General features: G+C 40.8%; 1 protein-coding gene across 1 annotated transcript; it reads right to left on the bottom strand.

Moving 5' to 3' along the window:
- Positions 1-20,506: 20,506 nt before the first annotated feature.
- Positions 20,507-71,208, bottom strand: ANKRD55 (ankyrin repeat domain 55). Its single transcript, XM_037374320.1, has 11 exons — positions 70,907-71,208; positions 63,930-64,052; positions 61,290-61,420; positions 59,114-59,223; positions 56,466-56,526; positions 52,799-52,927; positions 40,811-40,995; positions 38,946-39,113; positions 36,657-37,315; positions 31,068-31,169; positions 20,507-21,359 (listed from the first exon to the last, which is right to left on the bottom strand). The coding sequence occupies exons 1-11, from the start codon at positions 70,944-70,946 to the stop codon at positions 21,091-21,093; spliced, it is 1,977 nt and encodes a 658-aa protein (XP_037230217.1). The 5' UTR covers positions 70,947-71,208; the 3' UTR covers positions 20,507-21,090.
- Positions 71,209-72,089: the final 881 nt, after the last annotated feature.

Genomic DNA, 72,089 nt, shown 5'->3' with positions numbered 1-72,089 from the left:
TTTATGAAACTGCTTGCTAGTATTTGCTCCAAAGCTATTGTTCATAAAGTATAACTTGAACTTTATTATATGACTGTCTGTGGTAGTCAATATTGACTAAAAGAATAATTTGTTCACCAATAACAGTTTGTTGAACAAGAGGTGTTAACATTTTCACTATGCTGAAATTGTATACAGTCCTTAGCAACATGAATTAATGTATTTGAGAAATGCTTGTACATTCTTAAGTCACTCATTAATTGCCTGACAAGCTTGAATCAAAATGAACAATTAAAAATTACATTTAATACATGGGATTTGATGAAAATTTCTCAGATCACATAGACATTCTCCTGGAAGGTTCCTTTTGGCAGCTTCATACTGTATATTACATGCATGTTAACATTTAATAGCATAAGTATGTCCAGGTTCTTTTAAATTAAATGTTTGAGAAACTTCAGTGTGAAGTTGGGTAGTCTCATCTTTGGACGTGTTGAGTGCACTGTTCTCCCACATGAGCTGATGGTGGATACTGCAAGGTTTGAGAGGAGGGTTGGACCACGGTGCCTTCAGAGCTTTCTTTCTAAATTATTTTACAATTCTATGGTAATCATTAGCTTATCACTGAAGATTGGGCTATTAAGTCCCTGTACTGTCCCAATGTATACTATATATAGGGGTTACTGGAATGTATTCAATGTGTCTTTTTAGGTTTTTTTTATGTTACATTTATGTGTACCTTATTACAAGTTTAATTGTGTATCACTGAGAATATGCATACTTTATGGAGACTCAGATGACCATTAATACCTGGAAGTACAGCAATACATTCACAATAAGCACCTGTCTACTTTGGAGCGATTACATGTTTAGTGTAAAGATGTGTTCCATATCTCATTTTGTGAAAAGCTGGCTTGTAGTACCTTTCTATACCACTCCCACCCCTGGGAAAGCTCCTCAAATGTTGTGTAAGTTACAGTCTGAAGTTGCTTTGCGGGCTATTTGTAGCTCAAGGTTTCTTAGAATGTTCGTTTGGTGTCCTCAGGAATGACCTGAGTTGCCGTGTCTCCACTCTTCTGCAGTGTTTTAGGTGTCAGGCTTTCCATTTCCTGCTTTGTCTTCCTTTAGAGCTTTTTTTAATTTAAATTTTTCTTTGCTTGCTTCACTACATTTCCTTCTCCTGACTTTTGCATCTGGCTTTATTTAGTGTCGTCCAAGGCAAATTTGCTAAGATGAGTTGGTGTCTATGGTAACCCTTGCCACAGACAGGAGTCCTAGGAGCAGATACAGACAGAGAAGAAAGGAAGATGTGATTAACAAGCTGAGTTAGGACTTGGTGGTGGCCAGAAACTAGTACCTCACATACAGATGAGCTTTTGACTGTACAGCGATGGGATCTTGCCTCTTGGGAAGCAGCAGTTCCTGGCTCCTGCTGAGTTCCTTCCAGCAAATTCAACCACTGACTTAGAAAAGAGAAATACAATCTGACATATAATCCTTGACAAGTTGCTGACCCTTGTAACTGAGGGATGAGAGGAAACTATTCTCGGTGTTCACATAGGGTTTTTTTTCCTTCTATAAGCAGTAATTCTTTGTCCACAGCCTGGGGGGTGAGGAGGGAGGGAAGTCTGGGTTGAAGACAGAAAGTTCAGTCTCATTTCTGTGTGTAAGAAGTCCCCTTTACACATGATTGAATTCAGCCGTCTCTGGGGTGAATGTAACAATTGTTTAATAATGTGAAGCCTTAGATTATATCCAGCTGATTCTGCAGGGGGATTTTGCAGGCAGGAAGAAGTTAATTATGTAAAGCTGGATCCAGATCAAGATTAGTCTTATTGGCTCACACACTGTAAGCCTGATAGCTCTAAAGTGGTAACTGACATAATTTTTTTAATATCATTTGTGAGTATGTGCTGTGCTGTAAGAAGGTACTTTTCCAGCCAGATCAAGAAACAGCTTTTTACCTGCTCATTAATCAATTGTTTCTTGAGAAAAGGAATGTAACTTAACGTAATACTCCAACAGTTACTGCAGATTAAAAAAAAAAAAGTAGAAGATTTTTAGGCCATGATTTAGGCTTTTTTAATGCCTTTTTGTAGCATGGATGCTGGCTCTTAGATGAAAAAGTTCTATTGGTAATAACCTTAGGACTGGTTTTTGCCCTCAAAACTAGTCAGAGTCAACATGACCAGTGTGTTTTCAGTGTTCTCACTGGTAGTAATGTGAAGTTGTATTGATGGTATGAATATATCGAAAAATTGTAGCTAGATTTTAATCACATTAAGGGCTAGCTGATTTGGTTCCTGAACTGTGAAGTGAAACTGACTGATAAAATTCTAGACCAGAAAAGATAACAATGTTTTATTATTGACCCTGTAGGGTAAAATTGTTCTCTGAGGAATTAAATCTTCAGCCACTGTTTGAAAGTTAAGCATGAGTATGCATGTATATTAATCCTGATTCTGATTTCATTTAAAACAATAGGAATTTGCTGTTCAGTTCAGTAACAGTTGGACTGGACTCCCATTGTCATATTCCGCAGGATTCTGCTGACCTCTGCTAACCCCTCTTATTTATATGGGACCTAAGTAAGTACTGTAAATTTGTAGTGATTTACAGGAACATACTCGAGAATATGAAGTGTCAAAAGATTTATCTTATTTAATCTTTAATTTACAACTTGATTTAGTACACTAGTTAAAAGATTTTAGAGGTTATAGCCCATACTTAAAATGAGGTTGGTATCCCCTTCTAAAGTAACTTCAGGGAGAATGAAACTCATACGCATGAAGGAGTGAAAATAAACCTGTCACTGTGCTCTTAAGACAGGTCGCTGCTCGGAAATTAATAAGAAGAAAATACTTACTTGCGGTTATAACAAGCAAGACATTTTAAATTTACCCACAGACATATGGGGTCATTGTGAAAACATCTTGAACTATTCAGAAACTTTATAAAATACTGCTATACAAAAGTGAAGTTATTCCAAGATCCAGTAGTGTCCTCTTTTTTTTCCGCCCCCCCCATGTTGTTAACTGAGGAGAAAAAGCATTCTAGGATATATAAAGCCTATATATAGTAAGAGAAATCCTTACTTCAGCAGCAACCTTCTTATCCCATATGAGACTATACTGTTAATTCAGTGTATCTGTTAAATGAGGTTGATCTATATGTGCTAGTTTTGTAGACTTAATTTTTTGCAAATGAGTCTAAAATGCAGACAAAAAAAGGACATCCCTCTGGCAGACAGAATTCATAGCAAGGGAACTTCATCTGTTGTATGCATGAAAAATATAATGCCCAAATAGTGTTTTGTGAAAATTGACCATGTACAAATGTAGACTGAAAAACAAAGTTTCCTTCGGAAATGTTAATGTATAAAAGAAGAAATAGAGGGAATTCTGATCTCACTTGAACTTAAATTTTTTCCATTGTCTTTTACAAGGTCAGTTTTCATCTTCAATTTTCAAAAAATAGGCTAACCAGGTAAGTAAGTGAGATCTAACAAGTCATTTAAAGAAATGGCATGGTAACAGAGGTCATATACATTTTAAGTCTTTAACTGTACATTTTTTACAGTGTATATCTTTTCTGTTACTGTTGGTTTTTGAAACATCTTGCTTCTTGAAACATAGGTGACAGTACTAGTGTCAATTCCTTTATGAAACAAAGCTCCAATATAATGGTGAAGTGAAATGTAAAAACAAGAAAACAAGGACAGGATGCTTACTGCTTGACTGACTGACATACATGCAGCTTGAAAGGAAAGGAAACAACAAATCCACTTCCTATTTGAGTCAAACCCTAGTGCTAAAAAAAGAACTGGAGATACTAACAGCAAAGTTAGTTGTTTGAAAAGGGCCACAAATTTTCAAGTTAAAAAGGAGGAAAAGGCAACTAATAAGATTATTGAAGAGATACAGAATCACAGAATGGTTGGCATTAAAAGGGACCTCTGGAGATCATCTAGTTCAACCCTCTGGAGCAGATTGCACAGAACTGCATCCAAGCAGGTTTTTGATTTCTCCAGAGAAGAAAGCTCTACAGCCTGTCTGGGTAGCCTGTTCAAGTGCTCGGTCACCCTCAAAGTAAAGAAATTTTTTCTCCTATTCAGATGGAGCTTCCTGTGTTGCAGTTTGCGCCTGTTGCCCCTTGTCCTGTCAATTGGCACTGCTGAAAAGAGTCTGGCGCCATCCTCTTGACACTCACACTTAAGATATTTGTATACATTGATAAGATCCGCTTTCAAGGGGAATACAGAACACATTACGGCTCTGTCAACCATGTTTTGGGTAGTGTATAAATTTTAGCTTCTGCAAGAAAAAGAAAAATATTTTTTATCATTCACCTTATACAAAGAATGTTATAAATTGTTAAAATATATTGCTTTAAGCAATAAATTGTTTAAACCCCCACCAAATCTCAGCATTTCAGTCTTCTGTATTTCTTGCACTAAAACCTCTGGGGTTTCTGTCAGTTTTCTATTACATTTGAACAACTCACTTTTCTGTGAAAACAAACGTATTTATCTTATTACCATTAATGTGTTGTATTTCATAGATCACTTTGAATTCTTACCAATGATGGTACTTTCCCACTTTTGTAAATATCTAAAGACCTAAGGTGACTACAGTAGGTACAGTAAATGTTGCATTGTCTGATGTTGGCATGAAAAATGCTTCCTAGCCCAGTAACTAGTAGCACAAGAATGAGATTTGATAGTTTTATCATCTTAGTCTAATGTTGGTTGTGGTATACTAGTAGCAGAGTCAAACCCTGCACCATTCTTCTCAGATACAAGCTTTTTAAGGCTTTTCCTAGCAGCCTATATCTCCTAGGCAATAATCAACATTTAAGTGAGGTCTGACATGTGTTTAAATGAAGGGTTTGAATTTGTTAGCCAGATTGTATACTGTCTCCAGACCTTTCAGAATCTGTAAAATTTTCAGGTTTTTGGGACATCTGTTATTTTGCTAAGCCTGATTGTCAAGCAGAGCCCTTTGTGTTCTCCACTAACCATCTGGCAGCTATCTGTAGATTTAGTTTCCCAAACCATAATTTTTTTCCAGTGCTAAGCCTAGGAGGATGACTAGGGTCTTCCATTGGTGTCTGCTTTTTTGTTATTTTAAAAAATTACTTCCAGTATTTCTGCCCAGTAGTTGGCATCCTTATTTACTTTAGAGTATTTCCAGCAGATGGGGAGGAATGATCCTTTTTCCTCACATTCAGCACATTTCCAAAGAATGCTGATTTCTTTTTTTGGGCTATAACGGAACAAGATACCACTGCAATAATATGTTTCATAAGGGGTTTCTTTGGTGGTTGCACTTCTTGATGATCCTAGAGATCTCTTAGTTGCCACTGTTCATCATCTTACCTCATGCTGCTTTGACTATGCCATAAAAGCAAACGTGTAGTCTGGAGAGCCAGTGTACTCTGAAGTACTCACAAGTCTTCTCTGCTGTCTCTTATAGCTTTGCGTTCATGAAAACCATGCTAACCATGTCTGACAATTACAATCTAGTAAACAAGCAACTGCTCCAGTTTACAGGAAGAGCAAAAGAGTGCTCAATTTTAAGATAATAAGAACTGTTAAAAAAGTGAAACAAAGCGATGTTATCTGCAGTTTTTCTTCTGGTTTGAAAGAATGCCAAATTTGCATGCTATGGGAGCTTGTAGAAGCTTTACATTATAAAGACTAAGTCTGTGTTTTTGGTAGCACTGTGTCAGTGATCTGTCTTCCAGATCCTCTGCTACAACATAAAGGATTTATATTCTAAATACATTAACAAATACTATTGCAAGGCTGGAAAGCACAAACTTCCCATGCACTTAGCAGTGTTGTGAAACCAGTGAAGCTGTGTTGAGGTTATGTTGACAGTGAAGTGATTTACTGTTAAGGGTGATGAGGATGGTGCTGTACTTCACCTTTGTAATGTAATGTCAGAAGAAAAACTGCTACTTTCTGCTATACATTTTGTGGTCCACTCTCAAATTGTACCTAGGAAAGATTATTTTAAGGGTGTTCTCAGCAGCCAGATTACATTTGCAGTGAAACTATTCTGTTCCAAGCCCAGGAAGTACAGATAAGAAATAAAATAGAAATATTAGTCTAAACTTTGTGGGTAAACAATTATTGGTAGCAGGAAGTCTGACTTCCTAGATTTTCATCAACTGATTCATCCAGATCAGGTCTTATATCAGTTCTGCATAGACTGAAGTCAGTGTATTTCTGAACCTTATCAACCTGTGGTAAGAGAGGCTGCGGGTAGTGTAGCTACATGATAAGCCTGTCTGTATGTGCATAGGGAATTATTATGCAGGACACAGAACAGGCTCAAATAACGTTAGTGGGGAAAGTCCAGAGAAGGAGCATGGGAATGTCGCAGTTTCTAATCTTTCCAAACTGCATTGCAGGCAGAAGCTGTTTCAGAGTGTTTTCTGGAAGACAGGGTGTGGAAGATTGTGCAGTCCCCAAGTTCATGATTTGGCAGGTGAATTCAACCTTCACAAACATGCTAATAGCTTGCAGCTCCTGGCATCTTGCCTGTTTTTCTGGTTTGGAAAGGGAGGGGTGTATTTCCACATATAAAAGTACCTCTGTCTACAATTCATCTCAAGTAGATGTTGAGCAGCTGCCACACTTTCTAGCTGTCCTTAAGCCTTAAACTCTGTGACAGAGAAAGTTTTTTTCTAAAAGCACCAGGGAACATATTAAAAAAAAATAAATTAATATAAACACTTGAACTACATTGGAAATATTGTTCAGATACAAATTGGAGTTTGTTCTAAAGAGGATGAGAAGTATTCGCAGAAAAATATATGTGTCTTTGTATTTTCACTTTCTACATTAAATCATTCAACGCTTGTGGGTGCTTATTATTGTATTTCCTCTTTACTTCCTGTAATGTTGCTTCTGTAATACAAATACTTATGTAAGCATTGCTGCAAATGGGTCTGCCATATTTATTTTTTCTTTTCACCTCAGGAATATAAATGAGTCTAAGCAAAGTTTTGAAATTCTAAAAATCTTAAATTTTTAGAAAAATGCTTAAATGCTTTATAACACTAACAAAATATCAAGAATTTATGCTAAATGTATCTTGAGGCTCTTGTGACATGAGAAAAAAAGTATTCTGAAAGCCCTGCTGCCCTTATCTGCTGGTAGTTGCAGTCTAGCAGCACCCCAGAACTTTACAAATTTTTTTATTTTACAAATATTTTAAAATTGAGTGGAACATTTGAAGCTGAATCACTTGCTTCCTTCTGATGAGCCCAATGTGTGTCTACAATGATTTCACCCTAGCATATGCAAGAATCTGAGCAGCTGTATTTTCAACTGGTTTTGTTTTATCTGTCCTACACCAAATGCAATCTTCCATTTTAGAGGTTAGGTTTAAATCTCTTGCTTCTAAAAATACTAATGGGAATGAGGTAAGGGGTAAGAGGTGCTCTGCAGGAGGATTAAAGTGCTCTGTGTAAGAGATTATTTGAAAGAATGAACTGTTGAAAGAATGTGGATTTCTTAGTTTATATACATGGCTGACATGTTTGGAGGAGCACAGGCTGTTATCATTTATTTAAAAATAGCTAATACTTAGAGAAAGTCTAAGGAATTACGCATATGCGATGGCTATGTTTTATCTACCGCTAAAATGCAGCCCCCTCCTATGGTGAAACACAGTGACCCTTAAAAATGGTTTATCAGCACTACAGGAGTTGTATGTATCTGTGTTAATAGATGCATCCTGTCATTTCACAGTGAGAAAGGTGAAGTTTTATGCACAGTAGATGACTAGGAAGGACAGGCAGCACATACGCAATATCTGTAAAACACTGATAAAATCTCACATTCAGATAAAATGAGAATATGGCGATATAAGGTTATGAAAACCAAAGAGCAAGGATGTCAGTCTTATTTGGAAGACCCTGTTGGATTGCCATGACAATATGAAGGGTTTCAATCTAAGAATTACAAGGCCCCAAGGGAGTAGTGCTACAGGGAGGAACCCACCCGAGGTGTAAGAAAGTGAAAGCAGACCTTTCACACTTGAATGGTTTCATCAAAGTGTCATTGAAAGCACCATTTAGTTCATTCCTGAATGTTGTTTCACAGAGCTCACATAAATAAAAACACAACAGGGAATGAAGTTCATTACTTTTATGATTTTCTTACCACAGTTCTGTGGAGAAGCACATGAATTTTACAACATGCTATGAGCAAATGTTATTTCTGATTAATGGATTTCAGAAATGGATAGCTTAGCCTTCCTTTCTCCAAGTAACTTATCTTTTACAGCTGGAGGATCTGAAGCAAGGAGATAAATGGAAAAACCACTCCTTGCTATTCTGTAGGCTTTATTTCCTGCCAAGCTATTTTGATAACCAGTGTGACTGATACTCATGTTGTGAGACTATGACAATTTTCAGTCATTAAGTGCAAATGGGCATCGTATTTTCAATTTCTGAAAGCTGCTAACAATATGTAAGGCTGAATCAAGAAACCAACCAAGACATCTTTGCTGTATCACCTTGACCAAATTGTTTCTTTTTGTTGCTGCTGCTACTCTTGCTACTCTATATGTAGCGTGCTTATTTCAGTTCTAAATTTTGGGATTAAAGGTCTGTTTGTTGTAATGTATTTGCATGGTAAGAAGCACAATGAGATTTAAGTCTTCACTGGAATGTCCAGGTGCTACTTTGATGTAAGTAAATCAATTACAAAGAGTTAAATAAGTACTTACATCTTATGTATAACAGATGAACTTTAGTGCAATTAGAGTCTAATGGAACAAGAATGAAGAGTAAAAGGTTTGCCTGCAGCTTGGGAGAGGACAGATGCACTCTGAGGCAATGCTGGCTTCTGTCACAAGCTGTATTTCCAGTTATGCTGACTGCAATGTGAAAGAATATTTTGCATAACGGAATTTGCATTTTTTTTTCTGTTTAAGCCAACCACACCAATCACACCCTAAATGGTTTCTCTTTTATAAATCCCAGTGCAGCTTAGTGTCACGTGCTCTGCTGCTCAGTGATACTCCATTCTCTCATAAACGTATTTATTGGTTACTTTCTTAAACTCTTGCTAGAGGCTATTAAAGAGTATTTGCCAGTAAGATTTAAAATGAATAACTTCCCATAAAGTCAAAACTGTTAGCACAGTTCTGGCACTATATGGCACAGCTGTATGACGCTAAACAGTTTGCATGTATGTAGAACACATTCCAGAGGTGGTGCCTGAGCCACCTATGTTGGTGCTGGCCAGTATGAATGGGTGTTATGAAAAGCAGTGTGTGTTCACAGCAGAAGGTGGCCAGGAATGCACAAGAAAAGGGAGAGTCACTGTTAGGGTGACAACAGGAAGAGAACAAATAAGCTCCTCAGGCTCTGCCTGGAAAGCAGTTTCCCATTTTTGGATGCAGAAACTGAAACGGTATTCTGCTGTTTGTTCCTTTTTATGTAGGAAGCATAACCCTGCAGATACTCTTGAAAATAATCAGATAAGTTAGAGACCGTGCTTCTGCCTCTCATGAATATCTTATGTTGATTAATTTGCTAGTCATTTAGGATCTGGTGGCAATTGTTGCTTTCACAACTACTGTGAATACCTCCCTGAAGCTGTAGATTTAGCTCAGATCACATTGTGAGCTTCACCTTGGAAACATGGCATCTTGTGGTTGTTCCTCAGTTCCTTTCCCCATGGCAACAGCTTTCCAGAGTGCCTCTGTATAGGCACACAGGACTCAGCTCAACAAATTGTCATCTTTCCTTTCCATTTTGATGTTAAGCTGCTCTGTTGTGCCAAATCAGGCACTACCGTTGCCTCTTTGCAGAGGGTTGGGGTGGCAAGTGTAAGCCTCAGGAAACAAGTTCTGATTTTAAAGTAATGTATTTTACTAATCCATTGAGAATGCTGCTGAAATAAGTGAAGGTAACATATATTTTTGTAAAGAAAGCAACATTTTTTTTCAGAGTACACAGCAGAAATGAACTGGTGAACTGAGATAGCTGATTTTGTTTTCCTTGAATAACAATATTCAGCTGACACTCATTTACCATTAAAAACAAAACAAAAAAGCACCTAACCACCCCCCATCACCAAGTATTCTTATTCAATGCTTTCTTACTCAGTGTACAGACAAGACTACACATGCTGGCAGACCTGCCCTGGAAGATTGGGTAATCAGTTTTAAAATGATGAACTGATAGTTTTAGTCCAAAAAAATAATGCCTGAACAAATATGTGTCATTACACTGAGGTGGTACACCATACCCTGATCTGCTGGAACGAATAACAGCCATTTAATGTTGTTACATGGCTGTTTGAGAGTTCATATAATGTGGTGTGTTATAATTTCCAATAATGCATCACATTACTGGGTGCTGGCATTGAGCAGTTAACACTGTTCATCCTACCATGTGGATAACATTTTAACAGGTGAGTGTCAGTGCTGACTGCTTTCAGGGATCTTCTGTAAAACAGAAGAAAGGAATAATTCCCAGCAGAATTCAGACTTTTGGCAGATGACTGCCAAATAAAAAATGTCATAGAATCATAGAATCATTTAGGTTGGAAAAGATCCTGAAGATCATTGAGTCCAACCATAAACCCAACACTGCCAAGGTCACTACTAAGCCATGTCCCGAAGTGCCACATCTACACATCTTTTAAATACCTCCAGGGATGATTCAGCCACTTCCCTGGGCAGCCTGGTTGAATGTTTGACCACCCTTTTGGTGAAGAAATTTTTCTTAATACCCAATCTAAACCTCCCCTGGTGCAACTTGAGGCTGTTTCCTCTTGTCCTATTGCTTGTTACTTGGGAGAAGAGACTGACGTCGTCTTTGCTACAACCTCCTTTCAGGTAGTTGTAGAAGGTTATGAAATCTCTTCTGAGCCTGCTTTTCTCCAGGCTAAATAACCCCAGTTGCCCCAGCCACTCGTCTTCAGACTTGTACTCCAGACCCTTCACCAGCTTCATTGCCCTTCTCTGGACACGCTGCAGCACCTCAACATCCCTTTTGTAGTGAGGGGCTCAAAACTGAACGCAGGATTCAAGGTATGGCCTCACCTTGTTCTGCTGGCCAGAATGTCTTTGGCTTTCCCGGCCACTTGAACATGCTGGCTCATGTTCAGCTGGCCACCAACCAGCACCCACTACTTTTTTCTTCCAGGCAGCTTTCCAGGCACTCTTTCTGAAGCACTGAGCCTGGTTGAACCTCATACAGTTGGTCTCAGCCCATCAGTCTTGCCTGCCCAGATCCCTCTGCAGAGCCTTCCTGCCCTCCAGCAGATCAACACTCCCTCTGTCTTGGTGTTGTCTGCAAACTTACTGAGGACGCACTCAATCCCTTCATCCACATCATCGATAAAGGTATGAAACAGAACTGGCCCCATACTGAGCCCTGGGGAACACCACTTGTGACCAGTCACCAATCGGTTTTAACTCCACTCACCACCACTCTTTGGGCTCAGCCGTCCAGCCACTTTCTTTTCACCCAGCACAGAGCACACCCATCCAGGCCATGAGCAGCGTTTCTCCAGGAGAATGCTGCAGGGAACAATGTCAAAGGCTTTACGAAGGTCCAGGTACACAACATCCACAGCTTTTCTCTCATCCCCTAGGGGGGTCACCTTGTCATAGAAGGAGATGAGGCTGGTCCAGCAGGGCCTACCCTTCTTAAACGCGTGCTGGCTGGGCCTGATCCCCTGGCTGTCCCACACATGCCACGTGATGGCACTCAGGATGATCTGCTCCATGACCTTCCCCAGCACCGAGGTCAGGCTGACAGGCCTGTAGTTCCCCAGATCCTCCTTCCTGCCCTTCTTGTAGGTGGGCGTCACACTGGCTGACCTCTAGTCTCCTGGTTGGCCAGAACTGCTGATAAATGATGGAAAGTGGCTTGGCGAGCTCTTCTGCCAGCTCCCTCAGGACCCTTGGATGGATCCCATCCAGCTCCATAGACTCATGTGTGTCTAAGTGGTATAGCACATAGGTGACTATTTTCTCTTGGATTATGCGGTTTTCATTCTGCTCCCTGTCTCTGTCTTCCAGCTCAGGGGACTGCGTAACCAGAAAACAACTGGTCTTACAATTAAAGACTGAGGCAAAGAAAGCATTAAGTACCTCAGCTTCATCCTTTGTCACTCTGTTTTTCCCAACATCCAATAAAGGTTGGAGATTCTCCTTGGCCCTCCTTTTTCTATGGAAGCATGTTTTGTTATCTTTTACAGCAGTACCCAGATTAAATTGTAGTTCGGATTTTGCCCTTCACTAGAATGTTTGTCTCTGTAAAGAAATCTCTCTTGAGCTGAGGTACAATTTCTGTTATGAAAATATATTTAAAAATAGCTTGAGAGTTGGTTTCTCAGACTAACTGTAGGATTGAGATTGGTGGTAGATGTGCTTGAAAGGAAGTAGTTTACACCTGTGGTGGCATTTCTTTGAAGTTGTCTTTATTTAGAGAACATTTTGATACAGATCTGTGACATCTCTCAGCTTCAGGCTACTGAGGAATTAAATTTTTTCTTGAATGTTTGGAATAGAAAAATCAACTTGTCTGTCAACGTACTACTGTTACCTAGCTAAGTAATACAATGTGGTTATGCATAGCAAGCAACAGAAAAAACCTCATACTCTGTTGTGTGGAATGCAGAATTTGTCATGCTCTTGCAGAGTGTAAACTTGCAGAAATACACATGAATGTGAGAATTAGCCTGATGTTCTAACAGTATTGAAAAGATGGGCCAGAAGATAAGGAAAACTACACATGGAATGGTATATTCAAAGAAAACCATAAACAAGTGAAGGTTAGTGCAAAGAGGAAACTCTACAGGCTTTATTGATGGTTTAAATTAGGATAATTTAGGTCATCACTAGAAACAATTTGTAGTTGTTAGTTTGAACTGGCTCAACTGTTCAACTTATCCCAACATTTGGGTTAGTAAACTACAATTATGTACTTCGCAACATTAAATAAGGGAGTTATACTCATGTGGATTTGATTTCCATGGCTGGATGTATCTGGGTGGCACAGAAATACAAGAAACTTTTCAGGGTAGACTGCTGGCTGAAACAGCGTGTCAGTAGGGACTGAACTCATGCTATAGCTTTACAGTGGCCTCCGTGGTTTGGGTTGATGATTTGGATTCAGCTTACAGAAGGCAGTTGTAAGCACTGTTAGGCCTGACCTTTTAAATCTTCAAGACAAGTCAAAGAAGAGAACAAAGAAACTTGTGATTTAGATTTTACTGCAAGATTTTTCCATTTGTTACAAACGGAGAACATGACAACCCTCCACCTCCTCAGCACTTCCCTGTGGTTAACCTATACATACAGCTCTGCATTCCCAAGTGCTGGTCACCCACCAGCTTGTTTGGGTGAAAATGATGTGCCAAGGTGCTTTCTAAGTGATGCTGCCCAAGAAAGGTTGTGCTGACCTCATGTGCTGTAATTAGTGTCCCTCCATGGCAGTACTAGTGGGCAGCAGCATTTTGATTTGGGTCAGCTAAAGGATGTGAAACAAAACCATTCTGTGTGAGAATGGCTGCATCTCTCCTATGTGGATAACAATCATTGTTCAGTGACTGTAGGTATTATAGGATGACTGTAGGAAAAACATGCTGTAGGTATTATAGGATGAGTTCAGTTAGAATTCACAAAACCTGTCAGGAGAGCAGCTGGAACATGGTCTTTATATAGTAGCTTGTTTCATCTTTTCTGTTATTTGGGATGACTGAGTGGTACTGTGACTCCAAAATCTCTGCCTGTTCTCCTCCATCCTTGAAGAAGATTGAGGAGATCAGAGGACAAGGAATCAAGAAGACAAGGGAAGAGCTAATCGCAGCTGGCAGATAATTTATCCAATGTAGCTTTATGCCTTTCCTAGCCCAGACAGTAGTCACACAAGGTAATTGCCATGAAGAACTTTGCCACTTATCATTCCTGAAGATAAAGGGTCTTTCTCACTCTTGCACTACTGCTCTGGGGCTGTGGTTCCTGGCCAAGATCTCCAGCATCCTGTGTGAACTGTCCACAGCTGTGGGTAATGTTGGTTTTCAGACTATCAGTGATAGCACTGTGACTACTACACACTCTCCAGCAGTAGCTTTGCAGCTGAGCTGGCCAAGGTGGCTTTTGGCCAAGAATAAGCGTAGGCCAGTGGCCAGGATCTGCTGTCAGACTTTGAGTTTCTGTACAATGCCCTGAGGAGAGCCATTTATAATCTTTACTTTTCAGCCCTTCATTTGCTTTCTGCATTTCTCCACCAGATTTTCACACATACTGACCAGTCCACAAGCAAGTTCCTGTAAGGAGGGAAAACAGAAGCCAGATTTTGGAGGGTTAACACCTGAGCACTGAAGATAGCCCTCCAGCCCCCAGTTCTAAGAAGCCACTATTGAAAATATAGTGTCTAATCTTTCTGCCTTAGTTTCTTCATATGTGACATTGGGATAATATTATTTACTAGCCTACTGGGAAGGTTTCAGTGATGGAGCGATTACCTTTTGTTGAGTGCTAAATTTCATTAGAACATATAAAAATATCCTCCAGTTTGGTAGAAGATCTCCGTGGATTTTCGTAACCAGGTGCTGTCCTCACATAAAAGCTGAGAGGAGAATAAAACCTCTGTGAAAACAGACTATCTTCCTGTTTACCACCTTACCAGAGAGCCCAAGAAGTGTGCAAAAACAGGTGCTGGGTTTTTTCCATTTAGATAAAGAGCTTACCCTGGTTCTTGCCCAAAATTTACAATCTGTTTTTGGCACTTGTCTGACATTTTGACAACTTGCTGATCTTAGGTTTATAAAAATAACATTGAAAACTGATGTTGATAGATCTGACAGTATTGATGTAAAATGAAATTTTCTTTGTGAAAAGAATTTGGAAAAGTATTTTCTGCTGTTTTGAATCAAAAGAATTAGAACCTCATAATTACCACAGTTAAGAAGGTGGTGTCTGAATTCCTAATGACTGCTCTAAGGAAAGGAGTAATATAACTGAAAGTCCTCACACACTGATTTTTGCATTTCTGAAACTAAGTAGTACGAGCTCTGCATCAAGACTTTAAAGTGCCTGTAAATGCAGCATTTGATTAACTGTATGGTAGGCATGTATGTAAGAGTGAAAACAATAAAATCCTGATGTAAATTCATTTGGCATGAAAAACCCAACAGAACAGGAGGAAGCAAAAGGACAGCAAGGGCACAAATTGCTCCTCATGGCCTATGCTGCTGGCAAGTCACTACATCTCTGAGTGGAGATTTCTATGCATATTAGTTGTCTTGAACCCTTTTAGTGGGCATGTTTTTAAGTTTCATGAAGAAATCTAAGCTATGGCAAATCAGAAGCAGCTTTCCCAAGATACATCTTGGAACCCACAATGAGAATAAGATGGCAAATTTATTTACAGGAAAACCAATCTTTTAAAAATATTTAGCTGAGAGAGAAAAACCTCAGGGACAATGAAAAACTTCAACTGGCTTCAGTCTGTAGTTTACAGGACATACTGAAAAAAAATGCCCAAATCAACAATTTGAGGAAAATCTCTGTAAGTTCACAACACAGTGAACTGTGGAAAAAGCACTAGACACTATAACAGGAGAGGCCAAAGCACAAAAATAGTTTGGGTTTCAAGTATTAGAATTTTCAAAAGCATCTGACCCCCCCTTTCTGATAAATTCCCTGCAGAGGATTGTCTCTGCATCAGCAGCTGAAGGGTGAATGAACCTTTAAGAACCTTCAGACCTCCAGATCAGAAAAAAATACCTCTCTGGTGCTTGGAGTTGAACAGAATGGTAGGCAGAGCCTCCCTCTGGGTTAACTTATCATTTAGCAGTTTGTTTTAGCTATTCTTAGTAATAAATCTCTGCCTTATTTCCAAGAGTCTACTAGAAACAGTCACTTCAGAAACAGGACAGGATTGGCAAATTTTAGAAACTGAAAATGCAGTCTTTACAATTGTGTATTTAGTATATCCTTTCTGGTTAGACCTTATATTTCTTCCTTGGATGATACTTACCATTAACTTCTGTGTATGAAAGGTACAGTCCCATTTCTTTTCAATCATTTTAGTGCAGCTAACTTATTCATGCACTGTGGGAAGGTCTTCATAGTTTTCAGTATATGTGCAAAGCTACTTTCAACTAAGTTGACAAGCTGAAATTATAGCGGAAGTTTGTGGCACTGTATGTAAGCAGGGGATCTGGCTCTCCTGTTTCTTGACCTCTTACCAAACTAATCTTCCTGATGTAATCTTGATAGGGAAGTCGGTGACTGTGGGGTTGATTGTAGTGGTGGTGATGGCTGCAGAGATACATTGGGAGGGCTGGACTGAGCTTTTTCTTAGTACATGGATGTATTCAGACAGTTTCAGTCTGCTCCTGTGAGTTACAAGGAACTCCACCACATCCTTCTTCCTAAGGATGGGATCCCACATGCTGAGCACAGAAACATGCACAAAGGTGCAGGAAGGCACATGTGCATAGACTCAAGTACTCCTCCTGGGGCAGGTATGAATACCCCCTTGACCCTGCAGGTTCTCCCTGGTGTTTGCAGAGCAGCCGAAGGTCACAGCGTGATGCCAAGTATCCTAGAGCACCACAAACAGTGAGATGGGAAATAGAAAGTTACTGCAGGAGGCTGTACCATGTTGCAGTCTGCAGACCTTAGTAGGCTCAGTAGCAGCTGCAGAAGGCAGGCCCTTGACAGTGTTGACTGGCAGGGAGGGAACACTTGCTTGGCTTTGTGTCAACTGCTTCACATCAATTATTACTCACTGCCCTTGGTGAGAGGTGGCTTTGGTGTGGACACCTGACAACCTCTGGTCTAAACTGCTTCTGTTGTAATGCTGAGATTTTCTACCAATAGGAACAGCAGAAGAAAATCTTTGCGTTTTGTGAAACTAAGAGGCATAGGAAACCCCCACGAAAATAATGAGAGAAAATTTCCACTTTTAAAACACAAAGGCAAATAGTGTATACTTTCAGTACCTCTGTTTTCTTCTAAATCGTTATTACAATGCAGATGCAGAGTAACAGGTCTGATAACTCATGATGACAGTACGATCAGATGAGCTCTGTTAGAATTGTTTGAAAAGTTGCTATGCTTTTATGTTCTGAAGTTTTAACTACAACACTTCTGGTGTTTTTTGCAATAGAAAAACATATGGATTATGCAGAGTCTTCTTTGGTGACGTAGAAGAATGCAGTGTATTTGGGGTGAAGGGTCAGAGAACTCCACCTTTGTTGGTGATAGGGATTTTAAAATTCTTTATTAGGACTGAATTTAAGAGGATATGTCTTCCTTTTTAGGTATTTATACAAAAGAATTAGCCAGCTCATCAATAAAATAGCTTTTGGAATATCCCTGTAATACTGGATGATACTTTGTTTTACAAATGAATATTTTTCTTTTAAATAATGGACTAATGTTAACCTCCTGCAGAGTTTACTGGAAGAGTGGATCACTCCAGTAACAATGTGTAAGTAAATGGTCCACTGGAATAAAAGCTACACTATTTTAAAAAGCATTTTCAAATTCTGTTCATAAGAATTATATATGGAATGTAGAGTGTGTTTCAGAGAGGAATTGTATTGTGTTTTGGTCAGAAAATGTATCCTGCATGTATATATATTGTCTTAGCTTTCTGTGCCAAGCCAAACTCCCCAGACACCTGAGTACTGCAACACTCTATGAGTTAACACTCAGCTGGTGCCACAGAAGAATGTGCCAGAGATATTTAACCACTAGACAGAGGAAAAAAAATAATCTCTGTCATGACCTACTGACCAGACATTTCTTGGCAATTGCTAATCAACTGTGCTAGCCTTTTATTGTCTCTCCTGCCATTATGTTCCAGGAAAGGTCTGAGCAAGAGGTCAGGGTACCTTAGGTAGGTATTGGTTCATTTGTTATCTTTCATGCGGAATGCTGCAGTCAGTAGTCTGTTCTCTGAAGGTGAAAGACTTCAACTTAACTTGGCTTATTTATTTGCTGTAGAATTTGGTTATCAAACCTGAAAGATAAGAACAGTTCCTGGTGGGAACATTTCTGAGAATAATTTTAGTGCCGTATGAGCATTAATTTTTTAAAGATCTATTTTTGATAAATTGTGAACTACTTCTTTATTGACAGTGTACAGAAGAAACACATTAGAAAAGTGACCTGGATCTTAGTTCAGACTACCATGCATTTAAGACTGTCTGTTCAGCTAAGTACTGTGTTCTGTTCTATCCTTACCTTTGAACAGGCAAGTAGATTTGCATTTCTTTCCTGAAAAAGTCTTATTTCCTGGGTTGAAGACCCAGGAAAATAAACATTCCTTCCTAGGAAAAGATGAGGAAAAAAGGGGGAAATGATAGGAAAATATCAGCTAGCTGATGTCGCCTGTTATGCAAACTGATTGTATAGAGAGGAGGCGGTGGTAATGTGTGTTTGTAGCTTCAAGTTATGGCACCTGAAATTCTGTGTTTTTGAAGGAATTTCTTCTGAAAGGCAGTGTTATCTTTGATCAAAAATTGTTCATTAATCAGCTTTGTCTGCCCTTGCTGCATTAACAAAGCAATGCTGAATAGGAAAACCAGAAAGCTGATTACTTCTGTTCTGGGAATGGAAGTGTATAGCTTAAGGCATGGGGGAATGTCTCTCCCTTTCTCTCTTGCTGTAATACTGGAAACAAATGTGTTCAAGCTTCTATGGCAAACCAGCACAGACTGCTCCTGTATCATGTCTTCAGCTTGGAATCACAGATGGCAAATGAATGAGCACCACCATAGGTCTTATATGATTGCCATTTAGGCAGCCCAGGACTCTCCTGGTCCCTGGACAGTCAGGGTAACAGAAGAGGTGAGAGAGATTCACCCCCTCTCTTAAAGCCAATAATAACAATGAGGATCCCCTTCTACTCAGGAAAAATGAGTTGCAACATGTGACCTGCCTCTTTTGAGGCATTGCAGTTAATAGCAAAAAGCTCATTTTTCTTACCCACTCAAAATTACTAGAGTGGTGAAAAAGTTACAAACATCTGAATTCATTGGGATTTCCTTGCTGTGCTGTTTGGTCTTCCTTCCACACACTGTACCCGTTCCCAAGCAGTGTGTTAAACTAAAGATAATTTCTGCCAGACCGGTTACTTTGGGCTCTCACTCTGCAAAGACAAATCTCATTCTCCAAATGTCTACTTAGGGTTAACATAGAGGTTATTTGCTGCCAGCCAGAGCTGTATGAATTAATTTTTCCTTCTCCTTTGTGCAGTCTGCACTAAAACCATCTGGTCTGTACTGTTTGATAGTGGCTTAGGGTCTGCAATGAAGCTTGAATGTTTCTAGGAACTGACTTATGAACCACTTGCCTCTTGTGTGAGGCCACAGGGAGACGTACAAAAAGGCTGGGGTCAGAACAGAGAATCTGGGGGTTGCAAGTGGTGGAGTTCTAGGGCAGAGAAGCTTAGGGGCTCTGGAAAGCAGAGCAGCTCAGTGACCCTGTAGAGCAAATGCCAATCTGCGGCACTGTAGGAGGGACTCTGGACTCTTCAGCGAGGCTGAACTAAACAAGACTGGTCAGGTGCAAAGTCAGCATGCCAGAATTGATTTTTCCTTTAACAGCACATGCTTCTGTCATGCAGTATTTTTTCCATGTAGCCTTAGAAACTAGGTTGCCTGTCAGAGCCAAAGCACATGAACTTTTTACTCTCATGGATTTCAGCAAGAAGCTAGAGATTGACATCACTTGTTGAATTTGGACATTTGGATTTGATGTTTAAAAATAAAACATCCTTTTATTTGTGTGCAAAACTTTCCTCTTCCCTGTGTTGCATCAGAGCAGCTGTTGTGCTCTGCTTTTTTCTTTCTGGGACTGTCTGTGACAGCTACCAGCCATCCTTCTATTTACAGTCATTACCGCAAAGAAATTGGAAACTGCAGCAACTGGGACATGATTATCTTCTCTTTCATGTCAGGTTTGTCTTTTACTGTGACACAGCAAAAGAAATATTTGTACAGCTATCTAGAGATAACCAGAAATGCCATGTCCTAGTCGGAATGAGCTGCTGATGTAGAACTAATTAGGACAGGTTTACTATCAATAGTGACCAAAGGGGACTATCCCCCCCCACCCCTGCCCACAGTAATGCCCACAGCTCCTCTGTAATCAGAAGTGGGGAAGCCTCCAGAGTAATAGCAGCAAGATTTAGATAGGAATCTTTAAGCAAGCAGAGGCTGGCGTGTTTGTTGGCCTCTAGGAAACAGTCTTGTGAAATGTTTAGTTGGAGGCTTATAGCACTTGCCAAGGCTCTTGACTGAACAGCAGTCTGGCTAGATTTCCTTCTTCAGTTCAATGTTCAAAATGGTAAAATAATGTCTAATAACTCAGAACTGGGCAGTCCTTTTTTTAATGAAAATAACAATGCGCAATTACATTTTTGTCACTGAGGACTATGAAGAACTAAATGGAAGAGACTTAAATCTGTCAGTGCAATGAACAGTTTTGAATAGTGAGTGCTATAGCACTGCCTGTCCCACAGGGATTAGTGTTTCATTGTGCTTTTTTAGCTTGTTGAATTCACAAATGCCACAAACTTACAGTGTAGAAAGTATGTGAAAAACAAAGAGCCAAACCCCCTCATTTGCTAAAACTGCCTTTTATTTCGAACTTATCATTTTAATCTTAAAAAGATATTTTGGACGGCACACAGCCTCAGAATCAGCACCTTTGCATTTACAAACTACAGAGAATCCCTGTCAATTTATGTTTCCCTAACTGCAACTTTTAAATCACGCAGAAAATCTTACTCTTTGTTCCTGTTTTCTATGAAAGGCATAACAGCACATTGCTGCAACAAGATTGCATGTTATGAAGATTCCATTCACAAAATAGATTTAAAGCAAGTTAGATACTAATTTAGTAATTTCATCATAACTGCAAACTATAATGCAAATGCCTATATAAATACACAGTTCAGCTTTGGTGATATGCTACCTTTTCCTCTTTTTTGTTCATTTACACTCCAGTTCACAAGAGCATCATTAGTGCAAATTAATGAGGTTTTACTGTACAGTTATCTTGTAACAAGCTCTTAGATACATTTCAACTGATTGATGCAATTATTGAATTAATTTCCAGTGTCTGGTTTGGTGAGAGAGTTCTCAAGCTCTTCTGCAGGATTAGATTTCTTCTGGCTTGGGATAGCAGGTAGGACACGGCTTGGTTTCAGAGGCTCTCCTGATAGACCAGGCAAGAGAGAATAGAGCAAATGACTCTGAGAATGTCCCCTTTTCTGGGACCTGGAGGTTGGGGCTGGTGGGAGAATAACTGCACCAGTCCTTAGGGAATTTAAAGGCAGGGACTTAAACTTCTTAGCACCCTGAGATGGTAGCTGAACTAGAAGAAAAAAAAAAGACAAAAAGAGTGCACAGAAAGTGAAAAGCATGACATTTTTACAAATGAGTTTGCTACTTTCTTTGAACTGTTATTAGTTTGTCTTGTGTTGTGTGTACTCAAACCTGCATTTGGAAAATATGATCAAAATTGAGTAAAAAGATCGCTAAAGCCTGGGAAGACTAATCTTCAGCTGAAGAAAACAACTCCAGTATTAAGCAATTTACATTGTGTTTGGTGATCAATAAGACCTGAGAAGTTCAAAAGTTTACTTTTGATAAGCAGAGAATCTATAATTTGTCTGAAGGAGACTTGTTCTGTTTGGAGAGATTTCCACAAGACATTTTTTCATCAAAAACCACAGGCTAAGTGAAATGGAAATGTTCCAAGGGATTGTATTATTTTTAACAAAACCTTTGGGGGAGGATGCTCTAGTACCCAGGGTAAATTCTCATCAAATTCTTAGGAAGATGAAATGGAAGAATGTGGAACACTGTGAGTTGCTCTAGGCACAGGCCATCATGAAGACAATTCAACTTGTGCTCTGCAAGTCACAGGCCACAAAAGTAGCCCGTTACCCTGGAGCGCACAGAGACCTGCACTGAAACACAAGAGCCACAGCTGTTGTATGTCTTGTGCATCAGCAGTCTTGTAAGAAACTGTGAATTTAGATCATCCTTAATCTCCTGTGCACACTCTGCAGTGTAACATGGTTTGTGCTTTAAAGTTAATGTAGTTTTATATCTTCTTTAGATTGAAATCCTCATGCTCCTTCATTCAGGCAACTCACTAAATCCTGATTTTTAAAAAAGAGAATTTGAAAACTTCATTGTAGACCTATTTTCCTCTACCTTGGAATTTAATGTGAATTGCATTAACTTTTTTTCATTTAGTTCTTCATTTCATTCACAAGCAATTTGTATGGAAACAGTTTGGGTTTTTTATCTTAATTATATGAAGAGTTCCTTACTGGAGCTAATACCGTCTGTGTTTTGGCTACAGAATCTTCCTTGCAATTTCTCACATTAATTTTTCCTTGCTTGCATCCTCATCCCATCTGTGATTTCCTTCCATGTGCATCTGTTGTGATGAATATATGAGAGGCTATTAATGTTTTCCTTTGAGAATTTATAGTTTGAGTTTCTTCTCTACTGTTCATGACAGCCTACAGAAGGTTATTTGGATTCTTTGTCTATTTGACTGTCTTCATCCTTTGAAACTAATCACAAATGCTTCCTTGTGATCAAGTATTAAAAACCCTTCTCACTCGTCTTCAGAATGGTATCATGCTTGTGTCCTGGTTCTTTACATATAGGAAGAACCCTGCTATAAAGCACTCTGCTCAAAAGGTGACCATCTCAGTCTGTCATTATCTTTCCATTTCCTAGTCAACTCCAATGAAAATATGAGTGTTTATGTTTGCATTTTTCCTGGCAGCTCCCTTGATTATTACCCTTTCATAATCTCTGACAGAAATTTTCCTGGTGCAGATTCAGTGAAATTCTACATAAATAAGAAATGGAGAATATTCTTTCTTAACCCAATGAAAATCTTTTGTAATTCCAGAGAAATATCCAAAGTTAATCTAGATTGGGACCATTTTAATAGAGGATAAATTGATAAGTGAACTGATTTCTTTTAGAAATAACAGACTACATAATCAATTTACATGAACACTTGTGATAAGCTGGACCTTACAAGTTAATGTTGACCATAAAAAAAATTGCCAAACCAAACTAAAAATTCAGCACACTTGAGGACCTCATAAATAGAATAATGGATGAAGTTTCTTGAGGGCTGAAGTGAGGAATTATGTAGTTTTCGTATAGAAGGATTACTAACTTTGTCACAATTTTTCATAAAAAATAAGGTAGATCCATTACTATAATGTGGACACACACCTGATGAAAAAAATGCACTCAAGATGTCATTTTCTGGAGGGCAGGTTTACAGTGCAAAATCTTAGAATCATAGAATGGTTTAGGTTGGAAGGGACCCTAAAGATCACCTTTCTATCCTTGCCATGGGCAGGGATGGCTTCCACTAGACCGGGTTGCTCAAAGTCCCATCCAACCTGGCCTTCAACACTTCCAGGGATGGGGCATCCACAGCTTCTCTGGACAACCTGTTCCAGTGTCTCGCCACCCTCACAGTAAAGAATTTCTTCCCAATATCTCATCTAAATCTATCCCATTTCAGTTTAAAGCCTTTACCCCCTGTTCTGTCACTATATGTCCTTGTAAAAAGTCCTTTTCTGGTTTTATTGTAGTCCCCCTTTAGGTACTTGTCCTAGTTGCTGGCTGGGGTTAAACCACAACAGTCCTGGAGGGCCGCTATAAGGTCTCCCTGGAGCCTTCTCTTCTCCAGGCTGAACAACCCCAGCCCTCTCAGCCTGTCTTTATAGCAGAAGTTCTCCATCCCTCTGATAATCAGTAAGAAATTCAGATAATAAAACTCAGTAAAGGCAAATGCAAACCACTACCCTTAGGGAATACAAACAGAGAAATCCCAAACCACCAAAAGTCCAAATGTAGGGTGGGTAGTAACTGGCTAGGCGAGTAACAGTCCTGCAGGTAACTGGGTTCACAGACTGTGCCTGAGTCAGACATACACTGAAGAAATTCAGGCAGAAACCCTGCAGCTTCTGTGCCTTGGCAAAGCAGAAGCACATCAGTCATGTCACGGAAGCCCTTCTGTGTCTGTAGATTCACTATTACATAATTAGTAAGTCAGAAATTTGCCCTGTTGAAAAAAATGTTACCTCTAACGTCTGCAGTGGGCACTGAAAAAACTTTGCAACTATGGGGTTTTTTTACTGTATACATTGCACAAAAGAGGCTAAAGTTTTTGCCATATTCCCCCGTACCATATGCCATATACTCACTTTATCTTTCATTATTTATTTATCAGGAGCATTAAATCTCTTAAGACTCACCAGGTATCTATTTGGGGCAAAGCAGAATCTTTATGGAGAGGATTTAAAAAATCGGTAATTTTTCTTTTCATGTAAATTTCAGTATAATTCAAATTGTGATGGCCTGAGCAGCCAGGGTTTACTACATCTGCCTCCCTTTTGGCAATGCAGTGTAATTCGTGGGTCACATTCAAGATCACTCATGTTCAGATGTTCAGGAAATTGCTTAGTTCTGCTTTCCATAAAAAAAATTATACCATTAATACTTTATTTTGTGTTGAACTTGTGTGAATCAGGCAGGGCTAAATACAATAAATGAGCCCATCTGTTTTCTGGCACATGACAAAATGCTCTGAGTTTATTGACATTTTGGTGTGTAAACAAATGCATATTGAGAGTCTCACTTGTTTCCCTTTCTGGAGCATAGGCATGTGTTCATGCATTCAAAGATCACACCGCTGTAAGGTAACTTGAGAACACTTTACATATTAGACAAGGCCTTAGCGATGGGTTTAAGTAGGGCAACAGCAGCCATAGTTTAACTTCACCGCCATGACTGGGTAGCTATCACAAACCCATGCTCATGGACCTGAAAGTTCTGGTGGACAGCAAGGTGCCCATGAGCCAGCAGTGTGCCCTTGTGGCCAAGGCGGCCAGTGAGATCCTGGGGGGCATTAGGAGGAACGTGGCCAGCAGGTCGAGGGAGGTGGTTGTCCCCCTTGGCTCTGACCCGGTGAGGCTGCATCTGGAGTGCTGTGTCCAGTTGTGGGCTTCCAGTTCAACAGAGGCAGAGGGTCCAGTAGCGGGCTACAAAGATGATGAGGGGATTGGATCATCTCCCTTCTGAGGAAAGGCTGAGAGAGCTGGGCCTTTTTAGCCTGGAGAAGACTGAGGGTATCTTATCAATGCATACAAATACCTTAAGGGTGGGTGTCAGGAGGACAGGGCCAGGCTCTTTTCAGCCATGCCAAGTGACAGGACAAGTTTGTGGCAACAGCCACAAACTGCAACACAGGAATTTCCATCTGAATAGGAGAAAAAAATCCTTTACTTTGAGAGTGACAGAGCACTGGAACAGGCTGCCCAGACAGGCTGTGGAATCTCCTTCTCTGGAGACGTTGAAACCTGCCTGGACACAGTTCTGTGCAACCTGCTCCAGGTGAACCTGCTTTAGCAGGGAGTTGGACTAGATGATCTCCAGAGGTCCCTTCCAACACCAATCATTCTGTCATTCAAAGAAGTAAAAAACAGCACCCAAACATCAGTGCTTTCCACCTAGTCCTACATACTGTACTCAGTTTCAGATATTTCATAAGGATTTTGGGACTGGTACATGTATGGTTGAAATAATACACATAATGAAATAATACATATAATGACTGGTATTAGTGTATGTATTGAAACACACAAGCCTGGACCCAGCACTGGGGTCTGTGAGAGACAGAACTCTAAAGGCTGGCTGCCATACATTCAGAAGCTATGTACAGCAAAAGCACCAGTAATTGTTCACATTCAGAGGGCAGAGTCAGCTACAGAAGACCTAGTGATACAATAAGAGCTACTAATTCAGGGAGCCTTTTCCACTCAGTAGTAACTTTCAAGTGGCTGCTATTACAAACTGCAGAGGCAAGAATAAGGCTGTCAGTGAGGCATTGCCCAAGGAGTACGTACTCCAGCAGAAGGGATGGCTCTTAGATTCTCTTCCTTTTGCAAGCATTGGATATAGTGGCCCTCTGCAGAGAGGAGAGTGCTTTGTGGAATCCTTTGCTGTTAACTTGGGAAAGAAGGAATTTCAAAACATGATGAATAACAGCAAAAACAACCACTGATCCACAGAAAATACTGTGAAATGACCTGCAGCCGTAGATAATTCCCACCCCCTCCAGCAAGTAATAACCTCACTATGGCTTCAGACCTTTTAAGCCACATGAAGAAGTGAGAGCAGTGGAGAGTTCTCTAGTAGTATTTGCTTGGGAAATTATTCTAGCACTGTGTGTGCAGTGTGTGATAGCTGTAAGCCTGTTTTCCAGGGCTCACTGGGAGAGTTGTGTGATGAGATAGAAAGGGTGTGCTAGGGGTAGAGCAACAGCATGCAGAATAACAGAGATGCCAGGCTGTGCTGAGGCTACAAAAGAAGCCATGTGAGGGACCTCTCTGGCACTGGAAATATCTGGAGGGTGGGAGTTTATAAACCATGGTTTAAAGTCACTCAAGTACTCTTTTCCTAGGCTACTGTTCCATTCCTATTATCCTCTTTCTAATCTGTATTTTTAAATATTTTTGCTTAGAGATTAAAGCATCTCTTCCTTTTTTTCATTGCCCTTCCTTTTTTGGGAAATTCTTCTTCTTTCTGTTAACCTCTGAGTAGTTTCAGTTCTCTTTCTAATTTATGCTTATTTTATTGTTCTAGCACCCTGGTTGCCTTCCCCCCCGGCTGCCCCGCACTGGCTTTGTGGCATGTTTTTAACACACATTTTGTGTAACAAAATTATTACACACAAATCTTTATATTCAAACTGTCGAGGAAGACATTTGCCTGGATAAAGGCTGTGTCCAGAACAGCAGTATTTTTAGGGCTGGATAGAGGATGAGTGAAATCTTTGCTCTGAATCAGTTACTTGGAAAGCTCTAGGGTCAAATTTGTATTAACAGAAGAAATGTGATCTGTTTAGCAAATAACTTCAGTTTTCTGTTCTTGGCTTGAAGCAAGAACAGAAAAATTCAAGCAGTAAAGGCACCTGGATAAATGTGCTGTGTTAGTTAATTAAACCATGACTATTAACTGTGATAATTGTATCTTATTTGTAAAACACAGGTTTTGGAATTAGACTAGAACGAAAACCCTGGCTGTTTGTCTCAATTACTGCAAAAACATCAGTGATGATGAAATCATTTTTTACGATTTTGCTTACAACTATGTTTATAAGACACTGAGAACATTAGTAGAAAGCTTAAAAACAGAAGACTTGGAGCTGGGGTTTTGAAAGCACTTTTCTTTCCTCTGAGAGCAGAGGAGACCACCTCAGTATTGCACATATCTCTGCTTTTCTTCTTCCTCTCTTCTTCCACTTAGCAGCAGTGCTGGATTCTGTATTCCCCCTACCTAACCTGATGTTCCCTATAAAGCTACCTCAGCTGTTTCGTTTTTAGTGATATTGTTATAGCTGCAGAATTGCTTCTGAAACTGAGATCATAAGAGGCAATTAATCTTAAATTTAGCTCTGAAATGTGAATGCTTTAGGACCTGGCTGACCTGCAGGATGACATATAGTAAGCTGCAAATCCTCATCCAAAATACACTGGGGGATTTGCACTTAGTGGAGCACAAGAATGTGAGGGCAGGACACTGCTGGGAGTAGGGCTAGTGTTTGGATGTGAAGAACATTTCCCAGCCACTGGCTGAATCCTGCCTGGACACTCACTAAGTCTTGAAATTCTGCTGGGGCTGTGGGAGCAGGGTGAGACTTTCCCTGCTCTTTGGGACCTTGCTTGTTACTGCTTTGGGAATGAGGAGCTGGCTGAAAGTGCAGAGGAAAAAAAGGCTGCTGCTTTCTCCAGCCTGTTCTTTTAGCTCCTATGTTATAGAAACTACCCAAACCAGTTGCTGTTAGAATGAGTGACACCCATCCTCATGTGAAATCTAGTCTATGTGCTGTGCTTAAGAGAGAGAGATAGGACATCTCTTCACCTATCTAACATTTAGAAAATTACAAAGTTTTTGGAAACCTGATGATTTTGTTCTAATCCTCTTCCCCCTAATTTTTGCTAGCAAAAGGACACAAAAATCAGTGTCATGGTATTTTTCGTGCTGTCTGCAGAAAAGTCATTCCTTATCCTGGCTTTCATCTCACATATCCAACCTTTCTCTGCCAGGCAGTCATTAGGGTGTAGTCATCCATCTCTTTACAACTTGTAAGTCACCATGTTATATCATGTCTTGCCCCCTGTGAAAAGCTGCTGGATCCTACAAGCATATGCAATCAAGAGTGAAACAGAGTGTGAAAAATCCTATGTCTATGAGAATTCCAGTCACCACTGCTCTGGGAAAGAAGTGTAGAACCAAACTCTCCTCTGTATTGATGTGCATTGCTTTTACTAGGCCAACTCTTTGGAACTCATTGGAGTAAACAGGTTGTGATCCATAGCACAGTCCAGCTGGAGGTGGGCCAGTCAGTAGTGTAATACCCCAGGAACTGGTAGAGGGCTAGTACTATTTAATGTCTTCATTAGTGACTTGGATGATGGGGCACAGTGCACCTTCTGCAAGTCTGCAAATTACATGAAACTGGGGCAGATGACTGATAGAGCAGATGGGTGTGTTGCCATTCAGAGAGACCTTGACAGGCTGGAGAAATGGACAGACGAGACTCTCACAAAGGGAAATGTAAAGTCCTGCACCTGGGGAGGAATAACTGCTTGCACCAATACATGCTGAGGATCAAACAGCTGAAAAGGAGCTTCTCAGAAAGGGACCTGGGACCCACCGACAGGCAGCAAGCTGAGCATGAGCCAGCAATGTGCCCATATAGCAAAGAGAGCCAACATCACCTGGGGCTGCATTAGGAAGAGCATTGCCAGTAGATTGTGGGAGGTGATCCTTCCCCTCTACTCACTACTGGTGAGACACATATGGAATACTGTGTCCAGTATTGGGGCCTCTAGTAAAAGAGAGACATGGTCATACTGGATAGGATTTAAGGGATTGGAGTGTCCAAACTTAAAGGGGAGGGTAAAAGAGCTGGGACTGTTCAGCCTTGAGAAGGCAACTCAGGGGATCTTGTTAATATGTATTGGGGGGAGTAATGAAGGAGTCAGACTTTTCTCCGTGGTGTCCTATGAAGGAAAAAAAGAGTCAATGGGCACAAATAGGATGAGGAAAAAGCCTGAGGTACTTAATGCTTTCTTTGCCTCAGTCTTTAATTGTAAGACCAGTTGTTTTCTGGTTACGCAGTCCCCTGAGCTGGAAGACAGAGACAGGGAGCAGAGTGAAAACCGCATAATCCAAGGGAAAATAGTCACCTATGTGCTATACCACTTAGACACACATGAATCTATGGAGCTGGATGGGATCCATCCAAGGGTACTGAGGGAGCTGGCAGAAGAGCTCGCCAAGCCACTTTCCATCATTTATTAGCAGTTCTGGCCAACCAGGAGACTAGAGGTCAGCCAGTGTGATGCCCACCTACAAGAAGGGCAGGAAGGAGGATCTGGGGAACTACAGGCCTGTCAGCCTGACCTCGGTGCTGGGGAAGGTCATGGAGCAGATCATCCTGAGTGCCATCACGTGGCATGTGTGGGACAGCCAGGGGATCAGGCCCAGCCAGCACGCGTTTAAGAAGGGTAGGCCCTGCTGGACCAGCCTCATCTCCTTCTATGACAAGGTGACCCCCCTAGGGGATGAGAGAAAAGCTGTGGATGTTGTGTACCTGGACCTTCGTAAAGCCTTTGACATTGTCTCCCACAGCATTCTCCCGGAGAAACGCTGCTCATGGCCTGGATGGGTGTGCTCTGTGCTGGGTGAACAGCTGGCTGGACGGCTGAGCCCAAAGAGTGGTGGTGAGTGGAGTTAAATTGAGTTGGCAGCCAGTAACACGTGGTGTTCCCCAGGGCTCAGTATGGGGCCAGTTTTGTTTCATATCTTTATTGATGATGTGGATGAAGGGATTGAGTGCATCCTCAGTAAGTTTGCAGACAACACCAAGACGGGGGGAGTGTTGATCTGCTGGAGGGCAGGAGGATCTGCAGAGGGGTCTGGGCAGGCAGGACTGACTGGCTGAGACCAGCTGGGTCACAACAACCCCTTGCAATGTTACAGGCCTGGGGAAAAGTGGCTGGAAAGCCGCTTGGTGGTAAAGAACCTGGGGATGCTGGCTGGTGGCTAGCTGAATGTGAGCCAGCAGTGTGCCCAGGTGGCCGAGAAGGCCAGCAGCATCCTGGCTTGTATCCAAAACAGCATGGCCAGCAGGACTAAGGAATTGATTGTCCCACTGTACTCACTGGGGTGAGGCCACACCTCGAATACTGTGTTCAGTTTTGAGCCCCTCACTACAAGAGGGACGTTGAGGTGCTGAAGTGTGTCCAAAGGGCAGCAAAGCTGGTGAAGGGCCTAGAGAACAAGTCCTGTGAGGAGCAGCTGAGGGTACTGGAGCTGTTTAGCCTGGAGAAAATTAGTTTCAGAGGAGACCTCATCACTCTCTATAGCTACCCGACAGGATGTTGTAGACAGGTGGAGGTAGTCTCTTCCCCCAGATAACAAGTGATAGGACAAGAGAGAATGGCCTCAAGTTGCACCAGGGGAGGTTTAGATTGGGTATTAGGAAAAAATGATTCACCAAAAGGGTGGTCAAGTATTGGTATAGGCTGCCCAGGAAGTGGTTGAGTTATCTATCTGGAGATATTTAAAAGACGTGTAGATGTAGCACCTGGGGACATGGTTTAGTGGTGGACTTGGTAGTGTTAGGTTAATGGTTGGACTTCCATCTCAAAGGTCTTTTCCAACCTAAATGATTCTATGGTTCTATGAAAGGGTTGTTAGACACTGGAACAGTTGCCCAGAGAAGTTGTATAATCCCCATCCTTAGAGACATTTAAAAACTAATTGGATATGATCCTGAGGAATCTTCTGTAGGTGACCCCTCTATGGGCAGGGGGATTATACTAGACAATCTCCAAAGGAGCATTCCAACATCAGCCTTTCTATGATGTTGTGAAAAAGGAACATGAAACCTCCCTCAAGCCCTCAGATGCAGTGGTGGTGGCACAGTTTGATCCTGTAACTGAGACTTGCCTGTACTTACTTTTGTGAACACAGTGGTTGGGTATGGGAGCTAGGCTGTTCCGTACAGGAGTAAGGTTTTTTGTTTTGGGTTGGTCTATGGGCATCTGTTGAAATTTTTTACCTGTGAAAGACAAAGATAATCTGTTACCATAAGAAAATAATTGTAAATAATACAGTGCACTGTAGATCTCTGGCTTCTAGAAAAAAAGGAAAACATAGCAATTCTCAGAAATAAGTAATAACAACAGACTGACTATTGCTTTGTTCTCTTCATGTTCACTAAGAAGAGTGATTGATTTAATATAGCTTTCACATGTACCCTTATCACTTCCTCTCATATAATATAGTAACTGGTCTTAAAACAGGCACAGTCCAGTAACCAGGTCCATGTAAGAATATTTGGACAATAAATTTACAGAAAGATTCAACCAGATGGATTTGATTTCAGAATCAAAGCTTTAGTTTACAAGCTTTTCTAATAGGGTCTCAGCCCTTCTAAGTACTAGAACACAAACGGAGTTCAACTGCTGGCTGGAAAATGAGACTGGCAGAAGTCTATCAGGCAGAAAAGACGAGCTTTGAGAGTGTTTTGCTGCAGAGAAAACATAGCAGAACTGATATAAACTGATACTGATTCTTACTAAACTCTGTTCATGGCAATTTCGTTATTACCAAGAAGAATAGATACTGGAAAATGGCAGATTAATTGACTAACTGTGGCATTCCACTGGCTAAGATTAAAGTTAACTTTGGTCTAGTACTATTATAAAGATGGTATGTTCGAAGATGTAATGCAATTCACTACATAAATGACACACCAGAAATTATTAAAAAAGTAGAAACTCAAGCACAAAATCAACATTTTACTCAGATACTTTGCCTGAGTTGATCTTATTCTGTGATGTTTGAGTCCCTCAGATTTTCCTTTTTTGTTATTTGCAGCTCTGAGATGAGCCTTGTAAGGAGTCTTGAGTGGTCTTGCACTGTGGCATTGCAACATAGGTCATTGCAGAGCAGGCACAGGCTCTGTTGGCCCACAGAGACGAGGGGACACTCAGGCTGGATGTAGCAGGACATCTTAAGCAATAGGAAGAAACGGAATAGTATAAATTGCCTTTGTGGCTTTGTAGTTGGTACTTGAAAACACCGATGTTTTGCTGGGCTGTGCAAGATAAAGCTATAGGAAAACAGTTGTACGAAGTTTCCTAGAGGTGCACTGAAGCAGTTGTCAAGACTGCTGTGACTATGTTACTGACTAAATGGATTCTGTGTGAAAGGAGCCGAAGAGGTGTTTATCAGACAAACCCTCATGTTATAGTGCACCCTTCAGCTCAGTGTGGAGCAAGATTCTGGTCCAAAGACCACGGCAGTTGGTAGACAATGGACAAATTTACTGGATCCTGTGGGTAAAGCTGATGTGTATTGGGCTAAAGCAAGAAGAACATCTTATGCGTGAGTTGTGTCTAATAGAAATGGACTTTGGTTTCCTTTTCCCATATTTTACTCTTCATTTAGTCTTGAACACTTCTCCAGTGTGATCAAAGAGTGAGTGCAAAAGGTCGTGCATTTCTTCATAGATATTGCATCCACTGTGCAGAAAAAAAATAACTATTCCAAAATAGCAGAGTATCAAGCTTGCTGCTCCCAATAGTGCAATTTGAGTTACATTGGTTTCACTGATGCTTATACTGAGAACTAATGGCTTATTATGTATGTACCATTATGGCCATGATGATGGGAGATATGTTTTTCTATCAAGAGATATGTTTATTTTGTAAAGGGGAGTATCTGGTAGCAAAAACAACAGTACAAACATTTGTAAGACTGATATGAATGCTTTGGAAAAGAACCCTTGTCTAAAAGTTCTGGCATTGAGTGGAAGTATTTATTCTTCTGCTCTTCCTTTTTACCCGCACCATATAATATCAAAGAAGAAAAGTTTTTCTTTCTTAAAGATACTAACTTTGTCATCCTCAAGAGCATTTTTATGGTGGCATTTGTTTTTGAAAAGTGGAAAGAAGGCATTTTCATTATTGTAAAATGCAAGACTGTTCTGCATTTGTTTACTGACATTTTTTACAAGTTGTTCTTTGATTTTCCTTTGCATTTATGTAGGTGAACCACCACATTGTGGTGTGTTTTGTGGAAAGGTTGTAAATGTTATAATGAATGTCTGATGTAAATCAGTCCTTCAGTTTCAGAAAGAAACAGCCACACTGATCAGCTTTGCTCTGCTTTTTCCTGGCCAAGAAGTGCTTCATATTGGACTATACCATACTGCTAATGCCAACATAAGCTTAATAATATTTTCTACATTACTTGTTTAAGAAAATAGAAGGTACTGGGTTGCTGTAATAAAATCTTTAATAAAATACCACCTTAGACTTGGAATGATAGTAATCTAGAAGATGAGTGGGTCATAGGAGGAGGTTCCAGCTGATTAGAGGTTGCTAAGAGCTGCCTTATCTTTGAGACAGGCTTCCTTCTACCCAAACACTTGGATTTTCTCTGTTTACAAAATTTTCCCTGTGGAAAGTAGATGGCAGTACATTTTGCAAAAAGGAATGATTGCAAAGCTCATAAATACAAAATGCTTCAGATTGTGGATGCCAGCTCAGCACTGTGGCTGGCAAGCACTCTTACAATATTGACAGTAGTTTTTGGTATAGTTCTTTCTTCTCCCCAGTGGAGGGCAAGACAAAGTAGTTATTGTGTGAGAAACCAGTGGCATGATAGTAAAGTAAGTCTCACTGCTACCCACAGCAACCTCTCCACTTTCTGTAGGTGCTAAGGCTCAGCTAGTAAATTGACTCATCTTTCATTTCCAGAAGCACAGAAAACAGAACAAAAAACCTCCAAGAAAATCCCCACTTATATGCCAGCTGCCTTAGTAGCAGTAGGCACAAAAATTAGCTCTGACTTTAATAAAAGGCATGGTCATGCAAGACAATCAATACTGTGTGTCGGCTGAGAAAAAATTTTTTAAATTGAGCTCCACTGGATTATTGATACCTATAATCCTGCCCTGGGTATTCGGTGATTAGGAAATTATATGTAGCCCGCACAGTCATGACTTGAGAAATGAAGTATTAACACTTCAGTGCTCTTCAAAGACCAGATGTTGTTTCCCTCAGCTAGGCCTCCTACAGGAAAAAAAACCCTGAAATATCTTTCTTCAGAGACAGCTGCCTGCACGGCACTGCTGGCTGGGCTGGAGCCAGGCTTACTTTGCTTCTGATCCCTTTAAGTCCTGCAGGCACAGTGCACTGGAGACGTGGAAACCCTGGAGTCAAAGCGTAAACACCGTTCTAATTCACAGCAAGTCAGGTGGCTTTAATTACAGGGACAGACAGATTTAAACCACACATATAGGCATGAAGAGGGATAAGCAGATCTTTTTAGCGTGAAGAAATGTGAGACAGTATCTGGGTTGTGCAGTGTATTCCTGTCAGACACTCTCTGCCTCCTTACAAGCTTTTAATTCACATACTTCAGTGGAATCCCTTTTTGCTAGCTGCAGGAATCTTTTTATTGTTGGAGAGACTTGTTAAAGGGAGCTGGTACACAGAGAACTGGACTTAAAGCAGACTCAGGCTTTTTTTTCTTTGAGGGAGATAATAAATGGTCAGAGATAAACTTACTTAGTCTTCCTTTGGACATGTAAAGACAGCTCCCACTGTAACAATTGAATTTCCCATAATTGATGTGATTTTGCTCTCATTCTGCTTGTAGACTGCTGGTGCTATAGTGAGCTCTTGTGCAGATCATGGAGCACTGAATAGATGCACAGGGTCCATCCTGATTCAGCTAGTTGCAGCTTTTTGTCATAGGATGTTCATAGAAAACCACCTGTCCTTCTGTCCAGAGCAAACAAGGATTTAATGGTACAGTATTCTACAGTCTTAAGAAAAATCTGTAATCACATTTTAAATAACACGGTAGTTACTTCTACATCAAATGTATTAATAGTCTAGCTAATTCCCCTAAGAAATGTTTCTCCATAGTTGTTCTCAGGTTTGGTTTATCCAGTTTGAGTTCATTTCTCCTACTACTGTACAGCAACATGAATGATCTCAAATATCTCAGCCTCACTACCTTATTATATTTAGGTTGTAAAGAAGCCCTGCAAGTTTCCTTCTCTTCCACATGTGAGCACAATCTTGCAGAGTTTGTTATAGAAAGTGTTGTGCAGGAGCAATCTTTGCTAGCTGTGTGGAGTATGGGGTTTGTATGGTCGAGTGAATAGCTGAAGAGTGCATAGTAAATAAGTAGTGACAACTATAGGCGAGTCTATCAAGCTTTCAGAAACATGGCGTGATATTCAGGAAGCAGAACTTTTTGAATAGCTCCTTTTTTACCCTGAAAAACTGTTTCCAGCCTTTATTTGCACAATGTAGGATGACCTGTCATTCTGAAATTGCCATCTTTACCTTTACTATTAGAGATGTGAACAAAGATTTGCTATTTTATAGATCCCTTTGCTTAGAAGTCAGTACAGCTTGCACTATCATGCAAGCTCAGACAATGACCTGACCTAACAGAGTTCTTCTCAGGCAGGGTTTCTGTTCACTTCTCTTTCCACAGAAGGATAACAACTCATGTTTGTTGGGGTGAGGGTAGATTAACTTACTGTGTAATGTTTACTCCATGTAATGGTGTCCTGGTAAGTTTGGGGATTGCTTTTGCTTGCTTCATTTTCAGTTGGATATTGCAGTGGTTGAAAGGCATGCTAGATGTGTTTAATTTTGGCATGGGACTAATCCCAAAGGAGATGAACTTGGAGACACTGATATAGTGAAGTAAACTCCAGCATGCAGATTAGCCAGCCAGATTCATTTAAACATGGATGTGAGTCAGAGTACTAGATCCCATATCCTGCCAAACCCTGGTTTCAAGTTTACTTCAGAATTCTGATGCTCTGCTTCATTATTTTTGCACTGTAGTTTCCAAACCGCAGCATAAAAGCATTTACTCCATCTCTGTAAATTTAGCAACCTGTATTTAGCTGTGGAGAAACCATAAGAACAGCACATTAGACCAAAGAGCTGGCACTCAGGGTGAGAAAAGTGGGAAGGGGTCACAATACAGCCTGGAATCAGAGTATGTCTGTAAAGGGAAAGTGGCACCTTGTAGAGCTGTCCAGCATGGCACACATGGATTTACCTGGTTGGATCTGGAAGCAGCTCTCAGCACAGTTAGAGGTTTGAGTGCGGTACTGTCCCCTTGCACATCTAGTTCCAGGACTAAATGCAGACAGAAGGCAGTAGGCATGGCAGCGGGTGTTAATGTGCAATTCATAAAACTTACATAATCTGGATGCACTTACCTCAATCAGATACCTTACATGCTTCCTAACTACCTGCATTTTTGCTTGCTCATCAGAGCTATCTCAGTCTTTCATTTCCCACACCTAAGCACATTGCTTCAGCTGTCAGCTGATGCCCAGTCCATGTGCTAGTTGTGATTGCTACTACATACAGGGAGAAGAAATTGAAAAAGATATTAAAGAAATAGTAATGTCATGGGTCAGATTTACTACTTTTTCTGACTCAGCTTGCCACATCAGTAAAGATTACAGGAGTTGGAAGATAGAGAAGAAAGAAATTACCTGATTGAGAACTGGGAAGTGAGGGAAGGCGGGGAGGGCACAAAAGCACATGGTGAGATCTGTCAGAGTTGAAGCCATTTATCAGTTTGTCTGAAGGAGTCCTAGTACAGACTTTGTAGGAGAGTAAGTGATTAGAGTCTGTGTTCCAGGGATCATCCAACAACGCCTGGCAGCTGCTTCTGTGGTCCAGCAAGTTGTGTTCACTCCTACTCTTTTGAGACTTGTGTGCAAAATGGTGGGTGCTGGTGCTGGAGGAGAAGCTTGACATTGTGCTCTGCGAAGCAGTTAGGAAGGCATTGCCTGCAGTAATTGGAGGGAGGCTCTGGGTTCTGATGGGCAGAAGTTGACGCTCTGGTTGCTCCTTTTCTGGTATGAAGTACTTTGTGTCTTTGCTCTTTCTTTTAAAGTCACTGGTGGTTACACGCTCATCTGGAATGTCTTTGCAGTTTGTGTCCATAACGCAATCAAAAGTGGTGATAATGTCATCTACTTCTGAGGTCTCTTCTCTAGCATATCGGTCACTGCTCCTCTCCTTTTGATTGATTTTCTGATCATCTTTCTTCTTTTTGCAAGAGAAGATATGGTTCAGCATACTGAACCTTCCTTCCTTCTTTAGGAGTCTGTTGTTCTGGGAGGGAAACTGATGAACTGGCTCAGATCTACTGGAAGTAGAAATCAAAATATGATGGCATTATTGCCAAATAATGAAAAAACACTGCCTGTGTTAGCCCATGAAATGGGGTATATACTGTTCAGATACATTTGCAGGGGTGATTCAAGGAGGCAGAAAATTAGGACTCCAAATTTGTAATTAACAAAGACTGAAAGTGATACCGTGTTACTTCAGTCTTTCTTACGGGGTTCATTGCCTTACACTCATCTTAATGTAAGCTCAGTGCAGCTATCAGGAAAAAAAAAAAAAGCAACTTTTTCTGGCTTCAGTGTCTACCAGCTGCAGAATCATTATTCTTATTGGCGGGGCAAGAGCCAATAATAACAAGAAGAACATGTGAGATCTTTACAACCAAGTGGTCTTTGTATTATGTCTTATTTGGAAAATGGTCAACAGCATTTCCAACAGCACAGTCATTGCTAATGGTGTAACAAAGACATTAGTTCATCATTCCTTCCATCCCCTTCCCTTTCCCTTTCCCTTTCCCTTTCCCTTACCACTTACCCCTTAACCCTGCCCCCTCCCTCCCCCTCTCCCTCCTCCTCCCCCTCCCCCTCCCCCTCTCCCTCTCCCTCTCCCTCTCCCTCTCCCTCTCCCTCTCCCTCTCCCTCTCCCTCTCCCTCTCCCTCTCCCTCTCCCTCTCCCTCTCCCTCTCCCTCTCCCTCTCCTTCTCCCTCTCCCTCTCCCTCCCCTTTCCCCTTTCCCTTTTGCCTTGCCTGTACTTAAGAGGCCTGGCACAGTTTCAGATTTAGCAAGTTATCTACCTGCAGTGGTGTTGCTGTTGTGAATTTTAGATGAGATTTTGACTAATCAGTATTTCAGACCTACTCTGACAGACAGAGTGCAGGAGGAGGAGAAGTAACGTTACCCATGTCTCACAATTTGTAACACAGGAAATAATACTAGCTGCTGACTGGAAAGGAGGGGAAAGCACAAAGAAATGTTTTTGTAAATGCATGCATATTTACCAAAGTTAAAGAACTGAAATGAATTAAATGACAGTTGCTGAAACATGAGAAATATAAGCAGAGAGAAAGATCATAAGCAATGGTAAAAGAATTACACTTTTTAACAGAACAAAACCTCAGAATGAGAAGAGGCAGTCAAGGTAGAGAGCTAAAGAAGTCTGGGCCAACACTCCCAAACACTTACCCTGAGGATGAAAGCTTGACATTATTTTATTATCTATGTGGCAAAGCTGCTTTTGTGTTCAGTCTGTCCCTCTGTCTGATTACATGAACATGCAGCTAGTGCATAGAGATTTCAAAAAAGTGGAAGGCATAGAAATTGTTCTGTAAGATAAATTTCCTGCACAAAGGTGACTGAGCAAAAGCTATCATCTTGGAAAAAGCTATCATCTGAATATCTTGGTTCAGAGCCTAGTCAGAGTCTGATTGGCAGACTAGCACTGTGATCGCAGTGATGAGTTTTGAGTAGATGTCTAATTCTAACATTGCTATTTTGGTGGAAAACTTGAACATTCGTATTGCATATGAATCAAGGAGATATCACCCAGGGCTCAAACCCTTCAGTTGCATACAAAAAGCAATACATTTATTTTCTAGTCAGTGGCAACAATGTGAACAATGTGAGCAAGATGTGAACTTTTGCTTTACCTGCTCTCCTGAGACAGCAGCTTGATGCATGCTGTGTGCCCACAGTACATTGCATATGTCAGAGGAGTGTTTTCATTGATGTCTCGAGGGCTGCTCTCTATCCCCAGCTCTAGCAGTGTCTGCACACAGTCAGCTTTCCCTGCTGCTGCAGCCCAGTGCAAAGGTGTCCTGTAGAAAAGGAGGAGTGTCATTAAAAGAGATGAACAAATTTACTATCAAAACTATTAATGACATAATAAGGTGTGTTCCTATGCTACTCATGCAGATTTATGACATCCATTTTAAGGAATTCTCCAGCAACTCATCCCACATGAGGTAGCTGCCAGTGGTGGTAATATTGGCATTGACTGGCATCTATCCATGTGCATCTATTTAGCTGTAGAGAAAGTAGATGTGAGGCTGCAAAATGCCTATACATGCTATATAATAGCATTTCTACTGCTGCCGAGTTGCAGAATGGGAGGACTGCCAAAGTTTGCAGAGCAGAATTTGAAAAAAATCTTTGTAGTGTCCACTGCATAGGTGCAGCCTCTTCTCATCTTTACACCAAACACAATTAGTTGGCTCAGGGCTTTCCATTAATAGAAGAAGCCTCTTCCAGATGAATGAGAATGACTAGACACATCTACCAGACTGTTATTGCCCCTATGTCAGTTTCTGTGTTCTTTGATGGACACAGACAGGAGCAGATATAATTGTCTTGAATCTGTGTGGAAGACTCAGACGGGTTTTCTGCTTGGCAGAAGATTTGCGTCTTGTGTTTGGGAACTTTTGTCCAGTTTCCAAATTGTAATATTTTGTTCTTGTGAAAAATCTGAAGGCACAGAAAATACCGTAAGAAAACTGTGCAAGAATAAAAAAATAAAATTTACTTTTCTCTGCTTGTTTCTTTGCAGTCCCAATGATTTCAGATAGGTGCAGTCAGAAACACAATAGAATGGAAATTGACTGTGTGTTTATAGTGAACAGCTTTTTTCCTCTCTTGGAGTATAATACCTTCTATGGAAGTATCTGAGAATGTGTAATAGGAGGCCACTTCTTAATGAGCTTTTAAGTATAGTTTAACTCCTCCCTTCACCCTTCTTTCCACAGAAACACAGCCTTCTCAGCTGCATTTTCCTGATGTTTAGAAACTTCTCCAGAATCCTATTCATTTTATTTCTGTTCCATTTTATTGCACTTTTCATGAAGAATGCTATTATTTTAAGTACCTGAGGGCCTAAGCTAAGAAAACCTTGGCTTTTGCTTCACTAAGCGGGGTAATCAATGTGAACAGTCAGTTGGTTCTGTTCACATTAAATAAATTTATGAGCACAGTTCCAAGGGAGGTAGGTATGGGGTGAAAAAGAGGAAAAAAAAGTTGATTCCTTTGCACTTATGTTGTAGGGATTTAATCCTGGAAGGAATCAAATGCCTTGTCAGAATGGAAGGTGGAAGTTCCCTGGTCCTATAGGAATACTGTGTTCGCATCTTAAATGCAACAAGGGAGCGTTGCCATTTCTTAAACACAAATAGCAGGATCCCACCTTGAAGTTGTAGTATCCTGTTCTATTGTTTTGAAAAGAATGTTCACTTTTGATTGAAAGAAGTGGTGACAAAGTTCTTTCACACATACTCTTTTATCATTTCCTATCAGAAACACAGAGTTAAATAACATTCCTAATAGTCAGTTACTATAGTAGATACGATACATATGAGCTAGACTACTTTGCAGTGTTTCTGAGCAAGCATGGTTCTCTGTAAGTGCAGGTCATTGACTGTGCCATGGCCAGTGAAACAGGAAACATGATTATAGAAGAAACAGAGGTAGTCTCAGGTTAATAGAAAGGAAACGGCAATTTCAGTTTCAGAGTTTCCATGGTTACCTGTCGTCCACATCAAGGGCTTGCAGGTTGCACTCTGGGACTTTAGCCAGCTCACTGATAATATCACTGTAGCCTGCAGCAGCAGCAATGTGCATACATGTTTTGCCATTCTCATCATCATAGTTTATTATTGATGGTCCCTGGTAGTGGTCCAAAATGATGGAACACAGAATCTTGTTGCCACTCTGGAAGTTCAGAGAAGACAAGCTTTTTACAACGGAGCTCTCACCAGACTGTATTTTCTCTGCTAGAGAAGGCTAAATACAACAATGGTATTTTATTTTGTGTATAGCAGACTCCCCAGGTATGAAAGCCAGAAGCTTCCAATCTCCTGCTGGGAACTGGGTTTGCTTTATGAATTTCCTAGAACACTATTGACACTGGAAAAATAATAAATAACGTATGACTGCAAATACCTCCAAAAGTTACAGGGTGTAAATTACTCAACAGCTTCCTCAGAAATAACTTCGGGTTTTTTGCTGTTTTGCTAAGCCAGAATCCAGAAAGATACAAACCTATATTTTCTCATAGAAATTTAAGGTTGGAAAGGATCTCAAAAGACCACTTCTGTAAGCTTGTCCAAGTACACCTAGAAAAGCCATGTCAAATATTTGCTTGAGTGGTTCTTGAAAACTTTCTTAGCTAGTTTGCTCCAGTGCTTCAGTGTCTTAATAGAAAGTTGACATTGTTCTCTAACCTGCAAATGGAACTGAACATTTTTACCCTAACCTGGTGGAGAGAAAAATAATTCATGATTTCTTTATAACAACATAGAAACACAAGGCCGAAAATGTGTTTCTAGATCATTAATTTCAATGCCTGCAATCACTTGCAGCTATGTTCCATCATCACTTGCAGCTATATTACATCAGCCCTTTTAAAGTAAATTTACTGGTCCTTTAAAAGCAATTTTTTTGTGTGCCCCTATTACTCTGAAAAGAAGGTAGCTCAAGAATTTGTTTGCTTTAATCATCAGTATCTCTCATTTCTATTCATACTCATGCCTGATTTATGTCCCTCTGTTTCTGTGCCAGCATTATTATTTAGATTAAATACTTCTTTCCTCTAACTAGTATTTATTCTTCAGATGTATTTGTAGACAACCGTCATGTCCCTTCTGAGCTGTTCCCTTGCTGCTCTAGTCAACCAAGGTCTTTTAAGTCTTCCTTGTAAAATATGCTTTCTATTTCTCTCATCAACTTACTAACCCTTCTCCTTTTGCATTTTAAGTGTGTATCCATGGAGAGGGATGATTAAAATTGTACCTAGTCATACACAGACATTTTTGCCAGGTCTTTGTACAGTGACTCTTCCCTGTTTGTGTTAGAAACTCTTCTGGTGTGTCACGGAACAGCATTTGCCTTATTCACAGCTGTGTCCCATTAGAAGCTCCTAGTCGTTTTGGAATAACCTTTTACACCCTGGTACTTCTTTTACATAGTTATTTCCAAACATAGAATTTCTAGTTTCTGGCAGGACCTTCTGCTATTAGCACCCAAGTGCATGACTTAAACTTTTTACCCTATTCAATTTTGTCCCATTTGTATTACTCTAGACTTGAAGATGATCTAGCTTTCCCTGTATGATATCCCTATTCTTTTCTGTTAATGTCTTCCAGTTTTTTGTAATTGGTAGATTTCATAAAAAAGCCCCTGTATTTTGTGCCAAGCTCTCATCAAAATACTAAGCAAGATTGATTTCAGGCCTTGTCCATGAATGTAATTTCCTACCACCCTCTATTCAACATTTAATTATTATTCTTCACTTCTTGATTTTGAGATACAACTTCTTCTGCTCCTCCATACTTCTGCCTAGTTTGTAAGATGTCTACTTATTCTAAATATATCTTTTAAAGATGGATAGTCATCTGTTATATCTCAAGCCTCTTCTCACACTTTTTGTCTCTGCTCTTGAGATAGAAATTCCTGCTACATTTTGCACCATTGACAGGATACATTCCAGGTCCCTGGAACCTGCTGATCCCAGAGCTTCTCAGTCCAGCTAGGAATTCCCTTAATTTACTAAAATGTGTCACTCTGAAATTAGGAATTTTGTTTGGTATGTACTTTGTTTACTCGCCTGTTTAATTTAGAATCTACTTATGATCATGCCATCCAAGCTCATTTTCTATGACCAGGCATTTGATAATGTCCTCATTAACCATGTTACTAATTGTAACTAAATGTAAACTAAATTGTTAATAATTTATAGTTGTCTGAATGACAACTATATGAAATGAGAAAAGAATGTTGATCTTCAGGAATACTGAGGTACTATGAATAATTGTTTTTATTCTCCAGTCCCTATGCCAAATGTCAATGTTCTCCACACTAGCATAATTCTCAGTTACATTTTTGGTCACTGGTGTCAGAGAGATCTCTAGTCACATTCAGGGCTAACTGAATCTAGAAGTCTATTATATACTTCTAGTACTACTACCATGAACATCTATTATCATCCTTCTCCAAGTTAGTTTTGATTAAAAAAAAAATAATATGCAGTATCTTACTATTTCTGTATTCATGTTCTATAGTGTCATGACTGTTCCTCTAATTTTCTACTGTCTTGCTAAGTCCAAATTTCACATCCTGCACTTACAGTTTCCATCCCTCAGGGTTCTTACACAGCTCTTAGAATTTGCATAAGAAATTTCCCAGTGTTCCTACTGGCACTTCATACATTTACAGACTGTTCTCTCTCCCACCTGTCTTCCATTTTTTAGACTAAACAAACCATTTCAGCCTCTCTTCAAGAGTCAAGTTGTTCAACCCATTTATCATACTTGGTGCATGCTTTTGGTCTGTCTCCAGTTTGTCTACATCTTTCTTCAACCATGACACCCCAAATGACTTAATTATCCAGCTGAGACTTCTCTCCTGATATTGAAAACCACATTGCTACTTCCTATAGCCCACATGTATCACACTTCTGTTAGTATGTCCCAGAATGATGTTTGTTTGGTTTGTGTCAACACCATAATTTAAACTACTACTCACTTTGTAATCCACTAGTCTACTACTCTTCATTTCATGTAAACAGCTCTAATATTTCACAGTTCTGTAGACAGTACTATTTGACTAATTTCAATTAATTCCTATAATTTATCAAAATAATTTTGAATTTCATCCTGACCCATGAAGTCCTTCGTGTCCCTCAGTTTGGTTCTAGCTGTGGGTTGTAAATGTGTTTTATATTTTGTCACCTCATTATGGAACAAATAAAAACATCATGATAAATCTCTGGTTGGACTCTCTGTGAGATGTCCACCTCGAAAGATTATTTGAACTATACTGAATGTGGCCGATAAGAGAATATATATGATGTATGATGTATGCCCCTGGATTGATTTTGATTGCATTACTCCTTATTCTTCTCCACTGGGACATCCTGTCTTTGGACTGAATTCTGGGTCCATTATAGCAGGTTGCGCTTATACAAATTGTGCTATTGATGTAATTAAATGTGATTAAAATTGCATGTACTGCTCAAACCAGAAACAGACAAAGATTTGGACTTCTTATGATCACTCTATTCACCATCTGCTTAACAAGCTTTCTGTTCTGTGTGATGAACATTATCTTGTTGGCACTTCTGTATTTCTGTGGTTTACTACATGGTATTAAACTGATTAATTCACATTCAAACGTACTGTATCCAATAGCTTCTTACCTGAGGAAACAATAATTGCTTTGAAGATGGCAATGAAGTTTCTGTGCTGTTTTAACAATTCAATCAAATTGCTAATTACATTTTCCAAATAATCAAAAGATATTTCCTAATATTTTGAACCTAATGCTGAAAGAGATCTCTGGCCAACTGCTTTATGGCTTTCCAGATCTCTCTTCTTAGGAATGCCTTCTTATCTTTACATTCATCTTGGCTTTTCAAAGTTGCATACAAACTTCTAAAACACACTGCCCTTATTTCAGACTGATAGCTCTGAGCTGAGGTCACCGAAAATGTAGTCTTCCTGTGGTAAATTTACCATGAATCACAGTACTATTGTTAGACTAGGATGTGCAGTGGTATATTTACCATAGGAAAATTACATGGTTTTGTAACCTTACTGTATGTATTGCTACATTTTGTTTTCCCATTTTGCATGCACATTTTTTTCAGCAACTTTCTGGGATTATTAGTTATTTTTGCTATGTGTTTCTGTATAATTCTGCAGGGCTTCCCTCAGTTTTCTTTACACTTCCGTCCCATCTCACACCTTTATCTGCTTCCATCCATTATTCATTTTCCTCAGTGAACTTTTCTTTCTTAATCACTCACCTAAATTAAACTTACTAAATGAAGAAGAAATGTCCTGAAGCCTCAATCCAGGAGCCCCTGCAAGGTAAACTCTCCTTGTGCTTTATGCAATTTTTTGTCTGAATTTGTGTCATCTCCAGACAGCAGCAACCAACAAATTCACTAACAGGGTCATTAGCTCTCACTTTCACTCGATTACAGCTCCGTTTTCTTCATGTTGGTTAATAAAAAGTCCAACTTTTTATAGTTTACATCTCTCAGTGCTTTCAAAATAAGAAAACAGCTCTTCAGGAAGTATCCACTGAATCGAGTACCATGAGTAGAATCCTGCAAGTTGGGGACATTTTTCTGGTTTTGACACTTTTTTCACCTACCTCAGCTCAGTTTATCCTCATTGTTACAACAGCCATTGTTGTATACTTCAGCCCTTTGTATGTCCAACTGATACGCAGAATGATAATTTTACTTAGGAGGTTTATTGCCACTTAGGTAATATTCTACCATAACATTGCATTTTAGTCTGCCAGGTCTTCGTTGTACATAGTACAATGTTTTCCTTGTTCACTGCACTGTATAGAGGGTTACTTTTTTCCCCTGATCAGAATACTCTAGGGAACTAGATATTTCAATGCCAAAGAGAAGAACCATGTGAAGGGGGTATGCTAATCTGGCTTGTGGCTACCAGTAACGTAGAGGTGGGAGGGGGAGAGAGACAAGCCGCTAACTATTTTCAGGATACCCTAGTATTTTTCTTCCAAGTGAATGCCTCTAGAGATTATGTGGTCATCTTGTATTAGTTCTCTTATATTTTCTGTCTCTTTGTATTAGTATGCAGTTTAAAGCCTTCCTATATCTATAGATAGCTTTGCTGGATGGAAATTCCACACTAGCAGCTCTTGGTGTTGCTTCTTATCATTAGCGTTGCACTTTAGGGATGTCTGTGCTTTTTCTTCTACATTCCCTTCTCTTTCAATTCCACACCTGTGAATCCAAAGCTTTGACTTCATCTTTGATGTCCTTCCGCTCTGACCCTGAATGACTTGACATTTTAACCATTATTTCACTCCTTTCTGCAGCAGCAAGCAAATACTATTCCCATTGCACTACTCTGGGAGGTAACTTACCTTTATAAAGAAGCACTACAAATTACTGTAGGTTAAATAAAATTTGCACCAATACTTATGTCTTCCTCCTGGAAAACATCTTTGTGCATCATTGGGTGCTGTTTGAAGTTTTATGTTACAGAATGCTGACTTGTCTCCCAACCCTTTTATCTTTCCTCTTATCCTTCACAGACAGACACACATTGCATGTTTTAATATGAAATTGACTGTAATACCAACAGGGCCATTGAAAAAAACCAAAAAAAGCAAATGATCTTTTTCTCCTTTGCTGAAATATAGAAACATGAGCCATTTCAAGTATTTGTTGAGCAACCCATAGCTCAGCTCCAGTTGAGGTAATTACATTTCTAATAACAATGTGATGTTATTAATTATTAATTAATTATTAAAACCATCTTTCCTTTCAAAGCATAGTTATTAAGTAATAATTAATTAATTATTAATAAACATATTTCCTTTCAAAGTCACCTTTTTTTCCTTTTTTATTCTGAAATTCATTATTTAATGAAAGCAAAAGCCGTTCCACAGACTTTTCACACATGGGTCTGTTGGTTGAGGCTTGAAAAATCTTGGTCTTTCACTCAAGGCTTTGCTGGCAGAAGCCCTGCCTTCAGTTACAGCTATACTGGCAAAAACAATCAGTTCCTCCAGTACAATTCTTTCCCTTACGGGATTCATTTCACTGAAGAGCAATCTTCCTCATGTTCATGTTCAGAGCACAAGGGCAGTCTATTATGTCTTTACCTTTACTGTAACACGAGTTCAGAATTTCATCCTAGAATCAGAGCAAGACAAACATAATGTTGCATTAACAGTGAGGATATGTCTGGTTGGAAATAAGGCTGTGTCAAAACAATGCATCCCTGTCTTGTAGGTGCAGTGTCTACATGGAGAACGCCAAGCTCAAGAGCAGAGACATAATGTGGCTCCTTCTAGTTTGCAGCAAACATAGTGCAGACAGGAATGTCCGTGAAGTTGGCAGCTTGGGTTGCTGGAGAGTTTTGCACGCATGGGACCTTTCTCCCAGTGTTAAGGACTTCCAGCATCCTCCCTCTGAACCCCAGGCTAAGGAAAGCTGAGGAATGGAAGCATGTCCACTCTGCCTCCACTGCTGCCATGCTGCGACTGCCAGATAGCTGTGTTGGCAGTGGAGAACCAGTGCAAAAATTCAGAGCACCCTGTGGTTTCTCTGCCCTCAGGGGACAGAGACAACTGGGCCCTGCGCTAAGGAAAGGAACAATCTGTAATACCATCTTCAGCTGTCCTTCTGCCAGGGAAACTTTGCCAGAAGTGGCCTGGATGCAACCCAGGCACTTCACAGGGTGTGTTTCTGATGGCAAACCAATATAAATTAACAACAACTCTACTGACGCCGCTGTAGTTACATTGGTGAGACTCAGCCAGCTCAGAGAGAAGATCATTTGTCTTCTTCTAACCCTAGCGCTTCAGCCTCAGACACCTACTGAGACAGTGTCTCTTGCAGACTCAAGAGTGACCCAGCTTGGCTTGACTTTGTGGTACTCTGGGAAAGAGAATGTGTTGTTGTTGTTGTACAGGATACTTTGTCCTGTGGTCCTCAAAGCACTGTTGCCTCTGGTACATCTAGGGGACATAGTGTTTTAAAAATATTTATCCCCTCAGCATCTTTAGTGGCTGTTGGAAAAAGCTACTAAATGACAAAGGCAGTCATGGAGGCATAGCTTTATGGCTATCATATGTCCATGTCTCTTTTACCCTGTCTTTGCTCAAACAAAAAACTGCATGAAGTACTGGCCAAGTCTCTCTGAGAATTTGGTTTCACTTGGAGTCTTCTATAATAAGTGTGCGTGATTTACTGTGTAAATGACTATGCTTATGACTAAAATTACTTGGCAGCTTTCGCCTGCTAGTATGTTGTTGCGAGGACCAATTTCTCTAGATGAGCTGTTTACGTGCTTTGAAAAAGAGGTCATCAGTAGAATAAGGATTTATTCCTTACTACTAGCAGAGAAATGGAAACATTTTTCTTCCAGTGCCTTTTTGTGAGGCATGGGACATTTATAGATATGCAAAAAGTGTGGTGCATGTACATTACTCATATTCTGGCATCCACTTGCGGAATTATGCATAGACTGTGTGCCGGGAAGAGGTCTGGCAATTATCCTGTACTTACCTACAGATTTTGCCTGAGACAAATTCCTACTAAGCTCAGTGGGAGTTCTGCAATTGATTTCCTTGGAAATTTGATTGGCATGCATAATTTTACATTGTCAGTGGCATGTTCATACTTGAAGGACTTACTGTTTAACAGTCAGTTATTTCAGGTAAAGGCGTTATTTCAGGCGAAGGAAAACTAGCAGTTTTTCTGATGATCTGGTTGTACTGGTGAGTTTGTATATCAGTACTGCTGTACCATGTACAAGTCACAAAAGGGGCTTTGGCTTATGAACTGACATAAATGAAAGTGTAGAAATAGGTTACAGTTATACAAAAAACTAAGTAGCACTAGGGAACATCCCTGAGCATCGGAAGTTGGTTGTCTGTACCACAAAATTTTTCAGATCATCCTTGACATTGTTTTGGCTTGGGTCAAATAACACTTTGCCCACCAGTTCCTGGACATAGTTCAGGAGCTAGCATGGGCCACAGACTATTCCCAGTAAGTGGTCTTCATATGACCATCCTGTTTTAGAGCATAAAGGGAGTTTAGCAGTAGGGACACAGGCTGTCCTGTGATAGTTGGCTAGTGCCAGAGCCAAGACTCAAGCACATTTAGTTTACTATTGCAGACTTCGTCACAAATGTTTAGTGTACTTTTTGGAAAAAGCTTCTGATGGTATCGGAGCAAGTTTATTTCCTACTCAAAACTATTTGCAAACTCTTTTCCTCCTTGTTTTGCAACTTGACAGCTCACTCTGTAGAGCCCTGCTGCTATGCAGAGGGTCCAGCCTCCATGAGCAACAGCTGTACCTCTGCTGGAATGACAATATTTACACAAGAAACAGATTTCTTAAGGGTATGCTCAAAATATGCAGATGAAATCTGTTTTTCATTTGTTTGCCTGACAGGCAAAATTGTCTTTAAAGTTTAGTAACATGAAAAAAAGAAATCACTACTTTTTAGCTGTCTCTAGAAAACTGCATAGAACAAGGAAAAATGAGGTACAATTTCGCAGTGAAACAAGTCTGCCTGAAACCAACCAGACTGCAAACAATGCTAGCAAATGCACCTTTTCTGGCCTAATGCAACAACAAACATGTCTGCCATGGAGAAACACCAAGTTTTCAGAAGCCTTTGGAAGTCTCTCTGAGTTCTTCCACCACAGGCAACCCACAGTAAAAAAAAAAAAATGGTGCTAGGCAGAGAGAAGGAGCGCAGTGATCTCTCAGGAGAAACCCTGGCCCTGAGCCACTGCTGCCTTCCCTGGCTCCTTCCTTTGCCTTGGGTGGGTGGCCACTCTGTCCTTGAGATGCCCTGCAGCAACAGAGAGATTTCTTTCCTAGAGATCCTGAAACTTAAGCATGCTCTCACCTTCCAAGTAATTACAGAGAGGCTGCTGTGCTTGCTTAGCCAAACATAAATGGATAATTGCCTATGCTTTTCTTTTACAACGTGTTTAAGATATTAAGATACAGGTATTTCACTCTGCTTGCAGGAAATGGGGGAATGAAATAATTGCATTGTTGCTATGGAGCAAATATGCAGGCTTGTAATTTTTTAAAGCTTTGCACTCCAAATCAACATACAAAAAAGCCATAAGCGCAGATCCATGTGGCAAAATATTATTTTTAATGGTTTCTTTTTAGTTGCCTTCTTTTTATCCCTAGAGGTCTGCATTTCTTCACTTTAGAAGAAATCTTTGTTTGATTAATTTTTTATTCTTTAAATGAAAGCTGGTATTTTACATAACCATATGACTTTGGGAGCCAGAGTTTTAAGAAAGATACAAAGAAACTTCTGGTAAAAATCATTACAACTGGTAAGGCAATGCAGGAGGACTCCAAATCTTCCCAGGCTATTCCCAAGGTACTAATACTACTATGATATGATAGTATGTAAGTATGATAGTGTATACTGTACAGTACATACTATATTTTACTAGGATTTTAACGATACCATTATTTAGAAGTATTAGAATGACTTTATACTTTGTTCCAGTATCAGGTAACAGTTTTTTGTTACAAAGATGTGTTTCCTTTTCTTTACAGCAATTACTGCTGGCTGCAATGAAAGAAGAGAAATACCTCCTGAGGCACTTTTAATATAGTCCTGTCTGCACCAGCTCTTAAAAATACTGCATGTGTAAAAAATGTGACACGAGATATTCTCACTTCAAACCAGAATGATCTGTGGTTTTGACACCAATGTAACACATTTGCGCTGAAGGCATGAACTCAAGTGGCAGGAGGTTTGAGCTTTACAGTCGATCAGAGCTTGGTGCAGGCAAGGTCTGTTGAGTTACATAGCTGGGACTCCACAGCCACCATTTGTGTGATGGGAGATCAAGTGCCAAAGTTGCACTCAGAAACAGTAAGCATGGAACAATCATTCCATATGAAACATGCCTGAGAATTTGGTTTCAAATGGTGGGCAATGGTTTGTAAGTGGTCCTGCTCTGTTTCAGCGCAGTGTGCACAAACTCTTTCCTGCAAAGTTTCCTTCTGAAACTTTCTGTGCAGTGCCTGGTCTTCCCCTTGCTGCATTTTTTATAAATGAAATTAAACACAGGGCCCTATTCAGCTGAAAACAACCCCTGCAGCTGGTACTGTCTGAGCTCTGTGAGTCTCTTGTTCTCTGAGGATATTAATACAATTCTTAAAGGAAAAAATATCCCCTCTCCAGCAGCCACAGAGAAGGCTGTTAGACATAATGATGATCCCACCCAGAAGAGCTGTTGTTCTGCTCTCTGTCATAGCAAAGAAAGTCATGTTTGCCCACAGTATCTATTTCTCTTTCCTGAGCCTAACAGGGTGGCAGAAAATGAGTAAGAGAATTACTAACAGATCTGTTGCATGCTCTTGTATTTCAGATACACTTTCTGGACCTAGAATATGGAGAAGTATGTGGATGGAAGAAGCAATTTATAAGGTTTCATAGTAGAAAACTCTCAAGGAAAAAAAAAAAAAAGGGAGGGTCATTCTGCACATTTCCTCTGATTTTTGGGAGCACCTTAAAGGAACAAAGAAGAGGGATTTGTGATTTAGTGCCACCAGAGCCCAGCTGAGTTTTGTGCATTTTTAATTTCCCCCTTTCTCAAGAGTTGTTCCGCATGTTTGTGAGAAAAAGGGGCCGTGGGAGTTAATGGTGAAATTAAACAATAAAATTTACAAAATACAGAATCAGGGAAAGATTAAGGTATGAGGGGGAGCTCTGGGGGTCACGATATGAAGGGGATTCCCTTTTGTCTTTCTGTTCGAGAGACAGCTTGTTCCCCAAGCTATGATGCAGACTTCTGCCTGGCCTGCAGGAGCTTGCCTGAGTTTCAGAAATTTCCCACTGAAAGCAGCCTGCACTGGGGTAAGCCTAGTAAAAAGGCACAACAGTTTTAAAGTAGATACCTTTAGGCCCCCTAAGGCAAAACAGCAAAGGATGTAGCCCAATTTCTAACTGATTAGGATTAAAGAGGAATAAAACTGTTGTTGAAATATTAGCAGTTGCAGAGGCCAAAATACACCTTTACTTCAGGAAAACTAAAATTGAGCCTATTGTATGTGAACCATCTGTGGGAGGCTGTGGTTGGAAGAAAAGAGATTATTTGTCCTAGGTGTCCTTACTCATTTACAAATACAGTATGTGGCAGTTCAGAGCTTTTAAATTTCTTTGCTGACAGATTTTTTAAGATGAGTGAACTTAGACCAAAAGGTGAAGATGCAAATACTTAGTCATTGTAGGAAAATGTTACTGGATTTTCATACAAGTTCTATTTCTGCCTATCTGTTGTGCAGGTGTTTTGAACATTGATACTGGAACTTGCTATGGCAAGTGAGCAAGTTATAATTTCATCTGGGATGTTTTCTGCAGTAAATTTTAGGCGTAACTTAGTAAATTATACTAAATTTTAGACCACTTACTACCAATTGCATAATACAGTGTTTAATGCCACTTTAAATCTGGGTGTTTTCCTTCTCTAATGATGGCCTGAGTAATTTTTAGCAATGTGATTTTTTTTTTTTCTGCATAGGAGATAGGAACATACAGCTGAGCAGGAAATGTGTTTGGCTCCTTCTCTTCACTAATCGCCAGAGAAGTAAGGCCTCAATGCTTCATCTAATTATTCCACAACTATAGCTGTTTAAATATGTTTTTACTTGTGTTTATATTATTTTATTCCCAAAGGCCTTTGGCAAGACTATTTAAGCTGCTGATTTTTGCAACCCTGATTCAGTGAAAAAATTTAAGTATGAGTTCAACATGAAGCATATACATAGTCCCAGTGAGATAAATGGTAAGTTTGTTTAGGGCGACAGCACTGAGTTTATATTAAGTACGCCTTGCTCTACAAAGATACTAGATCGTTGATCCATGTCCACTGGCAAAATGCTGGGGCTGTTGGCAGGCATTCCTAACATCTGTTTTCCTCATTTCACAGCCAAAACAATTGCCTGTTGAAACCATGGCTGTGGCTCACCTGTACTGCCCAGTGCAGAGCTGTTTTGAAGTCTTTGTCCACCAGAGTCAGGTCTGCTCCCTTGTGCAGCAGAGTCTGTGTGTGCTGGGGCCTGTTGTGGAAAGCAGCCCAGTGGAGTGAAGTCATTCCCTGAAAGCCACAAACCCAGAGAGCAAATAATTGTCACTCACAGGAGCATCCTTCAAGTCTCTGTAGATAACCTAGACAGTTCTAAAACCATTTGGGACTGACAGGTTCTTCCCTATCTTGATTTGGAATAATTAGTAACAGCTTCTGAATTAGTGGATAAGGGGGAACCAAACAACTTTTTGAGTTACTACAGAAAATGGATACAAATACAAACACTTCTTTTGTACGTGACTATAGCGTATTATAAATAATGCGTGGTTAGGGTCACTGTGGCTTGGGGATGGTTCCTCTCTGCTCAGTTTGGATCCTGTGAGAAAAGCCTGGTTTAGACAGGTTCTTTGACATGACACAGTGTGATGTTTATTTTAGGTCTTGTCTTTGATCCAAAATAAATACTATAAGCTAGTATTCTAGCTGGCACTAATCAGCAAGCTAAGTTACTGGCTCAGTGATCTCAATAAAAAAGTCACAATATAAACATCTCATATTGACCGTTTAGGGAGAAAACAAAGCAAATGGTAAGCTATTGACCTGTATTTTCATTTCCATCTTAGCTGTGTTCAGTCAGTCTTGGTAGATCAGAGAATTAATGGCCTCTATTTGCACTTTCTTCAGCATTGTTATACACACCTGTATTTTACTCTACATCCATAATATTAAAGATTTTCTGTATAAAGTTACTCATTCAATGTGTTTCTTAAAAATTGGTAGTGTTGTTCAGGTGTGGTAACAGTTTACTTTGGCAGGCGTTACTACCTCTTATCAGGGAAAATGCATTTCAAGAGTCTTTCCTGGTTTCCAAAATGATAAAAAGCAAAAATTGTGGAGTGGAAAAGAAATTAAAACTTGACAAAAACACCATAAATCCAATTAGCAACAACTCAGATACATGAGCTATAAAACATTGATGCAAACAGCTTATCAATGCATTAATACTGGATGTTGTTAGCAGTGATCTTCCATCTAGAAGTCTGAATGCCCTAACATGAATTTCTGTCACTCATCATGTATCTTATAAGGCTTTTCACATCCCCAGGTGGCTTAAGCACAGGTGATGGCAAAACAGAGCAGCTGAACAAGCAGTTTTGGTTTTAGTTAGGATTTGCAAAGCTTAATCATGGGAGTTTTGGCTTTCTAAAACCAAAAATGAGGGTAAAATCCTGCCTTAACTGAAATTAATGGGAGCTCTGCCATTGACAGCGGTGGACCAAGGTTTTGGCACAAAGGACTTGATACTGTTAATGAACACTCAGTATCTGTGAGTGCTGTGAAGTGATGCTTCAGTGAAGTGATTTCCACCTGGCAAATGGGTCCTCATCTCTAGTCCTGAAAAGCAGGAAAAATCACTGAAAGAAGAGCTACAGTGTACCAGGCTAGCTTTCCATCATCTACTCTCAGTCTGTTGATATGGACAAAAAAATCCTTGAAGAACAATTTTCTCTCTTTCTACTCTGGTAACCAGCAAAGTCAGCTGTAATATAAGAGTGTGGAAACGGTAGGTAGAGATCAAAGATATCTCTAGCACAGGGATGCAGCTCAGAGAGATCAGTAGCAGATGCTTAGTGAGAAAACAAGAAACAAAGCTTGATGATATACAGTCACCTAACATTTGGTAATCAGATCAAAGACTTCCTATGACATCCAGAGCTCCACTGGATAATGATGCACTTTCTGAAAAAGTAATTGTTTAAATTTCTGTAGGTGTCCCCATCATTTTAGATGTAAAAGCCAGTTAATAATAATTCTCTTTTCATCTTCTCCATGCAATTTATTATGTGATGGACTTGTATTACATCATCTCTCTGACATAGTTGCCTAGCTGAAAGTCCTACTGTAATAAGTTTGTTCTAGTTGTTAGTCTGCCCATGAAAGGAAGCTACTCTCTAACTATTGCCATCTTGGTAGTCCTTTTCTGTTCCTTTTCTTGTATATCCTTTTTCAGATTACTCTTACAGCCAGCATTCAAGATGCGGGTGCACCAAGGATTCAGAGTATAAGGCTGCTGTTTTGTTCTTTATTTCTTTTCTAGTAATTCATACATTCCACATGTCCTGTTTGAGCACCCAACTGAGCAAAGAGCATTTAGCTGGTTGTAATGGCAGCTCACACGTGCAGGCCTGCTGCAGTGGGCAATGACTGTGTAGCTTGCACCCATCTGATTTGTGCATGGTGATACTGTCTTTGAGTGGCATCTGTAGATAGAGTCCTGTTTGTGAGAGGAAGCATGAGGGTGATACCGGAACTGTCAAAGCTGAAGATCCAGCAGAAGATAATATTAAAGGTGAAACTGTCAAACAATTGCACATGTATGAAAAATAAGGAGCAATAGGGGATGTAAAAGGAGAAAAAACAAGAAATGATTGTGAGACATATAGTGTGACACTTTTCTTGCCTGGCTTCGAGGCTTTTTCAGGGAATGTTTCTTCACGTTGTTATCTTACAGGCTTCATAAGTAAACCCACAGAAAGCCACTGTTGTGGAAACTATGAAACCTCCAGATGTATTTCTTACTGTTTACGTGTGCATGCATTCATTGGGGTGTTTTTCTCAAGTGTAAGATGGGAAAACTGAAGTGTTTTAGTTATGCCAAGAGAACAGCTCTATTAGCTGCAATCATTTCTGAGGATCCACATTTTCCAGAGAACATGAATATTCAGGCATTAGTACTTACACTTGAACAAATATCTTCTCAGTGCCAAATGACAGAGATGGACTAAAAGTTCCAAATTGCATGTAGCAATGCATTACAGCAAAACATTACAGCTTGAAATTTTGATCCGTGGTTCCATGCAATTCATCAGCAACATAATTATACACCAAGACAAAGCATACATCTGTTTTAGGCTGTTGTGAGCAGGGTCTGCAAACCATCCAGTGGATAAGGAAGGTTCATGGGAAGAAGGAAAATTAACAACCCTGTGGCGATTCTGGCACCATGGAGAAGAGATGCATCCTTGAGCAATTGTTAGAGTGAAAAGAAACATATGAAGAGACATGCAGAGTCTCTCTTGTGTCTTGGCTTCTCTATTTGGAGAAAAAAAACATTTGGGAAGTTAATACTCTCCTCTGTACACTATGTGTATATATATATATATATGCAGGGCACAATTCTTTAACAATCAGAGGACAGCATAAATTTGTGTAGCTTCATGGCTGTTTTGTGTAACACTCGTTTTCTGAATTTTTTCTTGAGAACAGTACTTTAATGATGGGATGGTTGGTAAAGGTGAAGATTTAGTCCGATGTCTAACTTTAGAAGAATCAAAAGCAATTAATGTCTTGGCAAGTGAGTTAAGAGACTGACTCAAAGTACTCCCTAGTTGGCAGCATATGGAGAAGGTTTATTAGCCTAAAGGTGCATCATGTATAGTATGAAAAATGAGATAATGCTTTTCAGATTTCAGCAAAAGTGTTACAGAAATTTTTGACTAGTGCATGGTCTCATCATAAAATTGATGAATTACAGTGGACTCTTTCTGAACAGCAAGACTTATATGCTTTCAGAGCCTGGGACTGTAAAATGCACAAGCTCACTCACCTCATTGTCCTGATGATTAATTTCACCAAGATTTGACTGCTGCAGAAGCACATTCAGAAGCCTGCAGAAGCAATGACATAATCAGTGTCGTGTACTCCTGACTAAACCTGAAAATCTGACATTTTTTGAGAAACATAACATGCAATTTCAAGACAATTCAGTATTAGTGATGGGCACAGGTCAGAATCTTAGGTCTGAGCTTTGTCGTACTAGAAAAGCAAACAGGACTTTATAGCTTACTGTAACAACAAAAGTTTAGTTCTGTGAATTAAAAGCATACCCACTAGGAAGAATTTTTGTGCTGATTGCCAGGCTAGAATCAGAGTGTGTAATACTATACATGTGTGCAGTTTTTGGTAGCTTAGCAATTCATTGTAATCCTATTTGATAAAGTTTTAAACAAACAGAAATGATAATGACCATTTTCTGAAAGGATTTTCCACTCTCCTTAGCTCTTGGACTAATGTGATGATGTGTACGTGTTTGTGTGTGTGTGTATGCATGCATGCATACTATATATCTACACACACACAAACCAATAGTATTCTAGAAGGCCTTGTATATAAAATACCAATAGCATTTTACAAGTGTCTGCTGCTATAGGGCCATTGTCATGGTATAAAGTACAGCAATGCTTTGGTTCATGTTTTTATAGAATATCAGACTACAAACACTCCCCTCTGGTGGAGGGAACAGTTACAATAAAATAGTTACATGAAATATTATTATTCAAGTGCAATAATATTTTTAACACTGCATGAATTTTGCTTTTCTTTTCTTTTTGGTATCCTATGAAGATGTTCCAAAATCACTATGGGTTTGGTGAAGATGGTTGTGTTTTATAGTAGGAAGCTAAGTGTTTGGATCATGTACACAGGTGGACCATGGAAATGAAAAGGACCATCCTGTCACAGGCTATAACAAAGCCAAATAACATAGATCCTAACATGGGTGTACAGTTCTTATGATTCTAGCAAAAGGAAAGATATATCCTCAGTGTACCCCTGGATAAGATCATAATGCAAATCTGTGGCTCATCTGAAGGTGTGAATTTGCTAGAAACATTCAAAACATGATTATTTAAAAGACGGGCTGTTTTGCAAGGAAATTAAAAGATGATGAAGTGTCAAGGAGGGGACTCTGATAAATATACATATAATGCACAGGTAAGTGTACACAACCATGTATTTATTCCCATGCATAGGAGACTGAATGAAAATCTTTTGCTGCTTTTCATCAGGACAATCTTCAACAACTTCCAGTATGTTTTCTGGATTGAACTGTGCTCAGGTGCGGGGATCAGGTCAAGCTGAGGATGTTGCACGACAAACTCATTCCTCCACCTGCTGCCCCCCGCCCCCAGTAATAAACAACTACATAATGTAAATTATTCAGAAGAAAGACATTTCCAGTGGTCGTTGTGCTGCCTCTAGCACACGGGGTTGTAGCAGCGGGCTGCCAGCTTTCAAACTTGGCTGAAAAAGCTTTTCATAGCTGGCCACTGCATATACCCTCTTGGCAATGACCGGGGTGAAAGAGCCTCCACCTCAGTGTTCAGGCATGTCTTCTGAGCATAGAGCAAACCCAGTGAGAAGAGAGGGAAAGGAACTGAGCAACTGGTAAGCTCCTGTGCAGAGCAAAGTTCTGCCCATATCCATGGAGAATGTGAAAAACGTTCAGGCAACCCTGTGTAATGCTGGTGAAATAGATTACTGTTTCCTTTCAAGTAGAGCACATGCAGTGTCGAACAAACATCGTCTTCCTTCTGTGGAGGTTTTGTTTAATGATAGTGACCCGTACTTTTGCAGAAACCTCAAGCTATTCTCTCCAAGTGATGCATGAAAAGCAATGATAATAAGGAAAATGAATAAAGCTGTTAAAAAAGGCTGGAGCGCAAAATCAGTGGAAACACACAAGAGGTCTGGTCTGGTCTGATACGCCAACAGCAGCAAAACCGTAGACTGAGTGATTAAGTTACATGAACATTTTGTATATCTCTAATATCTTCTTATCCCTCCAAGCACTGTTTACTTAGAGGTTTTTAAGTGAATTTATTCAGATGTACAAATCGAAATTTGTTGAACCTTCTTATTATCACAGACTGGAATGATACAAAGGGGATCTTTCTTAAGACTTCTTGTGAAGACACTCTGTAGTTGTTACTCCACCTTCAGTAAAAGTAGTTAAAAATGAGCCAGTACACCAAAACTCAGCTTCCCCTTTAAGCAGAGGCTCTCAAAGAAGTTGCCATGTGAAAAACTTCCCTCACATTTGCTGTGCTACTCAGAGGACAAGTCCAGAGAAGGAGCTTCTTGTATTTCTTGTGGGGAGGTGGAAGAAAGGTGATTAATTAGGGGAGACGGAGGTTTTCAACCTCTATTATAAGTTTTTTTCCCCCCTTCTGCTATTGTGATCTTAAAGCAGGCTCCTCACCTTGCTTGGCCATATATCTCTGTTACACAAGTGTTGTACAATGCTTTTCCTCCTCTCTACCTTTTTTTATGATAACCAGTAAACAAAGGAGGAGGTCACAAATGTAACTCACAGCTAACCTTCCTGACTGGGGCTCCCCTTTGGGCTCGGTACCTTGTGTTGGTGACTGTCTGTTGAGAATTGACCAACAAATACTGTTGGAGCCTGGGACATACCTCACATCAGGCTCTGCAGTAGCAGCGTGTAGTGGCAGCCTCCCATTTTTGTCAGGTATGTTCTGCTTAGCACCGTTTCTGAGCAGGCTGACACAGCCTTCCAGCCAGCCCTAAAAAAGAAATCAGAACATGTCAAAGACGAAAGTGAAATGCATCAGGCCAGATCTTTCCTGGTGGTCTGGCACCTGTGTACGCCTTTAACTGTTTCCGCAGTATGAGGAACTGGTTTTTTGTTTCCCCAATAGAGGTCTCTCAGCACTGACAGCAGTTCCCCTTTGGAGTCCAAGTTTCAGACTAGCACAGTCATTTATTTCTCTGATAAAGCGTTTTCTTTACATTGCATTTTGTTTTTTCTGCTGCTGTGGCAGGTACTGACAGAGTAAACAGCAGACAGTAAACAGCCAATCCCTGTATCACTAGCAAATGGTACACGTACTCCTGCATGTGGATTTAATTATACTAGGTTAAACTGAGAGCATGAGCACTTAATCTCATTTCCTTTATGAAATTTTAGCAGGGATGGCAAATCAATAGTAAAAAGCCTTAGAGTGTGGTTTTGCAAACATTGTTGCAGAAGTTTGAATTAAAAACGTCAGACTGAAAATGGCACCAAAAGAGATGGGATTAATCAGTTCTTGGACTAAAACCTTCTATTGATCACCTCAACAAAGAAGCAAGTAAACAATCTGGTTCTGACTGCATAAATCTTTCAGTGTATACTTAAGTCCCAGAGAAATTGAGCATGGGTTTAAGTGTTTTGTTCAAACCTCCATAGGCAATCAATAAAGACCATTCTCTCCTGTATGAGCTATGTTGGATCGCCTTTACCAGCATTTATAGGGAAAAGGTGTGCAATGATGGAATCAGAACATCTCTGGTGCAGCTCCTGGTGGAAGTGCAAGACCGCTGAATTCTGCATGCAATTCTCTGCTGAATTCAGGACAGACATCACAGCCAAATGCTCTCTAGACCCCTGATTATATCCTTCATAGAAATAGAAATGGAAACTTCGAAGCCTGGGTGGTTTAAATCTTTTCCAGTCATTTCTTTTTTTCCAAAAAATATTTTCTCCCCTCTGGGAAAAGAGGAAGGAAAAAAAGGAGCATGACACCAATTATGGGATTTTTTGAAAATAGCTGGCAGAGGAAATGTTTATTCTGAAGTAAGCAGGGCATGTTCCTTGCACTGAATGAGGCTGCCTGTTTTGCTGTTTTCTACACTTATTTTCTGGCTGAATGTTGCAAAGGTGAGTAGGAGCTTTGTTTTTGTCCTGAATTTGCAGGAAGAGACTATATGCAAGGGATATAGTTTAATTAGGCTGCCACGGTATCTGTTTAAATGAACTGGTGGTCATCCAGCCGTAACTCATACTATGCAGCATGGGTGAACATTTCTTCCTCCTTTCTGTCCAACTAATAATGGAAGCCCATTGTCAATGCCTCTGCCAGCTAACTTGGTCCCCAGCCTTTCTCTGAATCCTGAATTACCTCCAGCAAGGAGTAGAAGACTAAGGAGAAGAGGGTAATCCTTGTGTACTTCAGACAGAGAGCACTGCATCTCCCTTCCCAAACTTCTTAATGGGATATCTGCCCCTGCTGTCACTGGCATGTGGTTTGATTGGGGGATTGGATTGCTCACAGTCTGAAAGTCTGCACTGGCACCTGCAGCACTAAGTTCTTAACCTGGCCATCCAAGGTCCAGAACTGTAGTGAAAAAAAGGCAATGCTCTGGCTTATGTGGTGTGCAGGAAAACATGCCTGCTGACCACCAGAATTTGAGATAGGAATGCCCTCTCTGGAGCATAAATATCTGATCCTGTCAGTGGGAGTGAAGAAGTTCATCTGCACATTAAGAACAAAAGGGGACTTTTGAGCTCCCAGAAACAAGTGGCTTTCTTGAAATCACACAGAGGACGCTGGACCTAGTAAGATCCCCATACCATGCAATGATTTCACAAGTCAAAAGAGAAGGGACACTCTGAGAAGAGTCCTGATCCTTTTCTAATAATCATTGCTCCATTTGCATTACGGTAAAGTTTACCATTTCACTATTGTCTAGAACCAAATGTTTTGTACTTTTTTTCTTTCTGTAGTGTAAGCAGAAATCTTATTTGGTCTGCACATTTACTCCCTTCACTCCATGTATCTTTATATCCTTTGCCCTCATGTCTTGGTACCAGATAAGTTGCCAGAGATAAACTGGTACGTCCACAAGCATCTTGAGTATTAATATTGGCTCCCATCTTCAACAGAAGCTTCACTGTGTCAACCTGGCGTCCTGACACAGCATGCATCAAAGGTGTGCAACCTGGGGAAGAAAGTCAAACATTCTTTTACAATTTTTATTTTGTCAAAGCCATAAGAGAGAGATATTTTCTTATTTGCTAATGTTAGCACTGGCAAATTAACAAATCCTTTCTCTGACAACTGTCCAACAGTTGTATTCAGCTTTTTATAGGCAGGAAGTAACTGCTATGCCAGTTACTGACCACTGAATTTAAAAAGAGCATGACTTCATTAGCAAAAAAACCTTGCCTCATTAACTGTACTTCTGGAAGGAAAAGTGTTTTTCTGTTGACAAGCTCCCAGTATGAACTGTTGGCTTTGTACACCATTTTGGAGGCTGATATTCTTCAGTGTCTAGTAGCCTGGTGGTGCTTGGCTAATTTTCTCAAATCAACTTCATTCTGTCTCTGTATATTCAAAAGATTTATGAAATCAAGCTGTGTCCTGTGCAAAGGTGCATGTGTGTGACTTGATGCTTTATGTAGATTACTTATTTTAAAGACTGGATTTGCTCTAGAATATTCTCTGTTGTCATAACCACTTTAAAAAAATATTCTGCAAACAATTTATGTGCTGGAAAAAACCAGATATCTATATCCAAACCTAATACTAAACATAACGAAGGGTTATATCTTTTAATTGCTTGCTCTTCCTTCCATTCTGTTAGCTGCTGAATAACAGCAAGAGGTTCTCCTGCAGAATCTGACAAAGCAATTTAAAATGACTAAACTGGGAATAAACATGAATATTAGAAATAATAAGGCTACTAGAAACTTCAGACAACTGAAGAATATTTATTCTTACTGGATTCAATGAGACTGCTGAGCAAACACATACTACCCAACCTGAGATTGTGCAGGCTCTGCTATATGTGCAGGACATAAGCTGTTTGTTTTGTCTCACAAGACTGGTCTTTAGTTCCATTTGTATGTACAATCTAGTAAACAAGTTCATTCTGGAGCTGAAAGAGTCTGTCTCCACTCACTGCCCTTCATACCTAGTCCCTCTCCCAGTAAAATCTGGACGGAGAGCATTTTAGCTTGATTAAGCATTTTCCCTACTGACCAACAGACATTTTAAAGGTAACAGTTAGGATGTTTGCTTTCAAATGTAGGGAAAACTGGTAACTTTATGAAAACAGCTAAAGATAAGAATAGACAGCGTTCATATGGACCTTTTAAGAGAATCATAGAAGCATTTAGGTTGGAAAAGACCTTTAAGACCATAAAGTCCCACTGTTAACCCAGGACTGCCAAATCCAACAGCAAATCTTGTTCCTAAGCACCACATCTATACATTTTTTAAATACCTCCAGAGATGTGATTCCACCAGTTCCCTGGGCAGCCTGTTCCAATGCTTGACCACACTTTCGGTGAAGGAATTTTTCCTAATACCCAATCTAAACCTCCCCAGCACAACCTGAGGCTGTTTCCTCTTGCCCTATCTCTTGTTATCTGGGAGGAGAGACCTGCCCCCACCTGCCTACAATCTCCTTTCAGGTAGCTGTGGGGAGTGATGAGGTCTCCTCTGAGCCACCTCTTCTCCAGGCCAAACACCCCCAGTTCCCTCAGCCGCTCCTCATGAGACTTGTGCTCCAGACCCTTCACCAGCCCCACTGCCCGTCTCTGGACACGCTCCAGCACCTCAGTGTCCCTCTTGCAGTGAGGGGCCCAACACTGAACACAGGGTTCGAGGGGCGGCCTCACCAGTGCCCAGTGCAGGGGGACTTGGCCTAGTCCTGCTGGCCACACCGTTTCTGATACAAGCCAGGTGTCTTTGGCTTTCTTGGCCACCTGGCCACACACTGCTGGCTCAAGTTCAGCTGGCCACCAACCAGCACCCCCAGGCCCTTTATTGCCAGGTTGTGGTAAACTGCAACAAAAATACTTTTGAATAAACAGTCTTCCTTCAGAGAAGCTTCCAGAGATCTGTGGCTCTACTTCACTTGGGAAATAGATGTATATAAAAGCCAGCCAATGGACAGCGCTTCGTAAAACCATTAAATAGTAACCTGAACACAAAATCAAAAAGCCCAGAGTCTCACAGATGAAACAGATTATTTAGATCATTGCACATTGTATAACCAACACTTTGGCAAATAATTGCATGACAAAATCATTCAAACTGTGTCTGTACACATGCTTCTTAAGTGCAAAAGACTGGAAACCCTACTCTAGAAATGTGCAGAATGTATAGAATTTGGCTTTGATAAAAAATAGGGGGTTTCTTTCCCTGAAACGACAACAATTTCTTAGCATCTCCCTAAAGAAGAGAAAATAGATTCATGATAAAGTACTGTGATTATAGCAAAACAACTTATTTGTACCCATAGAAAAAAACCTTACAGTTACAGGGGGAAAGAAGTATCCAAACTGAGCATTTCCAGTGGATGTTCCAAAGAATAACTCACATTTCCTATATTCTGCTACTAAATATAAATTGCCGAATGTAAATATCAGGATAAAAAATGGAAAATCTAATTGCAAGCTGAATCAACTAATCCCCGGAGAACAGGCTTGGCCTTCATTTACCCTCACTGTCGCAGCACTCCAGGATGGAAGGATCTTCTCGAATCACTGCAGTTAGTGTGTTCACATCACCATTAGCTGCTGCTTGGTAAACCACAGTCAAGTCAACCTCTTCTGCTGCATCACCTACAGGTATGTCCATGAGTAAGCAGAGAGCAAGTACAAATGATTAACAGTGAAAATAATGACACTTATTTCACTGAGGTTTTATGACTATATAACTCAAGGTGGAATAAAATGTATCTAAACAGCACTGTTTTTTGTGTTAGTCATCTGAAACATTTTTCATCGTAACTTCTTCCAAAAACTGTCAAACATAGACACTGAGAGGATGTAAGGAAACTTCTGGAAAGTTTCACCTCTTATAAGAAATCATACTAACATTAATATAACATGACTTGAGAAACAACGAAGTAATAACTGAAATGGTTCATGATATTGCTGGCCACACTTTTAAGAGATAGGATGAAACCAGGACACAGGTGTTTTCAGTTTCAGTGTTATCCTTGCACCAGTCAGAAGACAGGTTTTTCACCTCCTTTCCCTGCAGTATCCAGGGGAATTCTCTTCTCAGGAGAGTGAACTTGTGGCAGCAATAACTTGTGTTAATGATTCCTGCAAAAAGGAAAGATGGACTATTGCTTGGAACCCAGGGGAGGTTTATTTTGTTTGGCAATTACAGTATGAGGTATTATTTAAAGAGATGCCTTGCAGGACCTGTTCCTGAACACTCCTCAGTTTTTTCTTTCTAGAGAAATCAATTTCATTATTCTGTCTTTTGTTTTTTTGTCTGTAACTTCCTTCCAGACTGGTCATCCCATGTTCCATATGCCTACACCTTCTTTGCCTTCAAGTGGACTATTAATTTGTTAACTCCAGGAGTCAAAGCAGTTGATCTTTTGGTGCAGGGTCAAATCTGATGTAATGGTCAAATGATGCAGATAAGTTTTGTTGGTCAGCCACAGTCTCATGTTTAATTTTTAAGAGTTTCTGATCTCTATTAACTCAAAAATAAGTATAGCTGCAGTGAGCTGCGCTGTTCATTGTGGCTGAGGGTTAGAGCTACAGAGTGCAGCATTTGTCCAGCTGCTGCACTACCTTGTTAGCAGAAGAATGTAAAACTGATGCCTAAATCACACTAGCGAGTTGATCAAAGGAAAGACGGATGAAGTGATGGTCACTGTCATGTCTTCTGGAGATAGCATAACTATGTAAGCTGTGCACAAAAAAGGGAGATGGTTTAAAGAGAATTTGAAAAGTTAGTAAAAAAAGAAAAGTAAAAAAAAGGTCTTTTTCATAACCAATGTATTATTATTAACACACTGAAACAAATCATATTTTAAACATTGTCATATATATTTTTGAGTGATACAAGATCTTTTACGATAATTTTAAAGTATTAGCCATGCTATGCACATTGTGACCAGATGTTGTCACAGATGAACCTGCATGAGCTCCACAGGGTTTACAGCCAGCGTAATTCCCCACATGTGATCTTCTCTCCCCAGGATGCAACTGTCACTCTCAGCTTCAAAACTTGGCTGCCATGGAAACGCAATCAGCTCTCACCCTGGGGAAGATTAGTCTGTCAAAGCTGGAGCTCCGGTTGTGCAATTGGGAAGACTAGAAAACTGATGTTAAATCTGCCTTCACCAGTGCACAGATTCCCTCTCCATCACTACTCAACTGAAAATAATTTATTTTCTTTCTTCCAGTCTTTTAAATTACACATTTGATAAAATTTGTGAATTAAAAATGTTAACTTGATTTTTATTTTATTGGGGAGTCTGTTGCTGAGGGAGCTGTTCATTTGCCTGAGAAGCTTTGACCTGTGTGCTTGGGAGATCAGGAGAGACCAAGAGGCATTGCTTCTGCAGAGTCATCATCAGTGACTAGCACATGAAAAAAGAAGTGACTTGACCACAGGGCTCATTAATCAGATTTCCTTATCGTGCCAGATCTGCAGGCTGCTCTCACAATCAGTAAAGTCAGCAAGGGCATGTTAATAACAAGCTCAGGTCTGAGCTAGTCCCTTACGCAAAGAGGGGTGTAATATGGGCTGGGTGGAAAGCAAGGAGACAAGCCAGTGGTTCCTTGCTTGTGTTGCTCCTCTTGGCCACTCCCTGCAGGCACACAGGAGGTGCCAGCCGTGAGCACCAACATAGCTCCTCTCACAACTGCATGCGGTGGTTACTATATGGGAATGGTACAGAGAAGATGCTGCTGGCACTGGGAAAGAAACTATTAGATGTACTGAGACAGACAGTGGACCAAGGGGGCTCTCACCTCCTTTTATGCATTACACATGTAAATTGTGTACTTTTTGCTGTTTACCTTACATGGAGGGCAGTATGGTGGGAAGGCAAGGACATGGATGCATGCCTGCACATGGGTCCCTGTCTCCCTCTGCCCTTTTTCATCTAACTAAAACCAAAACACGTTTTCTCCTGCACCTTTGCTTGTTCCAGGCTGAATCTGCTTTGCCCAGAGCAATTATCCTCCTGTATGAGAGGAAGCAAACCTCTGAATGAGTCAATGGGTGAATGAACAAAGAGGTTTTCCCCATGCCTGCTTTTGCAGAACACAAGCTCCACTCCTGTTAAGGGATGGCAGCACGAAGCCACATCAAGATTCACACTTCCCCACCCATGAGTCCTACTAGCTGTCAGTGCAAGGAGAGGCAGTTGGACTACACTGTCACCCTGCTGGCAAAGGAGACTGGGCCAGGAGGAACTGACACACACCCGTATTGTGCATCTGACATAAAGGAGACTGACATTAATTCCATATCTGTAGGGTGACATGATTTCAAGTGGGGTGTCTTTGACATGACCTGTGTAGCTTTGGGTGGGGTGTGAGGAAGAAGACAGTTGTGTGGTCTCCTGATGCTTCACATGACAGGGAGCAGGAAATGCCAGGAGGGCTTTGGATTGTCACAGCACTATCAAAACTAGCCGGCTGCAACAAGGTGTTAACTTCAGTAAGTAGTTCCTGCGCCTTGCCCTGGCACAGGCGCCAATCCCCCACAAGGTTTCAAAAGTTCATCTACCGTCCGTGATGTTTCTTCATCCTCTTCAGGCCAGCCCACCCTGCTCTTTGCCTCTGCTGCATCTGGAGTCTTCCTTCTCTGGGCTCCTCTTCCGGCCAGCCTCTCCTCATCTGGGGCCTCTCCTTGTCTCTCCTCCCTCTGCTTCTTCCAAGTCTCTCTTCATCCAGAACTCCTCTTCCATCCCCCTTAGAGCTATTTAACTACTTAGCAGGAACCAGCCACAGCTGCACATTATCCACATCAGCCGACCCACCGCCCCTGAAGCCAGCCCACTGCTGTATGTTATCAATGTTAATTAACCCAGCTTCATTCCTCTGTAATTCCTCTACATTGGATGTCATTTGTGCTGGATGGACTTTGCTCCAGGTGACATCTCCCACTTCATGTTCCTCCAGCTTACCCTGTCAAGGAATGAGGGGTCATGGGCACAAAGCTTGTAGGCCATTACTTTTTGCAGACGCCTTCCTGGGCAGAAGAGGAATGGTTTTCAGGGTGGGTGTTTTGCAGAGAGTGACAGTGACATACTGAACATTTGTGTCCCCCTCTGTAAGCCTACCCTGCTGGGGAGCTTGACTGTGGCTGAGGCATCAGCACCACGTGGGATATAGGGATTATGAACAGCCAAATGCCTGACCCTCCATTTTACATTTCATTTTGGAAAATTGCTGTGCTACTGGTAAGTCAGCTTCAGGAAGGCAGAAGGTCCAGCTAGGAGCCTGTGCATGGAGCACAGACAGGGAGAAACTACAGGCTTCCATGACAGTGGTGTAGAAAGGTCTGGAAGGATCTCAGTGAGCAAAGAAAAAATGGCATAAAGGGTTGTGACATCTTAATTTGTGCCTAAAATCCTCAGAATCAGAGTTAAAAGCCACTGTATCTGAAATGAGCTACAGTGTTTTAAAAGCATGTCATTTCTTCAAGACAAAGTAATTGTCTTTGGTTGGAAAAGGGAGTATATAATGAAACGTGCAGAATGATTATAGGATTCAGAGCGATGAAATAATACTGCTTGTGACATTAATTCTCCTCCAACTCTCCTATGAAGAATGCATGTTTTACGTGATTTTCTGTGTCAGCTGATGTGCTGCTTTATAAAGTGCCTGTTGAGATACACGTAAGTGCATGCTCCTGCACTGGATTTTTAAGGCCTAAATAGATTTGCTGCAGCTTAGTGTGTGTGATCTTGACAATGACTGATTCAGACCTTGCTAAAACACTAGGTCTTGAAAACTAAAGGCTGGATAACAGGATAATTTATGCTCATTGTAAAGAAGAAATATTTATGTATATAATTAACTCCCGTCTTTGCTATAGACCCTCTTGTCTCCACCAGTAGCCAAAGGCCTTATGTAATTTCCCACGGCTTGTTGGCAGGACACGTTACTGGGCAGTTTACTTGATTTCAGCTTGCCAAGGGTCAGTGGGCGGTGGATGAGTGCAGTTCTTGGAAATTGTAACTCACTCTCTAATATTATGGATTTATTGATTGCTTAACAAAGCGGTAATCCTTGTGTGTGTCTGGCTGTGAATGTACCAGTCCAGGCCTTTGTTTAGCTTCTCTGTTTAAATGGCAAAACATTTGAAGCCAGGTACTGCACACAATGTCACCAAGCAATATTAAGAAAGGTGAGGTTTCTGATGTTGGTTGGCTTCAAGTCCCATATTGCTGCTGCTGTTAATATTGATAAGTATTATAAAATATTAATAAGAAGTACTATAGGAAGTGTCACAAAGAGACAGTATTTCAAGCCTGAAATGCTGTTTTTTTTGATCTGTAGCTGGGATAGTTTTCTGATGTGTAGGGTGGAGAACAGGTTTCTAGGGAGGGTTGGACTGTTTTATTGGACCAACAGATATTGATCTGGTGTGCTTGAAAGCTAGTCTGTATTCCTCCGCTGTTATAAATTGCTCCAATGGAAGATATTCCCTTTCTCCCTGCTACAAAAATTATGCCTGCTTAAATCATTAATATGCCAAGACATTAACAAGCTATTTAGATGAAATCCACTGTACACAGTAAATTTTGAACAGAGCTTTTTGCATGATAACCAATGAGTTTACTGTCCCATTACTGTGTGTTGTCTGCTCCTACTCCCCATCCACCTACCACGCAGCTACCAGGGAAGGCAAACAGTAAGCCACAAATCATCTAATGAGCCAGCATCCCTGCAGTGGTGGTGGAGGGGCAAACTTATCTGGAGGGGACCGTCTTGCTGGGGAGATGCTCTGAGTGTGACATGGGGCCAGAGATGCTGCTGCATGGGAATAAGGGTGGGCCAGTGTGTAAAGTGACCTGGCAGGATAAGTTTCTGCAGGTCAGGAGCTAGGGGAGGTGCAGGCACATGTTGCCTCCCAACTCTTTTACTTCTACACAGGTAAGGTGGTTTAGGTCAGTGGTCTTCTGCATTGCTATCTGCCCCCTTATCCATCTTGTAGACTTGACTTCTCCTTCCCCAGACCTGGTCATATTCCAGCCTCGCTCCTGGCACTACTCCCCTTGGCTCCCTGGCAGCCATCCCCATGGCACTGAGTGTGCAGTGTTTCCCCACTCCGTCCCCAGTCTGAGCACTGCTGGGATGGCGTGTGGCACAGAGCGTAGTTGTAGTGCCTGCAGAAGGAGAGCTCAAGACGGCTGTTTGGAGTTGCAGAAGCTCAGTCAGCCCCACACTTCTGTCCTGTTGTGGAAAACGCTCCTTACATCATTCACACATCACCTAGGGGCACCTGTCTCTATTCCTGCAGTACAGATCCCCCTTCACCTGTTGCACTTCCTTGCTGGTAGTATTTTTTTGTCTCTTGTGAATCAGTTTTGCTTGATGGCATCCCACTCCTCCCCTCTACTCAGGGTGGGGTCCCAGGTGGGCTGTTGGTGACCAGTACTCTCAAGACTTGCTTCAGGCTTTGGGTGCTACTGTGGCCGTGAGTCCACTGCTTTACATGGAGTGCATTTACTTTGGGTTCACCAAAGAAGCACAGGCAAGCACAAAACTACAACCTGTGAGACCCGACCACCCAAAAGTCACTGCAGCCTCTGTCTTCCTCCTGTCCTCCATCTTCTTTCAACAGTCAGCACTTTCACTGTGGGGCCAGCACAGCCATGTCAGCTTGGACACTATGCAGGTGTGCCCTGGAAACTGTGGCCACTGCACACAAATTATTTGGCAATCTGACTTAAAGAGAAATTTATTGCAATGCAGATGATCAAACAATGACAGTGTCCTGCTTTGGGAACATGAAAGGATTGCCACTACATTCCTGATCGTGGATTAAGTTGTAAGACATAGAAGCTTGTATTGACAGATAAAGACATGAAATTCAATTTCACTTAAAAACAGACATCAAAGAGACATTTGTATTTCCATAGCAACCTTACCATGTAGGAAATCTTCATTTTGGGGCTTTTAAAGATATTTAAATTCACCATTATGACAACACTTAGCTATACAGCTAAGATATGCTGAAGCAAAGTCAATCACTTGTCAGCATCTAGTCCTTTTAATGTGTACAGATTAGCAGACAGGAAAATAATCTTTTCTTAAATTTTTACTCCATTTTAAGCTTCTCTGTTTGCTAATATTGCAATTTTTTATATATATCCCTGAGGACCAATATATAAACAATAAATATACTTGTACATCTGTCACTGCTAAGAACAGTCAGATCCTGTTGCTATTCTGCTGAAAAAAATTATTTTTAAAAAACTCTGTAGCACTAGGCTGAAATATCCATGTCTAAAACTGATGGAAGGAATTCCTTCATGTGTACAAAAACGTCTATGTGACCTGTTTGGTCGTGTCCCCCCCCCCCCCCAAAAAAAAAAAAAAAAAAACAACCAAAACCGTCTTATTTATTCTGTCAAGTAATCGTAGTACATCTGTGTGGGAGACATGGGAGGACCAGAAGATTTTCAAATTAGTAGCAGGTGACTTACCTTTATGCTGATCAAACACGGATGAGGAACTGAAATCCATCGTGGTCTATCTCATATTTTACAACCAGACCAGACAAATGCCATCTCCAGGGTTTTCAGGGAGGAAGCCCATATGTAACAGTAAACGATGCAACAACAGCAGTCGCCAATCTTCTTGTCAGAGATTTAAACTCACCGCACAGCTGCAGGCGAGGACATTATCGCTAGCCTGATGGGAACGGTGTATTCCCTTTTGTTATGGACCCTCTTAAAATGACATCCCTGGGAGCTTAACCGAGCCTCTGGAAAATGTCTCGTCCCCAGCGAGCGAAGCCGCCGCCGCAGCGCACCCGCCTCAGCCGCCCGGCGCCGCCCGCGGGCCGGCAGCGCATGTGCGAGCTGCGGGCGCAGGCTGCGGGGGAACCGGCTCCTGCTGTCAGCCCCGCACGGAGAACACACATCAGCAAGCCCTTTGTGCCTTGGTTTAGTGCTGCCCAGTCACAGTTAGCTGCAGCACGGTGTTGAACGAAGGCGCAGTCACGGAGGGCAGGCTGCCGTGGCTGGAGCGCATCGCGACCGCCCCAGCAGCGCAGCGCGGCAGGTGCAGCAGCTCGCGGTGGACGCTCCGAACCCCGCGTCTGCACAGCCGGCGGCGGACCCAGGTCTTCATGCTAAGTTTTTGCCCGGGCCTCTGCCTCCCGAAGTTGGGGAAACAGGCTCCGTACTGAAAGGGGAGGGGACCCCCGTGAGCTTTGCTTTTAGATAGGTTGTGTCTATGGAGGGAATAATAAATGGACTGACTTGGAATTTTACCTGGATCACGAGCAGTGCCTAGGGGCTGGTGGGCTGGAGGGATATGACAAGTTTACTTAGCTCTGGTGTGCTGGAAGAGACACATCACTACTGCTGAATAAGGTGAGCTAAGAATTAAAAATCAGGAAAACAAGACACTTTTTTTCTGAAAAGTGCAGACAGGACCTACGCTAAAGCTATGCCTAAAGTTGGTCAGCCTAAACATCCCCTAGACCAGGGGTCCTCAAACTAGGGCCTGTGGGCCAGATACAGCCCCCCAGGGTCCTCAATCCGCCCCCGGTATTTACAGACACCCCCCCGCTCCCCCCCTGCCGGGGGCTGGGGGGGGAACCAAGCAGCCGCAGATGACTGCCTGCCACTTCATCTGCACGCCGGCCCCCTGGTTAAAAAG

Source organism: Falco rusticolus, chromosome Z (genome assembly GCF_015220075.1).
Source record: "Falco rusticolus isolate bFalRus1 chromosome Z, bFalRus1.pri, whole genome shotgun sequence".
Taxonomy (NCBI): domain Eukaryota; kingdom Metazoa; phylum Chordata; class Aves; order Falconiformes; family Falconidae; genus Falco; species Falco rusticolus.
This window is presented reverse-complemented; position numbering and strand designations above follow the sequence as displayed.

Coding starts and splice junctions, on each gene's coding strand:
- ANKRD55 (XM_037374320.1), bottom strand. CDS start 70,946: ATGGATTTCAGTTCCTCATCCGTGTTTGATCAGCATAAAG. Junction 61,421..63,929: donor GGAGTGCTGCGACAGTGAGG/GTAAATGAAGGC, acceptor TTTCTTCCCCAG/GTTGCACACCTTTGATGCAT. Junction 59,224..61,289: donor TATCTCTGGCAACTTATCTG/GTACCAAGACAT, acceptor TTTCTTTTTTAG/GGCTGGCTGGAAGGCTGTGT.